This window comes from Lycium ferocissimum, chromosome 12 (assembly GCF_029784015.1).
Source record: "Lycium ferocissimum isolate CSIRO_LF1 chromosome 12, AGI_CSIRO_Lferr_CH_V1, whole genome shotgun sequence".
Classification (NCBI taxonomy): Eukaryota; Viridiplantae; Streptophyta; class Magnoliopsida; order Solanales; family Solanaceae; genus Lycium; species Lycium ferocissimum.
The window spans coordinates 38,022,098-38,094,186 of NC_081353.1; the positions used below are offsets into that span (position 1 = coordinate 38,022,098).

Consider the following 72,089-nt stretch of genomic DNA (forward strand, 5'->3'; position numbering starts at 1 on the left):
AAAAAATGGAATTTGTCATAGCTCAATCTCAAAAACTAGCTCATAAGGGAGGATTCAAAGCCTTATTAAAGAGCTCACCCATCTCTTATATAAATGATGTGGGACTCTTAACAACCTTCCTCACACCCAGTACTAGACATCTTATAACGTGGGTAATTTAATATGTGAGCCCAACATCCGAAATGAAAATTGGCATGGGTTCTGCTACATCCTTTATATAAGGGATGAGTGGTATCTTTAATATGACTTGGGTAATCCTTCCCTCAAGAGCTAGCTTTTAAGGTTGAGTTAGACTAAAATCCATTTCTTTACAGTTAAAGAAAAGAATACCTAAAATTTCTGGATAAGAATGAAGGGAAAAGAACCCTAGTCTTGAACTAAAATAGAGGGATGTTGACCAAGTCTAAGTAACTAAGTAGTTTGGTGTTAGATTATAGGGGTAAATTTGTGGGTAAATGTTAAAAACCCAAAAATTTAAATAAATTCATTACCCAGTTAAATCATTTTGAATTTTTGTTTTTCATTTCCATTTCTTCTTCTCCTCATCCTTCAAAGACAGTGCATTCGAGATTCTAGTCCTTTAAAGTTATTAGTTTTAAATTAATAATTTGCACATATTCAATGAATTCTCTTTTGACCGAAGCTACTACATTCGGTCCAATAAGTAATCAAAGTTTCTTGGTTGCTTAGTTCAAAACAAAAATGAAATGCTAGCTGTTTAAACAGCTAGTGCATTACAAGTTTGAAAGAAATTCTTCAATATTCTTATCAGAACTCCCTCCTTCATCTATTGCTTCCTTAGCCAATTGTTTCCATTTAATTGCATTCTCTTTAAGCATTACACCTTTCTCTTCCTCCATGACTTCCCTTATGGAACTCGCGATTTCATCTCTGTCAACTACACCATTTTCTCCAGCCTTAACTCGAATACCTGTTTGCCATACATCACTAATAAATTTTGCATTAGTCGGTTGATCTGACCATTGGGGCATGGCCACCATTGGTACTCCCAAACACAGTGCTTCGAGCGTCGAGTTCCATCCACAATGAGTGAAAAAACATCCAACTGACTGATGTGCCAAGACATCAAGCTGAGGGCACCAATTCACAACAAGTCCTTTTTCTGATAACTTCGACATGAATTCATTTGGGAGTTTGTTCTCTTCAGAAGTTCTAACGGCCCACAAGAAATGGAAGTTGCTCGTCATCAATCCCCATGCTAGTTCCTCCATTTGTTGTTCTCCAAGACTGGCCAAACTTCCAAATGATACATACACAACAGAGCCAATTTCCCTTGAATCTAGCCACTTCACACAAGTTTCCCCATTAGGCTTGAAGAGACTCAAACCATATTCTTTGTCTTCCTTTAGTCTCTTGTCAAGATACATTGATGGAATTGTTGGTCCGATGGTTTTGATTGGATATTGTGTCCTTAGCCAATCGACCACCTGTACATATTCAACAACAAAAACTTTAGATTTTTGGTATAGCACTATGCAAGGATGCAGTGTGTGTGTATCAAGCCTGTTTAAATAATAAATAATACTCCTTCTGTTCAATTCTAAGGTGGTACTTTCTTATTTAGTCTGTAGAAAAAGAATTACACTTTTTTTTATTTTTATAAATTATGAAGCTCTTTAATTTAAACTTCGGATTTGTCCTTCAACTATGGATCACCGAGGTGGATCTTCATGTTGAGATTGGCTGAGCTTTACACCAGAGATAAAATTCCAAGTTGGGCAAGTCTGGCAAGACAGGAACTCAAGGATTGTTCAGAAGATCGAGATCTTCTTCTGAAGTAGTCATCAAGGTGATAATTCAAGAGGTATATAAGTTGTACAGTCAGAATTTTCACTAAGGAAATTCAAAATATAAATGAGTAAATACAATAAGAAGCCAAGGGATTCAAAGTCTACTATATCCACATAAAACAAAAATTTAACCTTGTGTATACAGTGTAATTTTCAGACGAACCCCTTGCTTCCACCTAGCTCCGACCCTCCGTTTATTTTAGAGCTAGCTTAAGGCCTAGACTAGCTAGGAAGTTGTTCGAGCTGAATGTATATCCAATATGATCATTGAGTATTGTTAATGAGTAGTAGTGATGTAGTTAAAGATCCTAGGGGTGGAAGCAGCATGTCGAATCCTAGTGCAATTTTGTTCTTCCTTGAAATGATTAAGACTAGAAATTATTTACCCAAAAAAATACTCATAGAACACTTGTAATAATCACAAAAATATTATGAAATGATTAAGACTAGAAAGTTTAATCTCATTTTTGGTATGTGGAAAAAGTCTTGTTTTCTTTCATAAACTCCAGATTTTACAAACTAACACGAAGTGAGTATATTATTGTAGCACTTTGGATGGTCACTTTGTTGTGCAATGGATAAAAAGTAATAAATAATAACAATAACAATACTTATTTTAAAAAGAATAAAAGTAAAATTTACCGCTTTAGGAGATGCAATATCTAATTTTACTTTTACTCTCTTAAACTTTAATGATAATCAAATCTTTGTTGTTAGCAAATTGTCTTTATATTTACTCTTGCTTTTAACTGTGCTCTAGCATGAACTTTGTGAACTTCACGTGTCAAAATACTTCAAAAATTGTCAAATATATCCCTCTACTTTTAACTATTTTTTAAAGCTATCTGCCAGTATACTTCAGATTCGAGATATATTAGGGTCGAGGGCATATAACGAGAACAATTTGCTAAGGACAAGACTATGAATGGACCCAAAGTATAACGAATAAAAATAAAATATTCAGTGTATAGTTGATGGGTAATTTTTGACATTTTTCCCGCTGTCATGGTTGAGAGAGTTTACCTCCTTTTCCAACACATCAAATGTGTTGAAGAGAAGCCAATCTGCTTTCTTGAAATGGATGTTCTGACTGAAGATAAGCTTTGCAAGAGATGGATACAAATCATCATAGATGAAAGTAGGCAAATCTTTCTTTTCCAATAATGGAAGTGAAGGCAAAGTTACAACAGAGCCATCAAAAGGAACTTTACTTGTTTCTGGATCCATATGATAGAATATGGCACTAAGTGAACAAGGTTGTGTGAAAAATGCAGCTCCTTTGAGTCCTAGCTGGTGTGCCAAGTCAAGTGCCCAAGATCCAATTGAATCAAAAACAAGAACTTTCACAGGGTACTCAGAATCAGATAATTTCTCAACAATTGCTCCCAAGTTTTTAGTTATCAAATTATAGTACCATTCAAGAGATTTGTCAACACTTTCTGGTGGAGCCTCATCATGTGGAATGGACTCAATCTTGATTGAACCAGACTCCTTTGGCATGTTCTTGCTAACATTATCTATGGTGACTAAGGTCACTTTAACTCCTCTCGATGCTAATCTCTTTGAAAATTGAACCATTGGGTTTATGTGGCCCTGTAAAGGGTAAGGGAGAAGTAAAACATGAGCTTTGTTGGTTATTTCTTCCATTTCTACAGTATACTCTTTAGCTGTCCTGTTCAGAGTTGTTCAGGATAAGAAGACCTGAAGTCTCTGCTATTAGGATGATATAGGCCTCATATGTTTGCATTTAGTCAATAGGTGTTCGGTATGAAGAAGACGTTCTTGAAAAAAAGTTTTCAGGAAAATAAGTAGATTTTTACTTATTTACTAGTGTTCCACACATAAGCGAAAAAAGTTATACTATATATATACTAGTCTCTACGAACATGTCTCGCACGTTATTTTCTGTCAATCTCAATCATGCAAAAAAATGTTCAGTAATATTATTTTAATTACATTGCACTTTTTCTGAGGTACAAAAATGTTATATATTTAAGATTGTATATCCCTATATTTATTATTGCTAAATAAAAGATTAGGGCTTAAGTGACATTATATTTATTATTGGGAAAATTTCACAAATGACTACCTTTTAAGGGTTAAATATTGGGCGTAGCTACATGTTTAGTATTTACGCGTCGTAGCAAACATTGTAGCTTGTTTCATTTTTCGCTGTATACAACTGATTTTCGCTGTATTCGTTTTTTTTTTTTTCATGAATACAGCGAATTTTTTTCTTCTTTTTTCATTGTATTCTTGAAATGACTATCTGTATTCATAAATGGGCTCGTTGTATTCATGAATACAGCAAGTAAAACTGAATACATAAAAACATATATACTCCAAAAATTAACAAATACACACTAAAAAAAATGAATACAATCCAAAAATTTAACCAAAGAAACTCAAAAAAGTGAATACAATCTGTTATATCCCATATTTTATACAATGGGATATTCCGAGTAGATTGCGGAAAGTTAAGGATAAGGTTATATTTTTTTCGGTTTTGTTAAGAATGCATAAGTTGCATATTCATCCTTTTATTGGTATGGAGAATTAAGGGTAAATTTGGAATAAGGAAAAATTGGAGGCTAAAAGTTGGGAAAAATAATTTCATGAAATGGCCAAAAGGCCAAGGTGGCGTCCATGTGGCATGGGTCCCACCCATGGTTGGCCAATTGTCTTGAGCCATGAAGATGTATACGTGGTCATCTCATATTTGTGGGAGACATATATATATAGACAAAGATGACAAGGTAAGACAAATTATTCATCTTTTATTACTTAAGAAAAGTCTAGAAAATTGGAGAAAAAAAAAAGGGCACAACCGGCCACACACACACACACACACACACACACACACACACACATATATATATATATATATATATATATATATATATATATATATATATATATATATATATATATATATATATGGACATGTGATGAAAAAGCAAGACAAGTAGTCATCTTTTGTCCTCTACAGAAATATGAAGAAACATGAAGAAAAGAATGGAGAACCATTCGGCCAAGGGGTTAACGAATGGGGTCCCAAAAAATTTGATCATGGGAAATTATTTTTCTTCTAGTTTTCTACTAATTGGAAGGTCCTCTACAACGTGGAATAGTTGTTGGAACAAGGAAACCATTCGTTTTAGCTATGGAGGATCCTAGCCGAGTAGAAGAATTGAAAGGAAAAGGTAAGATTCAATCCTCCTTTACATGTTTTATGGATGTTTTGGACGTGTCATAGTGTATGAAAATGGATGAAAATCATGAAATGTTGTATGATGGTGTGTGGCCGTGGATGTGGATTGTTTGTGTAGTAAGGATGAATTGATGTTACTTGATGTTTTGCTTATTGTCGTTGTGAATCTTATGGCAAGAATAAGGGTTTAATGATTCAAGTTGGAGTCGGAATTGTTGTGGGCTGATTAGAACCTAAAGTGATTCTAATATAGTTTCTTGAATTTATGGAAATAATGTTGTAAACGTGTGGATTGTTGATGTAGTTTATGAATTCGGAAGAAAGAAACGTGTTGTCGTTGTTCTTATGGAATTTAGAAAGTTTCGGGTGGTAATGCATGCCGGGCTGTTTGAATATTGTATGGATTGCTTGGAATGTTCTTAAATCTTGTTTGAATGGTTGCGGATTTGTAATTGAATATGTGAGCATTGGTATTGGCTTGATCGTATGTAGTTTATTTGAATATAAGTGAAATGTTGTCGACTTGTGTAGAAAGGAATTATTAACGTTAGAATGCGTTTTGAATCACTTATGGATGTTGTTAGTATGGTTGTTGGTATGGTTGTTGTTGATTTGGCCGAGTTGAATTCTCGGGATTGTTGAGATTATGGGGAAATCGCCCAAATTTCTGTAGACAAAGTGTTAGTTTGGAATGGGATTCCTAAGTGTTTATGGCTAATAGTTGATATTTAATGACATTATTATAGATCGTGAGAAGCCAAGACTTAAGTTTGGATTAGCGTAGGAAGCGGACAAGGTATGTAAAACTACTCTTTCTTTCTTTTGGCATGTCTTAGAGTAAATAAGCTATGACCCGATTCTTGAGGTAACTCTACTCTGGTGACCCGAGCATGTCTATGATTCTTATTTGTCTCTTGATATTCGTATTCTTAATGTAGTCGAATTATGGTTCTTACGTTCCTTTGTATGACTAAATTTCAAAAGTTGCATAAAGGTTTTGTTTTCAAAGAGTTTTGTTCTAAAATGATCCCGTAACTACGAACGTCGTAACTTTCACAGGAGGGCTCGGATCGCTTTGATTTGTTCGTAGAAAGTCCTAAAGTGAGTAACGTTCGTAACTTTCCGAGGCGGACTCGGATTGGTTTGACGTATAACTATGGTCCTTTAATATGTTTATGACGTTTGATATGTTTCCGAGTGACGTCCGAAAGATGTTTGATATAACTTTTGTCCCGACTTTCAATTGACAGTCCGTTTATACTATTTCATTGAGTCTTTGGAAATGTTTTAATTGCATATGGTTTTCACTTCTCTTGCTCGTGCAAAGCTCAATATGTCCTTCACTGAGCCACGGACCAGGACACGCATTCGTGCAACTCCACTGCATTGTTCACCGAGTCCCTCATTAGAGGGCCGGGACACGCTATATATATATGTATATGATGATGTGATGAGATGGGGATGGCGGCCAGGATGGCATATGATGACTTCACCGAGTCCCTCACTAGAGGGCCGGGTACGGTATATATATATATGTACATATGCATGCATACATGATGATGACATAATTTTATTTACCGAGTCCCTCGCTAGAGGGCCGGGACACGCTATATGTTTATACTATGATTATATGACATCGACATGCATGACACATGTTTTTCAAAGGCAAGTTTTGTGATTCTCTGTACTCTTTACTTCAGTATGATCCCGCTTATTGTATTTCATGCTTTACATACTCAGTACATATTGTCATGCGACCCCTTTCTTCGGTGCGTTTCATGCGCGCGGTACGCCGGATGAGCTAAGGATATTAGTAGAAGATGTTCCGGCGGGATTGGCGAGCTCACTTTCTCCGAGTCTTTGCCCGAGTCGAGTATTATGTTATGGTATTATGTTCCATGTTAGAGACTTTGCAGACAGAGTCACGTGTATAGTATGTCAGTTTGTAAGTGGCTCCGTAGGCCGATGTATTGTTACGCATTATTTTACAGATTTTATACGATTACAGACTTCGTTTGATTTGAAAAAGTATGAAAAGCATATTTGATTTCCGAAAACCTTTCATGATGTATTTATGTTATGACTTAAGGGCCCAGTATGAAATGAGTGTCACGAGAGTCAGAGGGTTCGCTCGGCCATAGGTAAGGGTCGGGTGCCCATCACACCCTATCGGGTCAAGGGTGTGACACAATCGCTGTATTCATGAATACAACAACACCAACCACTAGTTCCGGTCAGATCTGCCAACAATTTCCGGCTAGATCTACCGGAAATTTCGCAACAACAACAACAACAACAATAACCCTTAAAATACATCAAGATCTGAGGTACAAAAAATAAAATATGCTTAGAAAATAAAATACATCAAGATCTGAGATACAGAAAATAAAATAGGCTTAAGTAACTAAAACGCCCCCGAACTTGGCACGAATTGCAACTTTCGTCCCCAAACTATTACTGCACTTTAAGACACCCCTAGACTTGGCAAAATGGGTTTTTAATTAATCCCCGAGCTCATGACCGGAGCGAGTGTATATCACTCGCGGGTCCATTTGGATTAAAACGCTTATGTGGCCATCCACGTGTAATATATTCATGCCACGTAATAAATTAGAACGGGTAAATAACCCGACCCGACCACGTTTAATTAAACCCCTCTCGGTCTCAGAAGCGTCCATTTGAACCTCACCCCTCAAAAACTCTCCGTCTCCCTTTGTTAGTGTTAACATGTTGAATAGGCTAACCATTACTAACGGATGGTATAACGTATTGCTTCACAAAGTCATCATAATCATATTCAATATGCTAACCAAAATTAGATTACATTGTGAATCATCTAAATAGAACTTCTTCAACCTAATTAGTACTACAACCATTGTTAATCATCTAAGTACAACTTCACTTCAACCTAATTAGTACTACTATCAGAACCAAGAAAAACATAAAATTACATAGGACACTAATACATAGACAAATCTTCAATGTTTTTGACCACTCCAACTCTTTGGGATATAACTTAATTACCCACAAACTCACTGTCATGGACGCGGAGGAAAGTTTTATGATCACAAAGTTATGCGGATCCGGCACTTTTAAAAGTATTGTGTTTAACGAATTATCAAACTTATGGGGGGGCATACTATGCGTATATATGTATTTGTCATTCAAACTAATTATGGGTTGCGTTGTATAGCGGTATGTTAATTGTTAAACACCACGGAGGCACGAACCCTTTTAGTTGAGATGTTTAGTTATCGAACAATTTATTGTTAGGTTTGAAGTATATATACCGAGAATATTGATTTGTTAATTTCTTTTGATAGTTTTATTTCTCGAAAAAATCACAAAGTTAGTTGGACATATCGCTTGGGTTGCTTGTCTCAGCATGAATTCATACTTATGTTTTGCCGAGAAAAGTGAGTTGGAACAATATGCGTAAGAAGATTAAAATGCAAGCTCGGCGCATAAATTATGTTAGCGAACTTTTATTAAACTTATGCGATAGAACTTTTAGGTGTTTAACTAAAAATACTTATGTTTAGTTATGGGCGGACGATAATTCCTTCACAAAGTTATGCGGGCAAGTTTGCCCGTTAAAAAGTACTTGCCCTCGGCAAATTTGTTAACAATTATCAAACTTATGCGATGGGGGCCTTGAAGCATATATATGTATTTGTCATTCCAAACTAATTATGGGTTGCATTGTATAGCAGTATGTTAATTGTTAAACACCACGGAGAGGCACGAACCCATTGTCATTAACGTGAGATACTAACTACTATTCGCTTAATTCGAACAATTTATTGTTAGGTTTTGAAGTATATATACGAGGATCCACACGAATCTGCAGAATATTGATTTGTTAATTTCTTTGGGATATAACTTAATTACCACAAACTCACTGTCATGGACACAATTAGAAAAGAAGGAGAACAAAAAGCTTGAAATTCAAGTTATGGTGTATTTTAATGGGGGAGGGGTAAATAAGAAGAAGGGCTGATGTTTAGCCGTTGGAATTGAAGGAAATGTAAAGGGAAATGTCAAAATTGAAATTTTACCGTTTTAATCTTGATGTGGCACTTGTCACGCGCCTCTTGGCGTGTGACTACACTCACTATGCCATGTGGCAGCTCGGGGATTAATTAAAACCCATTTTGCCAAGTCTAGGGGTGTCTTAAAGTGCAGTAATAGTTTGGGGACGAAAGTTGCAATTCGTGCCAAGTTCGGGGGCGTTTTAGTTACTTAAGCCAATAAAATATGCTTAGATCTTAGAAAATACACTCAGATCTTAAAAAATCTTATTTGACGATGGCGAGACGATGGTGGCGGTGGCCATGGATTCATTCCACCATGTTGAGTCTAATTTTCAATTTTCATCCCAGTTGAAGAAGCAACATTGCTAACCCAGACTAATTTTCGGTGTTAGTTCCATTAAATTACTGTTCTTCTCCACTGATAACACATCTGAAAAGACACTTTCCTACAAGCTTTGATTAAAGAAAAAGTGATTTTAGCTTCAATTGCTCTGCTCCAATGGCGAAGAAGGGAAAAAGAGAGAAAGTTGAAGGAGAAGAGAGATGGGCGAGAGAGGAAAGAGGGAAGAGAGCAGTGAAGAGAGAGGAGAGGAGAGATGGGCGAGAGAGAAAAGAGGGAACAGAGCAGTGAAGAGAGAAGGAGAGGAGTTTAGTTAGCTTGTGTAATTAAGATACAATATTTAGCTATCAGACGTAATTAAAATAAAGTGTAGTTACTAAAAGTAAATACCACTTATATGTTCTTTACCCCAAGTAATTATCCCTTTATTATTGCCACTTACAAATATAAACATGTTAAAATTTCGTTACTAAAAAAAATTAAATTAAAAGGATAGTTTCGAGTTGTATTAGGATAGACAGTCTACATGACACAATTTGACGTTTTCGAACTAAGGATGAATGATATAATGATATTCGAGCATTCAACTTTAGTCAATCGAATTCCTATTAACATTTTCACCACGTATGAAACTATTTACGTCAAACGAAACGGACAGATTTATCTCCTAATCTACTGGAATAAGCTCAATTAAACGCCCGCCATTAATTGCAAATTAAGCAGACTGAGAAACTAAGCCCCAGTTAGCATCCTCTTGAACTGTTCAAAGGTAACACTTCCGTCACCGCCGCCGGCGGGAGTAGAAAATAAATAGTGCAGGGTTATAAGGGTTTTTAAAAATGAAATATTAGTTTCTTTTAATTAAGAAAATAGTTTTTAAAATAAATTGCATAAATGCCACATGGTCACATTTAATTGGTCATTTTCCACATCTGACTTGCCATGTGTCACTTCCGTTAAATTGGGGGTATTTCTAACAACTTTACTAACGGCAGGGGTATATTTGACCACTTTTTCTAACGGAGGGCAAAATTAACTAATAAACTAAAGTAGAGGGGTATATTTGACCCTTTTCCCTAAAATTTACATACGCATTAGAAATATTCTCTACTATTTTATTTTCTTTCAACATAAAATTTAACATCCACCAACTTGTAAACGATAATTAATCAACTTTATGATGACAGTTTTTAGACACTTGGCCAAACATGCTCTAAGTTACAGACTCAATTATCTATTTTGCTTCTTCGTCCCAATATTGTGCTGTTTTTTTCTTTTCTTTTTTTTTTTAAATCAAAAGTAGCCGGAAGCTATCCTATTCATTTGAGATATGTTACTTGAAATGACATACTTATTATTTATTTTGTGAGGAGCAAAATATTATCTGATCATATCCGCTTAATACTTATCATTAAAATGCTTTTGATATAACCTTGGGAATATATGCAGATACATAAGTGTTAATAAGAGAGAACCTAGAACTTGTAATTGATAAGAGTGAAACTAAGAAGCACTTAATAGTTGTAGGTTTGTTTTGGCTCGAAATCATCATCACAAGCAATGTCTATTAATAACTATAATTTTGGTTAATAAGTAGTACACTAACAAAATAATAATGTGTTTGTCCAAACTTTTAAATCTGCTTATTTAGGAAAATATTTTTTGTGAAAAGTGTTTTCAATCAAATACTTTTAAAAAGTAGCAGTTTGTGTTTGACTAATCAATTTTGAAAAATACTTTTGCTAATATTAAGCAACAATTTAAACACCAAAACTGATTCTAGAGAAAGCTACTTTTTCCAGCTTATGAAAAATATTTTTTTCTACTACTCAAACCACTTACTTTATTTCTAAAAGCTTGGTCAAACACTTTAACTCTTTAAAATAAATATTTTTTTAAATAAGAAAAGTATTTTTAGCTTCCTAATGGCTATAAGAAAGAGGAAACCGCGAAATTAAAGGTAACTATAATGGCTGCCACGTACCAATGATGAAATACATTTGTATTACTAATATTTCGTGCAATCCACGGTACAAACTACAAAGTATAAAGGTTATCCTTAACAATTTAATGAGGAAAGGAATTACTTTTCATATATTGAAAGTGTTCTTGTCTATATAGAATTAGTATGGTTTGGAAGGATAAGCTTAAGATAATATTTTATAAATTTAAACTTGATTAAGATTGGGAGTCCCTGCAATTCAAATTACCTGAAGTGTTAAGTATTACATAATAGCTGTTGATGGTTTCTAAGTGTTATATGAATACAGACATTATTTTATTAATATAATGTTTAAGTTATGGAGTAGAAACTAATTAGGTAAAAAGTTACATTAGAATATGTTATGAACATTAATATTATATTATTGAAGATAGTAATGAAATTATTATTTTTTAAATAGAAAACACAAAGCTCTACTCCTGAGCTAGATATGGTGCTCAATTTAATTGATTATAGCATCAAACTGTAAAAAGATGATAATTTTCCTGAAATTTTTGCATAAACATCTGTCGCATAAATGATTCTGGGAGTGTTTATTGCTATGAGGTCAAATTTGAGGTAAAAACTTACCCATACTGCCATATGTTCCGATAATAAAGTTTTTTAGTACTTAATTATTATTAATTAACATATATTTCTATTTAATTAAATAACTTAATCATGCTAAATTGTATAATTTGGTGTAAACACCAATAATTTTTTACCCTAATTTGATTTATTGGAAGTTGGATCCAATATTGAAATCAGTGCTTAAGCATCGGACATTCGGACTCCATGTCCATTGTAACCTTTGGCATTCACATTGATGACATGCAATTGTAGAGACCAACACAACTTCTACAAACTCTAACTTAATAGGGTTGGACAATTTACACTTTGTGTTTACATCAATAACTGGTGTGGTCTCTATTTAATGACAATTCTGTCCTTTTCTAATAGAAGTTAAAATTAACAATCTAAGGTATCAAAGTCATATATTATTTGAAGAATATTTTGGTCAATCAACATTTATATTTATGTTTTTATAATAATATATAGATAGATATATATAAAAGAAGGACATAAGCCCGGTGAAATGACACTCTAAAAACTCAGTATTAGTATTTATCTTTTTTCTGGTTTTTTAGGATTTTCATCCTATTTTCTCTCATTACATAACTATTTACTATTTTAAAACTTGGAACCCGAAACGGCACCATCAAAAAAATGATGCAATTAAAGTAACATACGTTGCTCTGTATTATAATCCGAAAAGTCACGTACTTGGGTATGAATGCAATTATTTATATTAGAATATTTTCTTTGGTTCTCCTGTTGTCACGTTACCCCTATTCTCTCATCTTCCCCAATCAGCATCTGTCTATGCATTTAATTCAACGAACGAAGTGTAGTATCTGTATTGCTCAAGTCAATTTTTTTTTTTTTTGTCAGTATTTGTTTTGTCTTATATCTTCCCGCAAAGAAATTTCACAGAAACAGTGGGAAGAAAACTCTAAATTGGATCTATGCTAAGGCTCCAAACTCACTTTTGCCTTGAGTTTGTATTTATTCCTAAGTTCATCTATTATCTTTCTCAACTTGACATTTTATCTTTGCAAAAATGGAGGGTAAGGCTGTGTATAATAGATATTTGTGTTCGGTCCTTTCCCTGAACCTGCCGGCGTATAACGAGAGCTTAGTGCACCAGATTACCCTTTATCACTTCCATTAATCACAGTTAGAGAATACTGATACAAATTTGTCTTTTTCTTCTTGCTTTTCCCTTCATTTTATTTTGGGGAGTCCAAAAGTCATATTGGTTAGTGATCGACTAATATCACTTTCATAACCCTTACTTAAACCTAATGGGCAACACAACCCTTAGAACCCCTTTGAAGCAACCAATGGTTCCAATTTTAAGGATAGTATTGTGTTTATTGTTCTGGCAGTCTTTCTGCGAAGTGCTAATAGATATATTACACTTTCATTATTTTGGCCCCAAATATTGATATTGAATAGTTTGGTTCACACGGTCTCGCGCTGACAATTGACTGTGGCATTTCATGCTGAATATATCATTCAATGATGTCTTTGTTGCCAAGGTAGACCTTTATTCTTTATCTTTCAAGATATTGTGTATAAAGAGAAAAATAGTAAGTCCTCTTGGGGCGGCCAAGAGTGTTATATAAAACGGACCAGGAAAAATAAGCAGCGAAAAAGGAATTTTAAAAATAAAAAAAATCAAAGATGTGATAGTCTTTTTGAAAAGGTTTTCTTCTTAGAAACTCATGTTTCCTACTACTTTTTTTTTCTTCTATTCGGGGACTTGTACAATAATTGAGAATCAAGAAGAATTTCAGAGAAGTATATCTTGTACATGCATGTACCAGAATGAATTTTATGACTTTCTCCTTCTCCTTTTTGGACTCTTTGCATCTCCATACTTAATTCTCTTTTTTTTTTTTCCTGTGTGTTTTTAAGAGTTCTTTATTACATATTCAATTTATATTATGAGCGATAGAATACTGCAATAGCCAAAAACAAACTTTGGGAAAATTGGAGCAAATTCTGAGAAGAAAATTAGAGTGGATTTGTACTTTTGTAGGCAGAAGGAGGAGTAAAGTTTCTGCTTTTTGGAAAGGCAGAGGAAACAAAACAAAGAAGAAGAAAATAACAGAGAAATTTGAAAAAAAGGGAAAAAAGCAAAGAGGGTGAGGGAAATAACAGATTTTCTAGAAATGCTAGACAAGCATACCAAAAAAACAAAAAACAAAAGAAGAAGAAGAAGAAGAAGAAAAGTAATGGAAGAAACAATAAGAAAAAGGCTTTTAAATTTGTGATTTGGTCAATATATTAAAGTATTTTGTTTATAATATGAAAATATTTTTATCTTCCAATTTTGATTAAATTTGTAAAAGGAATTATCCCTAAATGCACTAATATACCGCACACAACGCGGATTTATTGACTAGTTTGTATATAATTTAGAAAAATACTATGACAGGTGGGGGATGAGGACTACGAAGGTCGGGTGAAGATGAGATGTGTTGGAGGATGGGGAGGGCACAATCAGTGTGGAATGCCACACTCGAACTTGTTTTCCCTACTTCCACTAGGGAAGACATTTTTCTCATTTTAAAGGATTATTTTTCTAAAGAAAATATTTTCTAAATTATTGACCAGCCGAACATGAAAAAGTTGGAAAACATTTTATTCCTCCATACCGAACACACCGTTAAGTATGCTTTTTTAATGTTAAGTTCAATCATTCAAATCCCAATTATTAAGTACGTTTGTTCTTTTTATTTCACAACCACTTAATGGATCTGAATGCATTTGAATGATTAAAATTTACGACATAAACTTAAACATCATTTTTGAAATGTCATTTATTCAAGGATTTTTGCAAAGATGACATATTCACCACTAAGCATCCCAATCGTTGTCGCAAACCATTATCAACTACCACCACCATCCATAGCCACAACCATCATCACCGTTAATCACCACAACACTATCACAAGCCATCATTTACAACCATCACCATCAATCACTATTACTATAAGCTATGTTGCTCGGACATGCCAAAAATATTGTCACACCCTTATTGAATCTTCCAAAAATGCACTACTTTTGGAGGATTCGACACACCCGATGATATTTTTGAATAGTTGGAGCAACACTGACCAGAACAACCAATAAGCACTACCACAATCACTATCATCAAACCACCATAATAGATACCAACCGTCACTATCAATTACCCTTACTATTAGCTATTACTATCATTCACCACAATTTATGAACCGCCACCACCAACTATTACCATCAACCGCCATCAATAACCACTACCGTCGGCAATCATCACCGTATAAATTTGGTGGGAGAATTATTTTCTGGCCGATGACAAAGCTCAAGAAGAAATCATGGGAAACAACATGAAATACTCCAAAACTGCTCAAAATAACAGGGCAAAGGAACCCATCAAAAGTTCTTGGACCATGATTGAGTGGACCAAAAAGAAAGAAAGAGTAATGAAATGAACACAAGCGTGAGTAAATTAGAACTGTCTTTGTTTTGGCTTCTAGTATTCTTTCTGTGGACCAAAAAGAATACTAGTGTTTTGGGTTTTATCTTTTTTCCTTTCTTCTCACACTTGGTGCATATTTTGGACTGATTCTTCTGCTGTTGTGGTTTGTGAATATGACAATCACTGAGAGAAATTCAAAAAATTCATTAATAGGCAAACCCCCTTTCAGAACAATCATTTGCATCTTCTGGCAATTGAAAGGATAATAAGAAATTTAAATAGGAAAAAAAAAGATAAATCAAAGTACCCCCTAATCCAAATCCATACAATACTATTGAAAAAGAACATTGTTTCCTGATCTTCAAAATGTCGAGTGCTGAAGGAATCTCCAGTATACATCGAAGTCAAAAAAATTCAGCCTTAACTTTAGGACACCCTTTACATGCTTACAGTATGTATTTATTTATTTCCTTGTTTCTTTTACATGTTAATCGTTTGAAAAATTGAACCATCGGAATTCGAATTTTTGTTTTTCATTTTCGTTTCTTCTTCTCCTCCTTCTCCTCATCCTCCAAAGATAGTGGGTTCGAGATTCTAGTCTTTTTAAGTTATTAAGTATGTCAACCTAAAGTGGCTGGAGGATATAATGTAATGGACATTGGCTTATGGAACAAAGCAGCCATCTGCAAACTTTTATGGAGCCTATGTACAAAGAAAGACAAGCTTTGGGTAAGGTGGGTAAATGCTTACTACAGCAAGGGTAGAGATGTTTTAGAGTATATTCCAACACAAGCATCGTGGATGGTGATCAAAATATTCAAAGCTAAGCAGTACCTACTGGAAGCTAGCATCGATTTGGATGTGCTACAAAAGGAGTCTTTCTCTATTAGCAAAATGTACCGCTTGTTGAGGGGTGAGGAAGCTCACATGCAACAACTTAGGTGCTCAGAAATGGAGTTTTATGCTAAACCTTGCCATTCAAGATAGACTGTATACCATGGACAAAATGATGAAATGGGGCTTGGTTGACAATCAATTGTGTGGGCTGTGTCAAGAGGAAGATGAGACAATTGCACACTTGATGTTTGAATGCAAAATATCTGAGGCTGTTTGGAGCAAAATTATCCAGTGGATGAAAATTTCCAAGCAAATACTGAGATGGACGGATGAGATAGGCTGGAGCAGCAAATACATGAGGGGCAAAAACTCAGGGGCTGAAGTGTATAGAATCAGGGGCGGATCCACCCTTTGGGGGTGGGGTGGCATGGCACAATTAGGTTAATTATTGTGAGGGGAATCTATCTTAAACTGTCAGGCTTTTTACTTACTTACTCAAGAATTCTTACGCCCTCCGAATTTTCTATTTATCTTTATTAGTTATATTGCCTTTCCTCTTTTTTATTATTTTATAGAACACACAAATAAAAAACTTCAAATCCCTTAAATTAAGACTTAATCTTGTATTTAAATGTCTCAATGGAATTTGATGAGATCAAAATTCAATTTTTTTTTAATTATTATTTCTATTGTTTATTACTCCCTCCGTCCATGTTTATTTGTATATATGAGCAATTTCTTAATAAGAAATAAATAAAATGAGAAATGAATTGGAATACTTAATAATAAGGGTAAAAATAGGTATAAAATGGACGGAGGGAGTGTATTATAAAAATTTATGCTATTCTATAATTGTTAAATTCAATTTAAATCACTTTGCTAAACTGCTTAGAAAAAAATATGAAATTTATGATTTATTTTTGAGAACTTGTAGTTTATCTAATTCAATTTACTTATGGGGTGTATTTACCTATTGAAGAGTTTTTTTTTTTTTTTTATAATTTTTCTTATTTTGATTGATATAATTCTCTTATTGAAGATATTATTTTACTTGTGCAAATTCATTTTTTAATATACATAAGAGATGCAAGTCCCTTGGTGTATTGATTTTAATTCTGTTGTTAATGGGTGCAATTCCTTGTTTAAGATGCTAATTATGTTCGTTTCTTGATTTTTGAGATGTAATTTCATATTTAAATAAAAAAAAAAACCTATTAAGGGAGCAAGTGTCACAGATCCGCCTCGAGAATGACACTTGCATGCACTGTCTATCACATTTGGCAAGAAAGGAACAACAGAATTTTCCAAGGGAAACAGAGGACTAGCTATCAGTTGATCAAAACTATTATTCAGGAAGTATTTTGCAGAGGGAGCAGGTGGCCGAGGCTATCAAAACACTTAGAAAAGTTGAACTTCTATCCCTAAGGCTCAGGACTGGTTAATGGTAGAAGGATAGATAGGTGCTGTAGTAGACTAGTATGCAGATCAACTTGGGGCTGATGTCCAAGTGATCTTTATGATTTATGCACCGTACATTTATCACTTTGGTTAATAAAAAGCTTTATTTACCAAAAAAAGGTATTGAGTTTTAAATTAGTAATTTGCACTTATTCAATGAATTTTTTAATATAAATACACGGTTTTGACCGAAGCTACTAGATGCAGTCGACCAGTAACCAAAGTGCTAGTCCCGCCCCTGCCTCCGCCTCCTCTTCTTCTCCTGAAAGTGCAGTGGACATGGCTAGAGGACCTACAACTTGTGCAACAAACATGCACAAGGCGCAATTGAGTTCTCCACAAACTCAGGTCGTTCGGTTAAAAAAATCGGGAATTTTTCTAAACAACCATAAACATTACGAGAGTTCTTTAAGCAACTACTTGGCTGTTTAGTTTAAAACAAAAATGAAATGCAAGCTATTTAAACAGCTAGAACATTACAAGTTTGAAAGAAATTCTTCAATATTCTTATCAGAACTCCCTCCTTCATCTATTGCTGCCTTAGCCAATTGTTTCCATTTAATTGCATTCTCTTTAAGCATTATACCTTTCTCTTCCTCCATGACTTCCCTTATGGAACTCGCGATTTCATCTCTGTTAACTACACCATCTTCTCCAGCCTTAACTCGAATTCCTGTTTGCCATACATCACTAATAAATTTTGCGTTAGTCGGTTGATCTGACCATTGGGGCATGGCCACCATTGGTACTCCCAAACACAGTGCTTCGAGCGTCGAGTTCCATCCACAATGAGTAAAAAAACATCCAACTGATTGATGAGCCAAGACATCAAGTTGAGGGCACCAATTCACAATTAGTCCTCTTTCTGATAACTTCGACATGAATTCATTTGGGAGTTTGTTTTCTTCAGAAGTTCTAACGACCCACAAGAAATGGAAGTTGCTCGTCATCAATCCCCATGCTAGTTCCTCCATTTGTTGTTCTCCAAGACTGGCCAAACTTCCAAATGCTACATACACAACAGAGCCAATTTCCCTTGAATCTAGCCACTTCACACAAGTTTCCCCATTAGGCTTGAAGAGACTCAAACCATATTCTTTGTCTTCCTTTAGTCTCTTGTCAAGATACATTGATGGAATTGTTGGTCCGACGGTTTTGATTGGATATTGTATCCTTAGCCAATCGATCACCTGTACATATTCAACAACAAAAACTTTAGATTTTTGCAGGGGCGGCTCAATGATGTTGGTGGCCTAAAGGAAAAATATATCAAAAGGGCCCTAAATTTATTTCGTAAATTCATATAATTTATAATGAGACACAAAAGAACCCCCAAATTTTTTATCTAAAGGTAAGAGCACGCACATCAGTCATCACAATTTCGAACTTTACTGTAGGCAAAAGCATGGTAATTAAGTGCAGCAAGGTAGAAAAACAGGCCTATTAACAGGCCTATTATCCATCGAGTTTCTAACTTTATGTCACTTGCTTTTAGTGATTTCTCAGTTAAAAAAAATGACAAATGTACTTAATTTCTGATGCATGGATCAAACATGAAAAAATTAAATAGCTAATTTAGAAAAATCGAAAATAAAATCATTAAAAACATGAAAGAGAATGAGTGTACATAGAGACAGAAAAATTAGAATAAACAAGGAATATTAATATACTCTTTAATTTAATGGAATTTTTTACCGTTATTTAATCACTCATCTGTACAACTTCAATCACTAAAATAAAAGTTTAAATTTTTTAATTATTAATATTTATAATAATATAATACCAAGTATTTGTAGTAATTTTGGGGCCCTAAATATTTGGGGGCCTAAGACAAAGGCTTTATTTGCCTTACCCTTAGGCCGGCCCTGGATTTTTGGTATAGCACTATGCAAGGATGTGTGTGTATATCTAGCCTGTTTAAATAGTACACCTTCTGTTCAATGTTATGTGGTACTTTCTTATTTAGTCTGCTAGAAAAGGAATTATACATTTTTTCTATATATATTATGAAGCTCTTTAATTTAAACTTCCGATTTGTCCTTAACAACTATGGATCACCTAGGTGGATCTTCATGTTGAGATTAACTATGGATCACCTAGGTGGATCTTCATGTTGAGATTGGCTGAACTTGGTAGATTATACACCAGAGAGAAAATTCCAAGTTGGGGAGTACCTACAAGTCTGGCAAGAGAGGAACTTGAGGACTGTTCAAAAGAAGAGATCTTCTGAAGTAGTCATGAAGGGGATAATTCAGGAGGTATATAAGTGGTAGAGCCAGGATTTCACTAAGAAGATTCAAAATATAAATAAGTAAATACAATAAGAAGTCAAGGAATTCAAAGTCTACGTACTATATCCACATAAAAACAATTTAACCTTGTGTATACAGTGTAATTTTTGGCCGAACCCCTTGCATCCACCTGGCTTCGCCCCTTCATATATATTAGAGCTAGCTTAATGCCTAGACTAGCTAGGAAGTTGTTTAAGCTGAATGTATATCCAATATGACCATTGAGTATTGTTAATGAGTGGTAGTGATGTAGTTAAAGATCCTAGATTTTGGGGCAGCATGTCCAATCCTAGTGCAATTTTGTTTTTCCTTGAAATGATTAAGACTAGAAATTATTTACCCAAAAAAAATACTTATAAAACACTTGCAGTTATAATCACAAAAATATTATGAAATGATTAAGACTAGAAATTTCTGATCTCATTTTTGGTATGTGGAAAAAGGCGTGTTTTCTTTCATAAACTCCACATTTGCAAACACGAAGTGAGTATATTATTGGAGCACTTTGGATGGTCACTTTGCGTGCAGTGGATAAAAAAAATATTAATAATAATAATAGTACTTATTTTAAAAAGACAAAAGTAAAAATATACTCTTCTATGATATGCAATATCTAATTTTAATATCTAATTTTACCCTCTTAAACTTTAACGTTAATCAAATCTTTGTTGTTAGCAAATTGTCTCGTATTTGCCTTGACTTTAACGGAGCTCCGGCGCGAACTTTGTAAACTTCACTTTTGAAAATACTTCGAAAAAATATCAAATGTATCCCTCTACTTTTAACTATTTTTTAAAGTTATCCGCAGTTATACTTCACATTTGAGATCTATAAAGGTCGAGGGCAAATAATGAGAACAATTTGCTAAGGGCAAGAATACGAATGGACCCAAAGTATAACGAATGATAAAATTAAAATATTCCATGTATAGTACTTTTTTTTTTTTAAAAAAAAAAAAATTATTATTATTATGACATAGGGGGTAGGGGAAGGGGAAATGGGGAAGGGGATTACAACGTGGGGATTTGAACCCTCACCAACAAGGTGAAAGTTTAGGTAGCCAACCAACTGAGCTACTAGATCACCCCATTCCATGTATAGTACATGGGTAAATTTTGACATTTTTTCTGTTGTCATGGTTGAGAGAGTTTACCTCCTTTTCCAACACATCACATGTGTTGAAGAAAAGCCAATCTGCTTTCTTGAAATGGATGTTTTGACTGAAGATAATCCTTGTCAGAGATGGATACAAATCACTCTCATAGATGAAAGAAGGCAAATCTTCCTTTTCCAGCAATGGAAGTGAAGGCAAAGTTACAACAGAGCCATCTAAAGGAACTTTACTTGTTTCTGGATCCATATGATAGTATATGGCACTTAGAGAACAAGATTGTGTGAAAAATGCAGCTCCTTTGAGTCCTAGCTGATGTGCCAAGTCAACTGGCCTAGGTATGATTGAATCATAAACAAGAACTTTCACAGGGTACTCAGAATCAGATAATTTCTCAACAATTGCTCCCAAGCTTTTAGATAACAAAGCAAGGAGCCATTCAAGAGATTTGTCAACACTTTGTGGTGGATCGTCATCATGTGGAATGGACTCAATCTTGATTGAACCAAACTCCTTTGGCATGTTCTTGCTAACATAGTCTATGGTGACTAAGGTCACTTTAACTCCTCTCGATGCTAATCTCTTTGAAAATTGAACCATTGGGTTTATGTGGCCTTGTATAGGGTAAGGGAGAACTAAAGCATGAGCTTTGTTGGTTATTTCTTCCATTTCTACGGTATACTCTTTAGCTGTTCTGTTCAGAGTTGTTCAGGATATGAAGACCTGAAGTTTCTGCTATTAGGATGATATAGGCCTCATATGTTTGCGTTTAGTCGTTAGGTGTTCGGTACGAAGGAAAATGTTTTCTTGAAAAAGGTTTTTCAGGAAAAAATAAGTAGATTTCTTACTTATTTACTTGTGTTTGGTACGTAAGCAAAAAAGTTATACGATTAACGATCGTATATAATCAACAAATACTATGAGAGGTGGGCGTGGAGGCTACGGGGGTGAAGATGAGGTGCATCGAAAGGTGGGGAGGACACAATCAGTAAACTTGTTTTTCTCACTTCCACTAGGGAAACCATTTCCTCATTGTAAAGATATTTTTTTTCCTATACAAAATATTTTGACCAACCGAACATGTAAAACAACTTTTTCCTCCATACTGAACGCGCCCTAAGTATGTTTTTCTTTTAATGCTAAATTCAATCATTCAAACTGCAATTATCAAGTACGTTTGTTCTTTTTATTTCACAAGCGCTTTATGAATCTGAATCCATCTAAATGATTAAAATATATGATACAATTTTAAATATCATTAAAATGCAATATGTTTAAGGATTTCTCTAAAGATGATGCATTTCACCACTACTCCATCCATTTTCACCACTAAGCATCACCATTATTGTACCAACTTGTATCAACTACCACCATAGCCGTCTGCTATGGCTACTACCATGACCATTCTCAGCCACAACCATAATCACCGTTAATCACCACAACACTATCACAAGCAATCATTTACAACCATCACCATCAATCACTATTACCACAACCTATGCTGCTCGGACATGCCAAAATATTGTCACACCCACATTGAATCTTCCAAAAATGCACTACTTCCAGAGGATTCCACACATCCAATTACATTTTTGAATAGTTTGAGCAACATAAACCAAAACAACCAATAACCACTACGACAATCACTATCATCAAACCGCCATAATATATTATCAACCATCACTATCAATCACCATTACAGTTAGCTATTACTATCATTCACCGTAATTTATGAACCGCCACGATAACCACTACTGTCGGCAACCATCACCATATAAAATTGGTGGGAGAATTATTTTCTGAAGTATCCGTAGATAAGTAGTGCCAATGATAAGCTCAAGAAGAAACTAGGGGAAACGCCATGAAATACTCCAAAATTGCTCAAAATAACAGTGTAGAGGAACCCATCAAAAGTTCTTGGAGCATGATTGAGTAGACCGAAAAGAAAGAAAAAGTACTGAAATGAACACGAGCACGGGTAATTAGGACTGGCTTTGTTTCGGCTACTAGGATTCTTTCTGCGGACAAAAAAGAAGAGTCCGAAACCAAAATGCCCCAAAAAAAAACAGTTTCGACCAAAATATCGCAACAAAAAAAAATGTTACGAAAACACCTTTAGCGCAGTAAATTACTGCGCTATATTGTTGTTGTTGTTGTTTTTTTTTTCTTGCTCTTTTGGTTAACCCTTCTTTCGTTACACTTTTTAACGTACTTTGACCATAGATTAATCATGCTTCGGACCCGAAACTTCAATATTTTATATAGAACCCTACTTATTTTTGTGCGATTAATTAGGTAGGATCAACACATCAAGGATACACAAAATTTCGGATGACCGTTTTAGAGGTTGAAAAGTGCTCGAACGCCATTTTCGTTCAAGGCTCGGTGACATTAGTTTGAAGTTCTTTACGAATACTTAAACTTGTTCATTAATAAGTAATCAAAAGTTAGTCAAAATGGCAGCATTCATACAAAAAAAACAAAAAAACTTATTTAAATTGCATCATTCATAACCTTGAGTAGATGAAAATACTTTGGCGATTGGTCTGTAAGCGAAAGTATCAAGGCTGCGAATGGATGCTCCGTGGTAAGGAAACTGCTGAAAAGTTGTGGACTATTTCAAAGTTCTACACAAAGCACACTTGTGATATAGGTGACCTCCCAGATGATCATTGCAATCTAGATACTAATTTGATTGAGCGTGTATTAGTTGGCGACACTAGAGAAAACCCAAGGTATCCCATTCGCCTAAGTTTACTTTATTTTTTGTGTTAATATAATGTTCCTCGTTGTTATATGCCGATATTTCAAATTTTACCCTATTAAAGATTGTATTCAGGAGCTGCCTTGAAAGTATATAACAAAATCGTTACTAGGAGGAAGGCGTATCTTGGGCGTAGGCGTGCACATGAAATAGTCTTCGGCAATTGGGAGGGCTCTTTCAAGACGTTGCCAAGATACATGGCGCTCTACAACACTTCAATCATGGTACCGTTATTAAATGGAAGCTCAAATCGAAGCACGGTGTCTTAATATTTTTGATTTTGTATTTTGGGCCTTCAAACCATGTATTGATGGGTTTGCTCATTATCGGCTCGACTCGTAATATCAATAGATGGAACACATGTGTATGCAGAAGTATGACATAAAGTTGCTAATAGCGATTGGAATGGATGCAAATGGAGCTATATTCCTCTAGCTTTTGCAATTGTAGCTAATGAGAGCATTAGTACGTGGGGTATGTTTTTGGACTACTTAAGGCAACACGTTATTAAGGATCGCATGGGAATATGTGTGATATCGAGCAGAAATGCTGGCATATTGCACAATATGTTCAATTTGTAGGGTGGTACCACCTTTGCCTACCATCGTTATTGTTTAAGGCATTTGAAGGTAAACTTCCAAAAGGTATATCGAATCCAAAGACTTTGCAATTGGATGTGGCGAGTACGTAACAGCATCGAGGAAGAAGTTTAACCCGGGCAGATGGACATTATTAGGCGGGCGAATGAGGAAGCCTTCCACTAGTTAAACGCAATTGATAAAGACAAATGGACATTACACCGGGATGAAGGTAGACGATGTGGTATGCGACAAACAGCTACGAGTCATTCAATGGCTTGTTGAAATGCGCACGGGGACTACCCGTCACCGCAATGGTGAGAATGACATTTAAGCGGTTGTGGAGCGGTTCGTCGAGATCAAAAGAGGCCAAAGCACGTAACGCGGCATGTCTAAGATGGATGCCAAAACCGTTAAAACTATTCGAGTACCACAAATATAAAGCTCAGAAACATGATCGGATGGAGTACAACCCTGCAGAGCGCATATTTGAACTCACAACAAGTGTGCACCAAGGTAAAGGAGGTAACGTTCACACAATTTGTGAGATTCCAAGAACATACACACGTACGGCAAGTGGCAATCATATCACATGCCATGTTCTCGTACCTTCAAGTATTTTATCACAATGGGAAAGAACGCCTCTCGTACATGGCCGAGGAATATACGGTTGAAAATTATGCAAGAACGTATGCTAGAAGGTTCTACCCACTTGGTAGTGAGTTATTCGTCACCGCATCCATTTTCAATGGTTGCAAATAAAGCATTTATCGCAAAATTCGGAAGAATGCATACTCGCGTATTCATAATGAAATGGATGTTCCACCGGGGAGATACATTCGAAAATGCTCATTTTGCAATTATGTTGGTCATGATAAGCGCAAGTGTCCCTTATGGCATGGTGGTCAAACTACATCTCGCGGTGGCGGCGGAAGATCAACTCAAGGGCATTAATTGATGAATCTTTTTTAAGTTTTTTTCTTACTTTGATGATTGTATTTTTAAAAGTTTGGGTTTCTTATTAATGAATTAGTATGTTAAGTATTTTCATCTACTCAAGGTTATGAATGATGCAATTTAATTAAGTTTTTTTTTTTTTTTAATTGAATCTTTGTCATTTTGACTAACTTTTGATTACTTATTAATGAACAAGTTTAAGTATTCGTAAAGAACTTCAAGCTAATGTCACCGAGCCTTGAACGAAAATGGCGTTCGAGCACTTTTCAACGTCTAAAACGGTACCATCCGAACTTTGTGTATCCTTGATGTGTTGATCCTACCTAATTAATCGCACAAAAATAAGTAGGGTTCTATATAAAATATTGAAGTTTTGATCCCGAAGCATGATTAATCTATGGTCAAAGCACGTTAAAAAGTGTAAAAGAAGGGTTAACAAAAAGCAAGAAAAAAAAAAAACAATAACAATATTGCGCAGTAATTTATCTGGCTTATAGCGATATGACGTTCGTTAAGCTCTTTAGCGCAGTAATTCATCGCGCTAAAGGTGTTTTCGTAACATTTTTTTTTGTTGGGGTATTTTGATCAAAACTATTTTTTTTGGGGCATTTTGGTTCCGGACCCCAAAAAAGAAAGGAAAAAGAAGCATTGATGTGATTGTGAACAGAAAGGCACGTGGAAAATGGACTTCATTGTGTTTTGGGCTGTCTTTTGTCCTTTCTTTGAGTAGACCGAAAAGAAAGAAAAAGTACTGAAATGAACACGAGCATGGGTAATTAGGACTGGCTTTGTTTTGGCTACTAGGAGCCCGTTTGAATTGACTTATAAGTTGCTTATAAGCTGTTTTCAACTTTTTTGAGTGTTTGATTAGCCAGTTTAAAATCATTTTGTGCTTAAAATAAGCTCAAAAAAATAATTGAGCTCATTTGATTTAAATTTATCTAAAGAAATTTTAAGCCTAAAATTTTTATGTTCAAAAAAATAAGTTAGATTACCCCAACTTATTTTTTTATTTTATAAGTTGCAAACAGCTTATAGGCATAAACCCATCCAAACAGGCTCTGGGATTCTTTCTGGGGACAAAAAAGAAAGGAAAAGAAGCATTGATGTGATTGTGAACAGAAAGGCACGTGGAAAATGGACTTCATTGTGTTTTGGGTTGTCTTTTGTCCTTTCTTTTTCACACTTAGAGCATATTTTGGAATGATTCTTCTGCTGTTGTGGTTTGTGGACTTTGACTTGTACAGTACTAGTGAATATGATAATCACTGAGAGAAATTCAAAAAAATCATTAATCGGCAAACCCCACTGTCAGAACAACCATTTGCATCTTCTGGCTACTGAAAGGATAAAAAAAAAAAAAAAAAAAAATCAAAGTACCTCCAGCTCTACTTGTGTTATAGAAATATTGACAGAATATAAAGCTCCACTTTGATAACAAGAGAAACTCCTAATTCAAACCCATACTACTGAAAAAGAACATGTTTCCTCATCAGAATATCGGATACAGGACGAATCTCCAGTATACATCCACGTCAAAAATATTCAACCTCAACTTTAGGACACCCTTTACATACTTACAGTATATATCTATTTATTTTCCTTGTATCTTTTACCATATTCCTATCAAGGGTCTGGGTTCATATGACATAGGGGAGTTTCTCAAATGGGACTAACCCCAATGGCTGTAAAAGTAATTGCTGTTAGAAATGAAAACTAAAAGACATTTGGTTTTCTATAATTGGAGGCCTAATTACATGACTGAACTACGTTAGTGAAGTGTACGTTTTATTATTTTCTAAGTACCCCAAAACTGTTGCATTACTCCGTCTATTCATCGGACCTGGCATCTTCTACACGGCTGCCTAGCTTAACAATGTCTTCGACAAAAATCTTTCCATCTGCAACAAAAAGACCCAACAGAAGTTAAAAGCAGCATAAATAGAGAGACGTTCATTTTTCATGTCAGTCTTGATAGATACAGTTGACTCCTGGAAAATTGTAACGCAATGGCTCTCCTACTGTTTTCCAGATACATAAATCTCCACTGTAGAAAGTAAACTAAGAGTTGCTTCTTAGAGAAACGCATTTATTTCATTCACAAATACAGAAAATTCAGTATCAACCTAAAGAAAAGAAAAAGCTCTGTGAATTAAGTATTCACTTCAAGAAATTAAAAGGAATGGAAAAGCTGCTAAAAGAAAAGGAAATAACAAACAGATACAGTAAGAGGTGAATATTTTTCTGACGTACTGGAAATATGATATAATTAAAAGCCACTAAAAGAAATGAGGGTCATTATCAGGAATCTGGAACAACAAAAGGTAGTCATTCTAGATAAGGAATCCATTGGTGTCCATACAATGTTATAGCTAACTTTTCCGACGTCTATCATTTACTATCAATAAACAAGTTAATCAGGCTTTTTTTACAGTGAGACGGTAATTATTTAGTTAAGCTGGCTTTTTTACGACAGTTGATGTTTGGAACTCTTAATTCAAGGATTATGCATATAGTTAATATGTGACTTCTTTAGTACTAGTATAATTCCTCTAATATATGCTGCTAAAAGCTACAGATATAGACCATCAAACGTGGGATCACTAATTGCTATCAAACAAACAGTGTCTCACCAAAAAAGGCATTTAAACTGCAAAAAGCTTTAGTTATTTAAGCCACATACCAAACAATGTCATGTGTTAGTGAAGATTTTCCACGGGTACCACTAATAACCATAAAATTAGAGGTGGCAAATGGGCGGGTCGGGCTGAATTTGGGCGGGTCAAAATGGACTGAGTTAATAAATGGGTTGGGCTAAACAGCGGGTCAAAACCCAACCCGCCCAAGTCTTACTAACTTTAAATTGCTTTATTTGTTCTGTTCCAAGCAGATGCCATATGTGCAGAAAGGAGGTTGAAACTACCAGGCATCTTTTCCTCCACTGTGAAGTGGCCTCAGAAATCTGGAATCTGTTTTTTTGCCTCTTTGGTCTTAATTGGATTATTCCTCTCTCAATAAAGGAAGCTTATGAGAGCTGGAATCTATGGAAAGTTGACAAAGCCATCAAGAAAATCTGGAACATGGTACCAGCTTGTATATTTTGGTGTATCTGGTTAGAAAGGAATAGGAGATGTTTTCAGGGGTGTCAACACCTTTAGGTCTTTTGAAAGCAAGGTGTATTGCCAATTTGTTTAGTTGGACCAAATTGGTCCCTGTAGGTAATGCAGATCAACTTTTGGATTTTACTAGATCATTAGTTCTGGCTTAGATATTTGTTGTACAGCCAGCCAGTCTACTTTTTGTAAGCTCAAATGCTATATCTTGTAATTATTGCATCTTCTTGATGCCTATGATTAATATCACTTACTTCAAAAAAAAAAAAAAAAATTAGTACCTAATAAAATTATTATTTCTCTTTATTATGACTATATATATAACATATCAAATTAAAAAAAATTGAAAATATTTTGACAAAATTTCCCATGGATCAATTTGGGCTAGATATCAACCCAAACTTTGATGGGCTGAGCTAATAAATGGGCAGGTCAATAACCAGCCCAAACTTGGTCGGGTTGGGCAGGTTATGGCTTCATGGGCTAATTTTGCCACCTCTACCATAAATGAACAGTCAAAGCAAGAATCTTTTATCTTTCTGATTTTAAACAAAATTGAAAACTGACCTGTATCTTTGGAAAGGTTGCTGATGAGTTCTTGAACCCCTTCTTTGCCAAGAGTATCCTTCAAGTACATGGCTGCAGCTGCCAGCTCCTCGGGAGTCACTTTCCCATCATAATCCCTGTACAACCAAAAAACACGCAAGCCAATTAAAAGCTACATTTTGGATCTGCGCAATTGCAGATGAACATATAACTTCCCCTGCAACTTAAGTCACCACAAACCAGAACATTAATGGGAGAAATATAAACATGACTAATCATTACTTCCACTCATGATATGGTAATGTTCGGCTGCATGGCGCATGATTAATATTCAGCCAATTCATCTTCAAAAGATAACACAGATATCATTCAACTTTTGCAACATGAGAATCATTCAACGATAAGGAACACATTTCTGCCCGCATGCTTGTGAAGTTAAAAATAAACCAGGTGTATTAAAAGATAACTAAAGGGAACAGCATTCCCTCAAGTTCGACCTTTATTTCATTTAAGGAGTTGGAGGACACGACTACGCAAAATGGTTTCGTACTAGTATATTCAAGATTCTTTTTAATAACTGCAACCAAAACTCCATGAGATGTATGAAAAAGAAAATGTCAAAGCCAAAAAGTGATTATCAAGCAATTTTTTTACAGGGATCGCCAAGCAGAATTATCAAGCAAAATACCGCTGTTCACCTGTCAAGTATTCGCCAATGATCGCCAATTTTGGCATCAACGTCATCAATTTCCTTCTCGAGATTTTGAAGCATGGAATCAACCTGAAACACATCAGCCAATAAATAACTAATTTCAAATCAGCTGTAGGAACACATCCCAGTCCTCTGTTAGTTTCCCTTGTCACCACCTTTAGTACTATTTCATGTTGAATGTCTCACCTTATCTATGAGTGCCGATGAAATCCCATCATGTTCAGAAGAATGATCATTCTCATCGTGAGCAGCTCTATATGCCTTGATGGCTTCCACTTCACCAACTGCACCCTCTTCATCTACCATGCTATGATAAAGCTTGATCTGACAAGAAAAGGAATCCTCCATGAGTCATTCTTGTTGGAGAATTACCTGACCTTATAGAGAACCAAACAGATACTCGCAATATGCATTGCACCTAAAGAAAAATACCAGAAAAACATGAATAGCAAAGCAAGCCAGGCAGCACACAGGAGGGATTTCTTTTTTCTTTTTCTTTTTTTAATTTTATTTTATTTTTAATTTCTCTTTTGGTTAGGAGAGGGGGAGGGGGGAGAGAGCGAGAAGAGTATAGCTGGAGAAACAATGCGCCCTATTATTTCTCTGCTATTAATTGAATATTCTGCTGTTTAAGCTAGTCAAGAAATTGTGACAAAACCTCTTGAGGGTAGCAATATCTTTTTTTGATCAGTAATTGAGGTAGCATAATCTTAACATATCAGCAATAAAGTTACGCAGAAACTAGCCCCATGCTACAACCATCCTAACTACAAGTTATCATCTCTTTTACCTATAGGAAAAGGAAAACGAAAGAAGGTTAAGGTTCATTTTGTTAAACGAACGAAGGTTAAGGTTTATTTGGTTTTCTTTGCCCAGAATTTATACTTCCAGTATCATCAATAACCCATACTCCCTCCATTGAATAGTGAGCATTCATCTTTACTTTGTTTCCTAGTAAGAGAAACAAATTGTTCAGCTAAAAGCAAAAGAGAAATTTAGCAGGATAGAAATCAAAATCCGCATGACGTCCATCATAAAAGCAGTTAATACTCATTAACAGATGTAGGAAGGTCAACATGATTAAAAGCTATAGGAAAGGACAAAATAAAACGATAAACAGCAGAAAGAATCATTAAGAGATAGTTTTAACATAAGAGATTCCCATTTGCCTTTCTTGGTCTGGTTTCTCAATGACATACCTCTTTATTTACAAGCCTCAGGAACTCTTCACGCTCTTGGCTAACAGACTGCATAAAATAGAGTTATAAGAGATTGAGAGAAAAGACCAGACTGTACAGTCCAAAACTTTTTCAATTCCATCCTTACAGAAGCAGAAGCTAGAACAGCCAAGGCACGGCTAATTTTACATAGCTGCTCTTGTTTGTCAATTGCTCTTGCTCGGGCTTGCTCTTGTGCTTCTGTAGCAGTTGGAATAGTCATCTCTTTCAATGCCACATCCTCTTGACTACAAACAGATTCCTTCCTTCTAGTTTTCTCTTCTTCCTCTTTCTCTTCTTCTTCCTGTTGACAATTACAATTACCTCTAAGCAGAAGATAACTGATGTTTACACAACTTGACATATAATACACGCCCTAAGAGGCAGATTCATTTCCTGACAGATAACGGAGTCAAGAAATAGAATCCCCAGTTAAGAGAACAAAACAGATCCCGCTACATCCCAGCAGGGGGGTGGGAAAAAGATCACAGCATCAGATAGGCTGTTCATTTGACAAGAAGAAAAAAGACATCAACCTTGATAAGCTCCTCCTGCATTTCAAGATAATCCAGTTTCCTCCTCCTTTCCGATACCGAATCTTCAGATGGCAGGGAAGTGATTCCCACAGTGTCCACAACCTCATCTGGTAGCGAAGACAGTGTAGCTCCAACAGCCTCCTCTGGCTTCAACCTTCCAGAAACGGTGAAAGACCTGCTCACAGCATGCAAGGAAAAAGCAGGTCAGCAGGTCATGTGTGCTCCAAGGTGAACAATTAATCAGCTACAAGTTGAATAATCTTCCAGAAAATCATAATTAGTCCATGCATATACTAGTCCAGAGGTTCTGAATTGCAGGGGGAGAGAGAGTAATACACTGAGATACCTGGAAAGGATCAGAAGTGAAGAAGGCACTGAATGATTAAGTGACAAATCCAACCAATCTCGGAGCTGCGCAAGAATAACAATATCAGAACAAATTACAATACTTCTGATATGTTATGTATATGTTTCAAAAGCCTACATTTCTTTCCTAAACTCTATGTCTACTCAAATACTCACAAACAAATTGAGACGAGTACTTTTTATTGACAATGAGAACTTTTGGCAAGCAAGTCTCTAAAACCATGAAGTCAGCATTCGATATCTTGCAAAGATAGTATGGAAAACAGATATTGCAATTGCAATCCAACATCTAATGATGCAGCTGAAAAGTTGCTGATTCAGTAAAAACTATTGACAGATATCCACATAACATCAAACTGAACAAAATACATTTCTATTGATGTTATTTACAACAAAATTGACAAAGAACCTGTTGACGCATTTCTTCCACGGAAAGTAAACCAAGCATGCCTCGCTCTCTACAATCTTCACGAAGTTCAGCCTCTGAAAGAGACTCCACACCTTCAGCTTGAATCAATTTGTCATCTTCTTTGATCCTATGAAAATGATGGGATTTTCAGTATCACGTATATTTTATTAGATGCAACTGTACGAGGACGAAATTGGTTACTTCAGAAGTAGCTCGTATGTTTCATATGACATGTTAATGAACAGGTAGACATGTTCCTTCTATTTCTCAAAAAACAACACGTGAAGAGTAAACAGTTTTTTCCATCAACAATTGATACTGACTAAGACAGACTGGTCAAGTTGCAATGTCTCTGCTACTGACTAATGTAGCTTCTTCTTAGAAGAGTAAACAGTTTTTTCCATCAACAATAAAACAAAATGATGTTATCTTGGAGGTCTCTTGTGGGTCATAAAAGCAGAGCAAAAACTGTTTCCATCAACAATTAGACAAAAAGATGTTATCTGGAGTCTGGTGCAGATATACGCTTGTTTGAGCTACATAGCTTGTCAATACCAAAGGACAAGCACGATCAAACAAACTGTAACCTCTTCCCAGTGAAAGTCAAGAGGAACTGAATATACATCGACATGAAAGACCATTTTCTTATTTCTGTTGGCAAACTAAACAGACTGATACATCAAGTCTGTTTATCCACATGAAAGACCACCATCTTGTTTCTGATGCCATTTTTCTAGACAATGCTTCAAACACTAAAACAGAGTCCAAACACCACCACCAAAAGAGTGTCATGCTATACTGGAGATTCAGGAAGTGACTCACTACTGAACAGTGTTAGTGAAAACTTCTTTTCTTGTACCTCCAAGAGCATCAAGAACAAGTCAAAGTATGGCCTATTTCACAAACTGTGATTGACAAAAAACTTACATGCAGAATATCTAGAACAATCTCTAACATGCCTTTTTGCTTTAAACATTATCCTACATGGCAAGATGAAGATATGGCACACCTTTGCAATCTCTTCCGAAGCATAAAACGCAAATAAGCATCTGTTCCATAAGGACTGATCCCCATATACTTGCACATACTTACTAATCGAGGCCTGAGAAATAGAGAAGATACAATTCCTTCCATATTCAGAAATTAGATCGCATATCAAGTAGACTAGATAGAGAATAAAAATAATAGTTACAAACCCAACCTGCTTATATTATCTAGGGTAAGTTCATCATTGAACAGCTTGGCAAAGCCTAAAATTTCCTCATTTGTGACTCCTGCCCCTCTTCTAACCTGCATCACATTATAACGTCATATTTAGACAAGCTGAATGCTATTGATCTTAGTTGGCACTTCTTGTTTCCATATTTTTAGCCTCTGGATCACCTTGCTCAGAAATTCATCAAGATCTTCAGCTGTTTTCTTTAGTTCTCCACTTCGAGAGTTTTGGACTTCTTTAGCCATCTCCTTCACGGTGTCTTGAAGAAATTTTGCATATTCTATCCTCGCAATCAACCTCCTCTTTAGTGCTTCCTATAAGTGAAGTATAACCAGTAAATCGATGATCTAAAGGAGGATAAACTCTTTAGCTTAAGTAAATGCAAAAAGTAATAATCTGAGATCGTTAAGGTCACTGCAATTTGCTTGAGTGGGCAGAAAACCCATTCACCGGTACATATTACGAAACCAAGATAGAGATATCAAGGGCTAGAATTACATACTAGCATGAATATACGAAATCACACAAGTAAAAAGATTACAGACTACTTAGACAAGAACAAAGATTTTACTTAACACTCAGAAAGACAATATTTGACCTGTTCTTTCATTTTGTCTTGAAAAGTAGATGGCAACATGTTTGGAAACAGCTTCAAGAATACAGGCAGTAAGAATTCCATGAATGGGACAATGATGAAAACAGCAAATGGAACCAGCCTGAACATATCGGCAGTAGTCCGTGTGAGCTGTTGCCTCTCTCGTCTAGAAAGACTCTTTCCACCAGCTAGTTTTATCAGCAGTCTTGAACTGATCCTCATATCAGCCCACAGGAGCTTAAAACCTAGCCAGTAATGTTGCATAGTAGATATAAACTCATGCTTCCAGTGAGCAAGTTTTTTTGCCCAATCTTCCCTGAATAAAGACCCAAAATGAGATAAAGGAAAGCATGCAACTCAGCACTATCAGAGACACTTCTTGTTTAGCCAAAAATAAATCAACAGGTTCTAACAAATCCTAACCTACTCATTGCGGCCACCGCTCTCAAAGCGGGACCAATCCCCAAAAGTGTTGCCCATATTCTCTGAATAACAGATTTAGCAACCTTCTGAGATTCTTGCGGCCGTTTCGCTTTTGCTTTGGCCTTTGCAGTACTTAATCCTACAACAGCCTGATCACATTCCTCGGGAGAAGCTTCACTTTTCTTTTTGGCAATCAAGTCTTCTTCGTCATCACTTTCCATAGCAGGTTGTTTTGCTGTTGCTGTAGAAGCAAAACGTACAGAGTACGGCGACAATCTCACGCCAATCGAAGAAATAACATCAGCTTTCCTATTTACATAGCCAAATGCTGTAGTATTATAATATTTTGGCTGGAACAATCCTAAACCAGAAAATCTCGAATATCCATCTTTTGCTGGAGAAACTTCATCGTGATCCTTTCTTTTATCTGAACCTTGACAAATACAATTCATAGTTGAGCTGAAACCGCGGGAGTCCAAATAATGAGCAGATTGCCCATACCCCCAACTTTGAAGATTTTGAATTGACCGAGCAGAGACATTCAAATAGTCAGAAAGAAGCCTCCTCCTCCGTAGAATCGCTCTAGAAGCCATTAATTGCCCTCTTCACTAACAAACAAAAATCATCATGTTCAGCAAGTGGCACACAAGTTACTCAAATAAGATACCACACCAGTACTGCAAATCGTACGCGATTAGTTGCAAATTATAGGAAAATATTCGCTTCATCCATTTCTTCTAAATATAAAGAAATAACATAGAACACGTAAACAGCAAATATGCTCTAGACGTATATACACACACATTGATCCTTCTAGAAGGTTCCATGGCATGCCTTCGAGTGTGTATATATGTATAGCATCCAAGGGTCTGACCTAGCAGTCAATGAAACTGGAACGTAAGACTAGAGTTCAAGTCCCACTAGAAGTAATAAATAAATTAATAAGCTTAGTTATTTCTTTACATTTGAGGCTAGACAAGATTGATCAACATTCGCGTTGGTGGAAAGGAGCCTGTAGCTGGTAGATTAGTCAAAATGCGTACAAACTAGCAAGAACACCACCATTAAACACACATTTATTATGTGCGTCTAAAGCACATCACCAGCAAAACATCATACTCCTTTCGTTTCATCTTAATATATATAATGCAAATTTGTGCTAATACTTAATGAAAACAAATTTTAAAACGCAAGTAGAGCTAAAATTATATGGATTTAAGTTATATGCACTGACAGTAAGTTAAACTGTTATAACAGGTTACTTACTATTAACTGAAAAATACAAAGCAATGCTATTAAATAGAGTTACTTTGCAATTAAGTGACAATGCACAAAAAATGATTATATTTTCTCTTTGATAAGGAAAAAACTGAAATTCAAATTAATTACATAGGACACATCACACAAGCATTAAAACTACAAATATACTCTACTAATCTCCTATAATAAGACAACAATTTCTTCTTAACATTTACAATGCAAATTTGCGCGAGAATTTAAGAAAACAAATAAGCTAAAATTAAATAACACAAAGAAACAGCAGTAAAAACCGCAAATATATTCAATTCATCGCCTATTACAGGATAATGTTTTGTTCTTAACATACTACGCAAATATGTGCTAAATATTAAGAAAACAAGTAAAGGTAAAATCAATTACATAGGACAAAAGCATTAAAGCTGAAAATATACTCAACTAATCTCCTATTATAAGAAAATGATTTCTTCTTAACATATACTACACAAATTTGTGCAATAAATTAAGTAAACAAGTAAAGGTAAAATCAAATTACACAGAACACTAGCAGTAAAAACTGCAAACATGCTCTAGAGATATATATATTCATACACATATTGATCCTTCTAGAAGGTTCCATGGCATGCCTTAAATTACACAGGACACGAACATTAAGACCGCAAATATACTCAAGGCGTAATACATAAACAGGCCCTCAAACGTGGCCTCAGCCGGCAAATATGCCCTCCAACTTTGAGTGTGCACAAGTAGGCACCTCAACTTGTCTCCGCTTTGCCAGTTGAACACTCTAAGAGCCCGTTTGGATTGGCTAAATAAGCCATTTTTAACTTATTTGGATATTTGGCAAAAATAGAAAACAACGTAAATTAAGTTAAAAAGTGCTTAAAATAAGCCAAAACCAAGAAGTTACTCAACCCCAACTTTTTTTTTTTTTGGCTTAAAAGCCATTTTGATTTGACCAACAACTTTACCCTTTTATCCCTTATATTTTCTGTTAATTTCAATACTACCCTTACTTCTAAAAACCCTTTAAGCACTTTTATCCAAACACGTAACTGCTTATTTATAAAATAACTTTCAGCACTTAAAAAATACTTTAAGCACTTATGCTTAAAAGCTACTTTTTCTCAGCTAATCCAAACGGGCTCTAACTTACAAAATGTTCATCTAGACACTCTATGCATTTGTGTTTATGTGTTCAATTGTATACAAATTGAGGTGTCTACTTGTGCACACCCAAAGTTGGAGGGCATACTTGCCAACTGAGACCAAGTTTGAGGGCCTGTTTACGTATTATGACAAAATTAATCTCCCTATTATAAGACAAATGACTGCAAACATACTAGATTAATCGCACTATTACAAGATAATATTTTCTTCTTAATTAAAATATAAGAATACAGACACATACACTTGCATATCAATAAAAGCTACCCAAATTTCGTAAAAAAAAATAAAAAATTAAAGGATGATTAAAACTGATAAATTTTCTGCAATTCAAAACATTCAAATTAATGATAAAAATAGCTTCGATAGAGAAAATAATTTTACTGAGAAATTCACTCTATCTCAAAATATAACGAATTTGTGCTTAGAAATTAAGATAAATAAGTAAAGCCAAAATTAAACGATAATATTTTTTTTATTAACATCGCATATATTGCTGAAATTTAAGAAAACACGATATATTAAAAAAAAAAAAAAAAAAAAGGCTATAGAAATTAATTTATTTTTTCACAAATTGATACTGCAAAATGAAATGATAATTTGCGAGATTATACTTACAAATTTCTCCTCGTTTAATGTGCAGAGAGAAATAGTTTTTTTTTTTTTTTTTTTTTTTGCTGTGAAATTCAGTATTCACTCAATCAACGTGTATGTATATATGTATATACGAAGAAATTGAAAATGATTATGGATTTCAAGTGTATTTAGAGAGAGAAATATGGTGGATACAAATAGAGTAACTGGAACTTTAGGGTCACAATTTTATATTTATACATAAAGCTAAGATTTTGGGAGAAAGGGGTTTTAGTAATCAGGTGTAGTGCAGGTACAAGTTAGTAAGTGTACAACAATATTATGGACCAGTAGATTTTTTTTATTTTTTTTTATTTTTTGCTTTTTCCTGTTTTTTTGTTGTATATTTTGGCACGTTTTTTGGAAATAACTTATGTTGGATATTTTGATTCTGTGAAAATGAAACGATGATTCGCGAGATTAAAACAGAAATAAAAATAGAGGAGAGAAATAGCTTGGATACTTACAAATTTCTCCTCCTTTTACGTGTGGAGAAAATATTTTCTAAAAATTGAGAAATTTACACTATCGATGTGTATATATTTAGGAAGAATCGAAAATGATTATCGATTTCAAGTGTATTTATTAGGATCACAATTTATATTTATAATTATGCATAAAGGTTAGTTGAGATATTGGGAAAATGGGGGTTTTTTTAGTAATCAGGTGTAGTGCAGGTACAAGTTAATAGGTGTACAACAATATTATGGACCAGTAGATTTTATTTTTTTTCCTTTTTCATGTTTTCTTGTGTATATTTTGGCACGTTTTCTGGAAATAACTTCTGCTTCAAGGTAAGGAACATAAAAGTAAATAGGGGCACACAACTTGCAGATGTACTTGTTTTTAGATGATTTTATTGAAATTTTCATTTGCAAATAAATTGTGTTTCATTATTACTTTTTGCACAAGAGAATTTGATGGTTGAATGTATTTCTTTATTAAAAATATATAAGAAACGAAACTGTACTTCCATTACTATTTATAGTCTACAAGTCGGTACATTGATCACGTTTTTCTTACATTATTTCTAAATTATTTGAATTATAAATTATCATGACTTATAATACTTTTTTATATAGTTTCTAAATATATAAATTTTGTTTTTGCAAACTTAAAAAACTAATGTCAAAATTTATAATCAAAGTTATAAATTGAAATAGACGGAGTATTAGTTATATCTTCCCTTTAATAGACCTTAGGTGACATATATTTGGATTAATTGCTATCCCAATACTAGTATCGGACATCAGTACAGAAATGAAATAAATCTATAGACTTATTAGTGGAGTGTGTGTGTATTTTCATGTGATACGTTTGTTGCCGCAACATAGGATCGGATTCACCATTGAGGTAATATAGATCACAAATTTCTTTTGACTAGACTGCTATGTTTGATATTCTCAAGCATAACATCAGATAAAATGAACGTTGGGGGTTTCAACTATACAGCACCTTCAAAGATTTTGAAATAGGAATTTTTTTTATTTATTTTTTTTGGTTACTTTTGGAATGTTATATTATTCACTGGACTATTTCACCTGACTGTACCGGATTTCCAGTTATACACTTTATGTTTGCGGAGGTTATATTATTCACTGGACTATTTCAAAAAAAATAAAGCTAACTAATTTTTTTAGGCATAATACATAAAATTTGGCCTCAGCTGGCAAGTATGTCTTCCAATATTGGGTGTGCGCAAGTAAGCACCTCAACTTATCTCAACTTTGTCAGTTGAACACTTCAACTTACAAATGATCATCTAGACACCTTCGTAGCTTATCTGTCACGTCAGCATTTGTGTTTATATGTTCAACTTTATACAAATTGAGGTGCCTAGATGTGAACACTAAAGTTGGAGGGCATGCCAGCTGAGGCCAAGTTTGAGGGTTGTTTATGTATTATGCCTTTTTTTGTTTTAGGTTTCTCACTCGGTGTTCAGCACCAATATTAAGGCCCGACTAAATCGAGATTGGAAATCTCACATTAGGGGTAAAGTGCTCCCTAACAAAATCGACTCCGTACCCAGAAAACTCGAACCCGAAACCTCTGGTTAAGCTAACTACTTATTACATTTCAAATAAATTATAAATTCAAAAACTATACTTCAATTTTACATTTCAAATAAACAATAATATTTTGAGACGGAGGGAGTATGAGAAAGCGACAGTACACCTTGGCATTTTTGTTGATTCCGTATGTTTATAAGCAATTGATTTTCAAAACAACGTAGGAAAAAGTTCCGCTAGTTTAAATGACAAAAAATTAATTTAGTGACTTTACTATTGAAAAAAAAGTTAGTAAAGTTAGTAGATGATCATTTGAGAAATTAAACTCTTAAACAGTAAGAATATTTCTAACTTACCATATCATAAGTACCAAATCCGACCCTATTTATGGTATGATTTTGCATTCTTCAAATTTAAAAAACATACCAATCATGAAGGTTTACAATAATCTGATCCATAATCCACATACCAAGTGATCCCCAAATCAAATCTAAATTAGGTAACAAATTAATTTATTATCTATGTGTGAAGGGTTAGCAAACCTGGAATTTTACCTATATAAAGGTTATAGGTATAGCATAAGCTTCATAGAAAAATTATTTTGAGCCTCCTTCACTTTTTTGTTTTCCATTTACCAAATTCAAATTAACATGGAATTGAACTTGGAAATCATTTCCACAAAGCTCATAAAACCATCCTCACCAACACCACAACACCTTAAGAATTACAAGTTATCATTTTTGATCAACTTGCTGAAAGGGAACATATACCGCTAGTACTTTTCTATCCACGTGGCAACGAGTCCATCATCGATGAAAAATTCGATGAAAAACTCGAACAATCCCTGTCCAGGGTTTTAACTCATGTTTACCCTGTAGCTGGAAGGTTATCAAAAGATCGATGCTCAATCGATTGCCTTGACCAAGGCGTTACGTTCATAAAAGCTAAGGTCAATTGTCAATCCGACGATTTCATGGATCAAGTACAAAAGGACCTTAATCTCGCCTTGCTTTTCTTCCCACAGGAAATCCAGGATTTGAACGACGCGAATTTTGATGCCACTCCACCTATGGTTGCACAATTAACAACGTTCAAATGTGGTGGTGTAGCACTATCTATTAGTGCATCGCACACCCTGATGGATGGATTCACTAATTTTAAGTTCGTATACGAGTGGGCTAAAGTGTGTAAGTCGGAGATTCCAGCTGAGGAAATTAATTTCATGAGTTTTGATTTCGGTGAGATTCTTCCGGCAAGAGATTTATCGAGTATTTTCCCACCTCGTGTTTATCCAGAAGAGTTAGATGCAAAATATGTTGCCAAGAGGTTTTTTATTGATGAAGTTACTATATCAGCGCTCAGGGACAAATTATCAGGGGCAATAGATTCAGGGGTATTGTGCTTTAAGCCCTCAAGAGTTGAAATTATCACGGCACTTTTATGGAGGGCTCTAATTCGTGTTTCAGAAGCAAAACACGGATATTTGAGGCCTTCGTTAGTGTTTTTCCGTTGAATTTGCGTGGTAAAATTTCGTTACCTCTAAAAGATAACGCATTTGGGAATTATGTAATTGATGCTCCGATACATTTTGTGCCAGGGGAGACCAAGATGGAGCTGCATAATTTTGTAACGCTGATTAGGAATTCGGTGCAAAAAGCGACTGCTGCTTGTGCTATAGGTACAGCTGAGGACATAGTCGCGACCGTGGCCAATTCATATAAAGAAATATTCATGTCAAAACAATGGGGTATTGACAATGATGAAGTTGACAAGTGTGTAATTTCGAGTTTGTGCAAATTTCCAATGAAGGAAACTGATTTTGGTTGGGGAAAGCCGAGTTTGACGCATTTTGGATTGAGAGATTTTGATAGTTGTTGGATGTATGATGCAGAATGTGGAAGTATTTGTGTTCAAGTGGATTTGAAGGATACTTATATGCGCTTATTTGAATGTGACAATGATATTAAGGCTTTCACTAAGTTTTATTAGTCGTTCTTATTTAGTAATTCTAAGAGTTTTCTTTAGTTCTCAATGTTGCATTTTTGGTTCCATGATATCAAGGTTTTACTAAGATTTAGTTGCTCTAGGGAGTTTTTTTTTCTTTCCAGTTTCTATGTTGTTTTTTTGGTCAAGTTTTCCAGTTTGAAACAAGGTATTGTATTCTCTGCTCCAATGAGTGATGTCCTCTCTCTTTAATTTCATTAATTTAGAAAACACAATGGATAGAACTATCTCATTTTACTAAACAAATTTGTAAATGAAGAACAAGCATTTGGAAAAGGCACACTTTTGCTAATTTCACCTGGGCTGGGTGATGAAATCTAAATATACTATTCACATTTTAAGTTAAGGAAAAACAGAACAATGTAAGAATATACAAGTTTTGGGATCTAAATTTACTATACACGTTTTAAGTTGATGGTGAATTTACTTACCAAAGGAAAAGAGAAATGTACAAGAGATTATTCCTCCAACTTTGCTTTAAAAATCAAACTCCCCCCTCACCTATAAACAATAAACATTCTTCCCCCTTTATCCTATGTGATGTCTATTTTACCCTTAACTTTCAATCCTCCATTTATACAATACCTTTTCTATTATATAAAATTTATTTTTTTAACCTAGGTATTGTTAGATTTTCATTTAAATTCATATTATAAGTAGAATAATCCTTTTATGAATTTGTCACAAAAATCTAATATTACTTTTTATGATTGATATTTTAAAAAAGTATATATTATGTATGTACATGCATGTACATATGTATACACACACACACCCTCTGATATTAACTGTTATTTTTCCATATATATATGTATATGTATATTTAAGTTTCACTTCTCTCTTATTCTCTATTATCAATATATAAATGAGTTTTAGTTGTCATTAATGGAATATTTTAAATTATAATTTAAAATTCATTTATAATAAAAAAATAAAATCTTTTTAGGAATTTATTATAGAATATACCTTTATTTTTATTAATTATTTTGATTATCTACATTGAAATATATTTACAAAGTTATTATTACCTGTTATTTTTACTTGTATAAATAGATATCAGAGTTTTAATTATTATTAATAAAAAAAATCTTATTCTTCTCATTTATTTCATTATAGAACGGCATTAAGTTATATACTTAACTAGTATTTCGCACTTTCTTTTTCCATCTCGAAAATAATATTTATTTATTTTATAGGAAATTTGTTTCATAGATTAAAGAGATAAAAAACATAATTTTAAAGAAGCAAAAGAAAAAATAAGACAAGTTGATAATGTGAGGGTGAAATAGGAATTTTAAAAAGTCAATTAGGATAAAGGGGGAGAATGATTATTGCTCAAAGTTGAGGGGGAGTTTGATTCTTCAAGCAAAGTTGGGGGGTGAAAATGATTTTCATAAATATATATATATATATATATATATATATATATATATATATATATATATATATACATATTATTTCCATCTTAAGTTGATTTATATATGAAAATTACTTACCAAATAATTAAAGGAAGAGAACAATACTAATAAAAAATAGGAATTAGCGACAGACAACTTATGAAATCTATATATATTATCCTGATTTTAAGTTGATTATGAAAAAAATGAAAATTACTTACCAAATTAAAGAAGAGAACAATACTAAAAAAAAAAAAAAAAAAAAAAAAAAAGAATTAGCGAGAGACAACTTATGTCGCTGAATCGGAAAAGACCGTCGATAATATTATTTAACGACGAATTAGCGATGTATTATCAAAAAATCCTTTTAGCTAAGCTAATTAGTTACTGATTATCGACAAAATTTAATAGCAAATGCCTTTTTTTTTTAGAATATATATATGTATTTTCTATAACAGTAATTCATTATAGCGGTCAAAAAGTATTTGGACAACAACGTGGTTATAAAGAGGTTTGACCATCTATGGTTCATGCTTTAAGTTGACTATGAAAATTGCTTGCAAAGGAAAAAGGGAATAATAATAATAAACGTTCTAGAATATAAACATATTAGAGCCCGTTTGGATTGGCTTATAAGTTACTGAAAAATCTTATAAGCTGTTTTCAGCTTTTTTTAGTGTTTAGCTGGCAGGCTTATAAGCCATTTTGTGCTTAAAATAAGCCCAAAAAAATAATTGGGCCCGTTTGGCTTATTTTTATACGAAAGTTGACTTATAAGTTGAAAATTTGAGCAATTCGCGAATTGCCCTTCTTTTGGGGTGGTCTTTAAATTTTGCCCCTCATATTTGAAATCTTTAAATTTTGCCCTTCGGCTAAAACACATGGGTTCCAGGTTCGAACCCCCACACAGTCAAAATTTTAAAAAAAATTCGCAAGGCAGAGTTTAAATTTCACTATACCCTCAATTTGCACGCATACACTGTGAAGGAATTACCAAAGTTATGGGACCGTCATACTTATGCCTTATATGCACTTGGCATAAGTATGCCGTCCAAAGATAACTTTGATAATTCCTTCACAAGTTTATGCGGTCCGCATAAAAGTTTGTCCATAAGTATGGCCCCACCGCATAAACTTGTTAACGAATTACCAAAGTTATGCGACTAAGATACTTATGCCAAGTCATTTACAAGGCATGAGTATGCCGTGTCCGGCATAAATTTGGTAATTCGTTAACAAATTTATGCCGGTCGGCATACTTATGGGCAAACTTTAATGGGCAAATTTTTTTTTAATTTATGCATAAACTTGTGAAGGAATTACCAAAGTTATCGCGGATCTGCATACTTATGCCAAGTTGCCCATAAGGCAAAAATTAAAGACCCATGAATATGAGGGGCATAATTTAAAGACCACAAATATGAGGGGCAAAATTTAAAGACCACCCCAAAAGAAGAGTAATCCGCGCAAAAAAAAATGAAAACAGCTTATAAGCTAAAAAAAAATAAGTTGGGCTACCCTAATTTTTTTTTTTTTTTTGCTTATAAGTTAAATTTCAACTTATAAGCTGTTTTTTTTAAGCCCATCCAACCAAGCTGTTAGTCACGTTTTAATTAAGTTGATTCTGAAAATCACTTACCGAGGAAAAAGAGTCAACATAAGGGATATTCAAGTTCTGGATAATCTAAATATATATTACTCACGTTTTAAATTGACCGTGAAAACTACTTACCAAAGAAGAGAGCAAGTTTTATAATCTAAATAAATTATTCTTTCTTCTTGTTTCCCACTTAGTGTCCGGTGTCTGCATTGGAGCTCGATTAGTTCAGATTCGCACCGTGTAGGGCCTATTTAGGGGGAGCGCTCCCTAGCAAAGATTTTTCCATACCCAGTGCTCAAATTTGAAACCTCTGATTAAGCGAGGAGCAGCCTCATCCACTGCACCACATTCTTTGATGGTCTAAATAAATTATTCACGTTTTAGGTGAGTATATCTAATCTGGAGTAATCAAGAGGGACTTTACATTACATTACAAATTAGAGCTGTGACCTAGCCCTAATGTGGAAATTGGAATTATATTGGCCACTTGCTCGTCTTCTTTTTGGGTCCCCAGAACCCAAGTGGAGACGACTATTATTTCATGTCATTAACTTTTGAATCTTCCTCTACTTGGATACCTTTTTATACATGATTTTCGTCCACAATTAATAGGATTTATTTCTTAAAATAGATGTCAATAAACATGTTTTTTGCATTTGGACTGTGCTACAGTGAGTAACATGTTTTTTGCATTTGGACTGTGCTACAGTGAGTAATAGCCTTTCTTGCCAAGCTTCTAGGAAGTTAAACATGTTTATTTAAAGAGTTAAAGTGTTCGGTCAAGTTTTTAAGAAAAAAAAATACTTTGTTTTGAGTAAAAGCAGAACTTATGTTTCAGAAATTGAAAAAAGTAATTTTTTCCTCAGAAGCGTTTTTAGAATCTTGGCCAAGCACAAATTGTTGTTCTAATATTGATAAATAAGTTTTCAAACTGATTAGTTACACACAAACTGTTATCCAACTCGACAACCAAAGTTCTGTATGATAATTATCCAATACCCCATAATTTCGGTGTTGGTGGAACCTATAAACTTTTCCTATATATAGAGGGTAAGACTCAAGCTGTTGATGAGCTATTGTGAAGTATTGCCTCTACATATCTTCTTTCAGTTCTTTGTTTAATTTCTCTTTTGCAATTTCACCACATCTATATACCATATGGCTTTTGAAAAAGAAAACATGGAAGTTAAAATCTTGTCCACAAAGTTCATAAAACCATCTTCACCACCTCCAAATCACCTCCAAAATTACAAGTTATCATTCTTTGATCAAATAGCTGATGAAACACATTTGCCTCTTGTTCTTTTCTATCCTCCTACCAACAACACCAACACTTATAATGAAGAACAACTTGAGCAATCCTTATCTAGAATTCTAACCCATGTTTATCCAATTGCTGGTAGATTTACCGAGGATGACTCGATTTACTGCCAGGACCAAGGGGTTAAATTTGTAAAGGCCAAGTTAAATAGTAAGCTCAATGAATTTCTTGAGAAAGCACACGAGGATGTCAACCTTGCTTTGCTTTGCTGGCCTCAAGATACTTGGGATGTGGATGATACTAACATACTCATCATGCCAATTGTCATTGTGCAAATCACGGAATTCGAGTGTGGTGGCTTGGCTCTATCTATGAGCCACGCGCACACTGCGATGGATGGTTTCACAACTTTCACTTTTGTTCACGAGTGGTCCAAAGTGTGCAGATTGGAGATTCCTAAAGAGAAGATCGATTTTCTGAGATTTAATTTGGCTGAAGTTTTCCCACCAAGAGATTTATCGAAACTTCTCTTGCCTCGTCTCCCCCACGATAATCGTAAGGACACTAAATTAGTAGCCAAAAGGCTATACATCAATGAGGATTCTATTTCAAGGCTCAGAAAAGAAGTCGGAGATTTATGCTTTAAGCCCTCAAGAGTTGAGATGATCATAGCCCTACTATGGAGGGCTTTGATCCGTGCTTCAGAGAAGAAGCACGGACATCTGAGACGTTCCCTAATAGGCGTCCCAATAAACTTGCGAACTAAGTTGATTTCTTTACCTCAAGTAGAAAAATCTTTCGGGAATCTTGTAATTGACGCCCCGGTAAAATTTGTACCTGGGGAGAACAAGATGGAATTGCAGAACTTTGTAGGGTTGATTCGTGACACGGTGAAGGAAACTATTATTGCTTGTGACAAGACTTCAACGGAGGACGTAGTGTCCGCGGTGGCAAATATATATAATGCAAGTTTTGTAGCACAAGAATGGGGAGGAAATGAAGAAGTTGATATGTACACAAGTTCAAGTTTGTGTAGATTTCCTATACAAGAAGCTGATTTTGGTTGGGGAAATCCATGTTTGATGCATTTTGGGTCAAGGCATAATCAGTATTGCTGGTTGTATGATGCAGAATGTGGAAATGGGGTTTGTGTGCAAGTGGACTTGAAGGAAACTAACATGCATTTATTGGAGCGTGACAGTGATATCAAGGCTTTCTTTGAGTTTTAGATTCGTAAAGGACTTTTTTCTATTTGGTATTTTTGTTAATGAGTTGCATCTGTTATATATCTTGTTGGAACTTCATTTGTTCGAGAGTACTATTTTTTGTCCTGATAAAACAAATATCAGGAAAGATTGGTGTAATTTATCCTTTCAGGAAAAAGGATAATTCAGATTTATAAAGGTATTTAATTTTGTTCATATTATGCTGATCTCCTAGAAAATAGAGTTTAAATTTGATCAAATGGAATATAGCTACAGTTCTAATACATTTTGCTGTTTCTTACAATTTGGTTCATATTTTTTGTGAACAATGAGCGTGTTGTGCAAATTTTCTATCTTCGTCAATAGTATAACACTCTTACATATACAATTAAATATTTAACCATGGTGAAATAATAAGCATTTTCATTCTGATTTAATGATTCTTAAGGTCAGTTGTTCTTTTTATTCAATCCATCATCCAAGCTATATTAACCGGAGATGGTGGGGGGTTTGCCATGACCCTTACGTACCCATCCATAGATTAATCCCAAGAGTACACACGAAGGAGGACATAAACCTTAACCTCCAAGGACATAGGTTAAGGTCAATTGTTTAGATAAGTATAAACAATCATGCGGGTAAGTATTTTACCCTATAATCCCGTTTTCACCCTCTTCTTCCTCCCCCCTCAAACCCACTGCCTCCTGGCCCTCCGCCGCCTGAATTTTCCTTGACTATCATATCCATCATGGCTGACATGGAGGTTGCCAGTGGTACCTTAAATCATTTTTAAATATAAAAAGATATCATTCTTTTAATAACAGACTAATAAGAAACACTTTCACATAAAATGAAACCGAATTATGAATAACATATGTAAGTTCTGATATGTAAGTCGATGCTCTTGTGGTAGAGACTTGCTGCTATTATGATATTCTCTACGTTGCAATTAGGGTAGAGTAACAACGAAAAACTTTTGTTTTGCTGCTACTACAACTTTCAACTATTAACAATCGAGTATAAGTTATATGTAATCTTTATACTATCGAGGAAAGATCGTTTTTTGTTTTTTGAATAAATAAAAGTAGCCTTTGTGGCCGTGATTTAAAAAAAAAAAAAAAATGTACCTTTTTGCCTAGTCATTGTTGCCTTGGCCACAGGCTTATCAATTCATTCTTATCTAATTATAGGTAAACATTTATTCATACGGGTGTTTACGATAAATTAATGAATGTATAACATATGTTTTGCATATACATATTTTCAATACTTAACCATGGTTAAGTAATAATATGCATTTTCACACTAATTTATTTATTCTTAAGATTAATTGTTTAGTTAGGTATAACATCCCCACCTCAAACCCACTGCGTCAACTTTCCTTGACCCATCAGATCCATCATGCTCCATGGATAAGGTGTAGGTTGCCGGTAGTTTCTCAAACTTAAATCTTTTTTAAATATAGAAAATATCATTCTTTTAAAAATAGATTAATAAGAAATTGTATCACATAAAATGACACCGAATGAGTAACATAAATCAACGGATAAGACTCCAGAACGATGTGAGTTCTGATATGTAAGTCCATGTTCTCCTGATCAGTGGCTCGAGTTCGAATTTTCACTAAAGGGTTCAAAATATAAAAAAAACAAACATACGAAGAAGCCAAGGTTAAGGTGATTCAATATCTACTATATATACATAAAAAATAATTTTAATCATATATAAACAATATTTTTTTTCCGCCGAAGAGGGTTCTAAACCCCCTCTTCCTATGTGGCTCCGCCCTTGCTCGTGGTTTAGACGGGCTGCTAATATGATATTCTCTACGTTGCAATTAGGATAGGGAGTGCCAACGGAAAAAAAAAAAACATTTTTATTTTGTTGCTGCTACTGTAACTTTCAAATAGTAATAAACGAGTATAAGTAATTTTTATACTTGTCCGATTACTTTAGCTTGTTATGGCAGATAGTCTATGTTCATTTTCACGGTTAAACTTTAGACGTTTTAAAAAGACTCATCTGCAAAGATTCTTTGAGTAACTTAACAAAATTCTTTACCTTAACAAACTAATAGTATATAACTTAAACACGTGACAATTCTAATGCCCCTCATTTTTATGGGATTGGGATCAGGAGTGCCTGCAAAAGAACAACGTAACATATGCATCTTTTTCTTCGTGTTACATGTTTCGACTTGCGATCCGTTCGTACTAGCTAGCTCGTCCCCACTAATTAGGTTGGATTATATAAGTAGTACTACTAACATTGTCAAGTTCCTTTCAAATGAAGGGTCAGTTGAGTTGTACTTGTTGGACTAACGTTTTCAAAGTCCTTTGTCCTTTCAAATGAATTGTCGATTGATGGAGACATAATTCGGTAAAAGTGATTTTTGAACATTTTAAAATTTTAGATGACGCAATCACATACTCCTTAGTATTTCTAATATATAAAGTGCCTTAAAGGTACAAACACAGAATATTCAAATTGTACCAAAAGCTTTACAAATTTTATATGTAATGAATACTTGTATCATAAGCTATATAACTTGTACATTTTATCTAACCATTTTTTAATCCCATGTGGACATATATTATAGTACTTAATATTTATTTCTTTCTCATGTATAAGCGTATGCACTTAAATTTTAATTCTCCGACACATTTTTTTCCTCTGTGTACTTTTACTTGTTCACTTTTGACTTTTCACTTTCTTGCTGAATATTTATTCTCTTCTCATGTATAGACGTATGCAGTTTAATTTTAATTCTCCTACACAAATTTATTTTCTCCGTACTTTTTTACTTGTTCACTTTGAATTTTTCACGTTCTTTAAGAATTAATAAATCCCACATGGATATATGTCATAATCTTTGAATATTTATTCTCTTCTCATGTGTACACGTATGCACTTCAATTTTAATTTTCCGACATATATTTCCTCCGTGCACTTTTACTTGTTCACTTTCGACTTTTCACGTTCTTGCTGAATATTTATTCTCTTCTCATGTATACATGTATGCACTTCAATTTCAATTCTCCGACACGTATTTATTTCCTTCGTGCACTTTTACTTGTTCACTGTTGACTTTTCACGTTATTTAAGAGTTAATAAATGAAGTACTCCCCCCGTCCCATATTACTTAGCCACATTATTTGACTTTTCATGTTCTTTAAGAATTAACAAATTAAGTACTCCCTTCGTCCCATATTACTTGACCACATTACAAAACTTGACTTTTCACGTTCTTTAAGAATTAATAAAAATGAAGTACTCCCTTCGTCCCATATTACTTGGCCACATTACTAAAAATATATGTCTATTTTTCTATTCTATATTTTTCTTCTTCTTATCTTCTTATATCTTATATATAAACACCCAAGGTGGACGAACACAATAATAATAAGTTGTACAAAAAGCAACTGAAATTGTACTCTAAGCAAGGATTAACATATGTACATTTTAAAAGTTAAACATTAATTCTACCTCTTGTGTGTCCACAGGTCCGCAGTGTCTTAATTGTCCTTTCATTTCCTTCATTTGATATGTACTCCCTTTGTCTCAATTTAAGTGTCTACGTTTGATTAGATATGGAGTTTAAGAAATAAAGATAGACTTTCAAATCTTGTGGTTCTAGATTAAAAATGTGTATAATATAATAAAATATCCTTTGAATCTTGTGATTATAAGCTTGACATGTAAGATATTTGAATTGTCAACTTACTAAATATAAAAAGAGGGGGACATAACCAAAATAAGACTTTTTTTTTTTAACAACAAACGCCCAAGTGGACGAACACAGCAACAATAAGTTGTACAAAAAGCAACTGAAATTATACTCTAAGCTACGACTAACATGTGTACATTTTAAAAGTTTAACATTAATACTACCTCTTATGTGTTTACTTTTTAACTTCCCACGTGTCCACAGTGTCTCAATTGTCCTTTCATTTCTTTTATTTGGCATATACTCCCTCCGTCTCAATTTAAGTGTCTACGTTTGACTAGACACGGCGTTTAAGAAATAAAGATAGATTATCTTGTGGTTCTAAATTAAAAATGTGCATAATATAATAAAATATCCTTTGAATCTTGTGATTATAAACTTGACATGTAGGATATTTGAATTGTCAATTTACTAAATATTAAAAAGGCAGACATAACCAAAAATAAGACAAATTTTAACAACAATTTTCAAATTAAAGGGAAAAATAAGACGAAAAGAAAAAAAATATGGAGACTCACTAAGGAGAATCGCAGTATCCTTTCCAAAATATACAAACCATAAAGACTAACTAAATTGAGTAACGAAATTAATCATGTTGGACCCCGTGCATGACACTGGCATAGTTTGCTTGTAGTAGAAAAAGGGTAGATGATCTGGTTCGAGTCTCACTATCACTTATTTTATACTAAAAAAAAAAACAATTAACATGTTCGACATGTAAAAAGAAGGCATCAAGACAGCACGTGAAGAAGCGTATTAAAAATGTAATTACATAAATAAAAATGTGCTCTCTCTAATGTATTAAAAATTTGCCTAAAACAGCTAACACGCCACAAGTTGTCTGCAACATATTGTATTGTAGCTCATCTTGACAGCTACGGCAGGAAACGATCTTTCAATGAAATACTTGGTTTTATTTTGATTTTTTTTTTTGTAGGACCCGTTTGGCATAAAAATTATTCTTTTTTTTTTTTTTTTTCAGAATTTTTTTCACTTTATATCAAAATCAATAATAGGGCATGATAATTCCAATTCAACTTGAAGTAGTAAATTAAATTCAAATTTGTAAAACAACTTATAACTTGTTTTGTAACTCACATTTTACTTTTGTAGTGATATCTAAAAACAATCAAGTATGAACATCATTCCAAATACAACTCCAACTCCATAAATTTTTATGGCCAAACGCCTACGTAATTATCGCCCGTGAAACATGCTCTCATGCACAAGTTGTGTCCTTGCGAAAAGGACATAACGACATTCACAAGCTAGCATTAGCTGTTAGTTTTTAGAAAACATGAAATTCATATCAAGTTATATTTATATATGCAGAAAATAGCAGGAATACTTTGTGGTAGATTTGTACAAAGCTAGCAGTGGCAATGCCGATCATGTTATCTTGACAATAGAGTGGCGTGTGTATATTATTGCCCTGGCAAATTAAAAGGACATCGCAGAATGCAGTCGTTGAAATATTGGCTTTGATTGGACGGAAATTAAAAAGAAAATTCAAAATTTATGATTTAAAAGAAGTTGTGGCCATTAATTTACGTTGCTTTGAATAATTTCAATAAGGGTATAAATGAAAAAAACTTAGAAGTTAAATTATTTTTAGGGTTAGTTACACTAAATATCTTTGTCATATGACTCAGATTCGGGTACTTTCTTTGTATTTTAAAATCAAACACTTACTAATTTCAATGAATGATCTCTGAACTAAGCATATTAAAATATAATTATTAAAAGATAAAAGCGGAATGCATCGAAAACCTATTAAGTTTGCCATTAAATTTCATTTAGATACTAGAACTATACATGACCTAATCAAGTTATGAACAACTAGTAAATTTACCCGCGCGAATAAACTTCTTTTAATACATGCAGACGAAAAATTGAAAGTAACAAATATATGCAAGATATACATATGAAAGATCTTTTAGAAAAATTAATATATAAGAGAAAAGATACAAAACGGGAAAAAACCTTCAATAGAAGCATCTCATATGTGTTTTATAAGTTTATAATAGAGTTCTCAAGAAATAGTCCTCCACTCATATAGGAATAACTTTTCATGTCTATGCATATAAGAGTTAGTTCTATGATCAATATTGCTTAAATTATGTAGGAGTATATATTATTCTTATAAATTTGATCGATATAGAAATAAATTTTCTTATATATGCATGTTAAAGTTAATTCTATCATACATACCCATTTTTTTTAGTTAGCTGCAGCACTTTCCATATAAGTAGTTTCACACAAAGAGTGGAACGAAAACAAACATATGCTTAAAAACGTATGATTATAAATTTTTCATAAGCAAATTCTATTTAGGAAAAAAAAACCATATCTTTGAGTAAAAGAAATCAAATTGCTGGTAATTCAACATTTTAAATGCATGATTAATCTTTGTATTACCGTGTTGAGTTGGACCTTGATTAATCGCGTCAATGTAAGTATCGGACACTGCGCGAGAAGCCGTAAAAACAATAATGTTGTATTACGCAAATAGTGAAAGAAGTACAGAAAAACACGCAGGTTGTGTAGGTTGGATTATCAAAGGAAGTGCAAAATGGCTTACCTAAAACAATAAAAATCAATGCTTGTACATGTATAGTTTTAAAACCAAATAAATTGGTTCCGGAAACCAATTTCGAGTGGCTCTAAATAACAAATATATTATAAGGTTGTCTTGTTTGACAATATGGGTGTTGGAACTATCAACGTCGACTATTTTAACTTCTATAGGTAGTCAATCTTAGAAGGATACGTACATATGTGAGGTGATCGTTCTTTTGGAAGAACTCCAAATTTGTCCTTGCATTTAAGTTGGACACTCTGTTTCTGCATGATTGGTGCTATCACTTTCGTTGCCCGCCTCGTTCTCTTCACAAAACTTGTTATCGTCTCCAGTGTCGTCGGTGTATTCGTGTTTAATTTGATGGCTTCTCCAAAATTAAAGAGCACATACCATATCAAATGAAACTTGTTTAATCCAATACGTGAGCAACGAAAAAACTAATAGACAAAATATTGAGTAGTACAATTAACATAAAATGAGGTGGAAAGAATATATCTTTGAAGAGGAAAAGAGAATTTGCTGGCTAGTGGGAGGGAGAGGTAAAGGAGAAGGACGGAAAGTGAAGAAAAATAGTTTTAGTTGGAAAACGGAAAGAGGAATAGTAATTAACCAGAGGGAGGTTTTAAAACTGCCAATTTAAAAGGCGTGTCCTTTTAATTTTCTTTAGCAAATTAAATGGTAAAAAAGGAGTAAAGAGGCAAACAAATACGAAAAAAGATAAATATGATTTCTGATTTTTTAGAGCACCACGTAGGCGAGCCTATTGCCTGCTTTTATATATATATATAAGATTGATAATTTATTCCTATTACACACTTCCGTTTCACATTTTGAAAAAACTTATGTACGTGTTTCAAGTGTCCATCACATAAATAAGTCAACCGCATAACATATATCACCTCCTTTCATTATATATATATATACCGTATTTGAAACTTCGGTTCGGTAATTGAGGTTGATGTGTATAAAAATACGATACCATTACCATACCAAACTAATATGGGCACTTGATTTTTAAGTTCGGTTTCGGTATTTCACGGTTTAAATAACCAAAATTTATTTGACTTCAATTACGTATATACTTAATGTAATAAAGGATTAACCTTGACTTAAATTTCAATTATATTCCTCTCCAACAACATGGGTGTAAATAGACATATTTAAAAGAAAGTGCCTGTGGACAAGCTGTGTTTTTCGTACGTTAATCAATTACACAATGGATATTTGAATCACGATAGGGTGAGATACAACCAAAAGTTCCAAAGTCTAAACAACATTAGCCAAAATAAGCATCTTTCTCTTTAGTCCTATACAATTTTACACCAAAAATTTCATTCGGTAGAGAGAATAGGTTCATTTCCACCATTTCGAGTCTTAATGTATCCTGGAAAAAAAGTTGGGATCTCTGAACAAATTAAAGCTCAGAGATTCTCAAAACATAAATCTTGAACGTGAAAGAAAAGCATGAAACTATTATATAAAGGTTAGCTTTGATGGTACAATTTTCATTAGATACAAATTGGCATTAAATGAGATCTAATTTTATTTATTTTATTTTTTTTTTTCTACGAAAACTAGTCTATATATTTAGCAAGTAGTAAATATAATATATATTTTTTGTATAACTTTTAATTAACTTTTGTCCTAATCTTATTTATTTTTTGTTTTTGTATCTCTACTATTTTATAAATACCAAATACCATACCGAATACGTTCTTTGAAAATTTAAATTCATACCATACCAAATACCGTAATACCAAAAAACCGCGGTATTAAAAACTATATGGTATTTTTTATATCCATGTTCGAACCCATCCCTAATTAGACGCATTAGCCTCAATAAGTCGTAAAACATTTAGGTCAAGATTATTTATTTAGAACTAATTGAGGTTGATGTGTATAATTAAATGTTCCAAATTTGATTTGAATTAAATAAATATTTTATATGAAAATTTTATCTTTTATATATGGCTTGCATTCTGAAAAGACGTTGATAACTCATTAACTTTAGTTCAAATAATATATTTGTATTAACAAATTCACTAAATAAGCACAAAAATCAAATTCGAACTCAATTACTAATACTTAATGTTACTATCCTAAAATTAAAAACTATAAATTTCAAATTTTGTTTCCGCTCCAACAACATGGGTGTAGTTTGGATAATTTTATGTGATGTCATGAACTGTGCCTGTGGACAACTGTGTTTTATCAAGTACCCTTGTTTCAACCAGATAACCTTCTGGTCCAGGTGGCCGGTGAGACACAACCAACAATAGTTGTGCGAGGCGACAAATGTTCTTGCAGGTCCCTCTTTGTCAGCACTCTTTCTCTTTCACACTTCCATTTCTTGAGATTTTCGTCCAATATTATCTTGTGCTTTTACAAATCCACTAGGTTTGGTTCTTCTTTCCCATTAATCCTTGTATCCTAGGGAAGAAAAAGTTGGGATCTCTGAAAGTTAACCAAGCTCCAAGAGATTCTCAAAACATAAATCTTGAACTAGAAATACGAAATTTAAATTAATAGTAATTACCGAATAGACGACAAAGCAATGAGAGAATTTAACAAATATGAAAAAGGAGAAAGATAATTGAGCGCTTAATGATGATATTAAGATATTATTATAGATATTAATCATTCATATCTTTTCAAACCTTTTAAGTGATTATAAAATAAAGAAAATAAATCCAATTAATGATTAAGATTCAAACCTGAAAAACAAACAAAATTACTGATTGGAGTCCAAAAAATTAAAATTAATTTTTTTTATTTAAGTGTAGACAAATAAGACCTAAATTATTCTTCTAGTCGAACTCTGTAAAAGCTTTATCAAAATATTTTCAGTTTATCTGTGAGCAAGTGAAAGCACACCCGTAGAATTCTTAAGTTATTGTCAAATCTCAAAACAAATAAATAAAATATGTCTGAAAATTGTAGTGATGTTATACTTGTTAGAATTTACAAGTTAAGAAGTCTAAAAATCACAAAGAAAAGAAAAATTAGAATCTTTATGAAGTTCTGTATTTTAGGCATATTAAGAGTGACTGAGAAAAAACAGATTGATCTATTTGGGTTAGTATTGATCCATTTTCTCTTATTTGATTTTTGACAAATGAAAGATTAGACTATGAAAAGAGGAGGAAAGATAAATAGATAATAGGGGAAGGGCGCTAGAGAGAAGAAGAAAGGAAACTATTATTGGTTGTTCCTCATCCAAAATAAAAAGGAAAAAAGTTCAAATATGTCATCGTACTATCCGAAATAGCTCATTCATGTCACCCGTTAATAGTTGGGTCTATTTATGCCATCGTCGTGACTGAAATGGTTCATTCATGCCACTTACCGTTAACAACTAAAATGACTGATTTTAAAATATTAGGAAAATACAAAAATAATATCAGATTGGACACGTGACTTCCAATTAAATGGACCCGTTAATAGTTGGGTCTATTTATGCCATCGTCGTGACTGAAATGGTTCATTCATGCCACTTACCGTTAACAACTAAAATGACTGATTTTAAAATATTAGGAAAATACAAAAATAATATCAGATTGGACACGTGACTTCCAATTAAATGGTCCACGTCAATTACCGATCCCCCCAAATTAAAACCCATCCCAAATAAATTAACCCAACCCAACCCACAAATGTCACATCTTGGTCAAGGCAATTTATTTAACATTTATCTTGTGCAAATCTACCAGCAGCTCGATAAACATGAGTCAAAATCCTAGAAAGAGATTCTTCAAGTTGTTCTACCATAAAATTAGTTGTAGTGGATGAGTTAATAAGGTGTGATAAAAAACAACAAACATGCGTTTTCTCAGCTATTTGGTCTAAGAAAGATTAACTTATAATTTTGAAGGTGATTAGGAGTTGGAGAGAATAGGTATATCAACTCCTTGGACATGATTTCAACTTGAATTTGGTCATTCAAATTAACAGAAAGGCTACCCATTTTTTATGTAGCAAAAATGTGGAACTAAGGAAAAGAGAAAAAATTAGGAAGGTTGAAGATACAAGTAGATGTATCCTGGACAAAAACTCCATACTTCCTATTTATGGTGGGAAAAGACTGGTTCTAGTTATTTCTTCGAGGAAAATGTCTAGAAAATGATATCACTTACAATATGACAGGAAGATAATGATCACTTAGACCGTAGTTAACCAGCTTTTTTTATCATCCGTTGCAAATCTATCATTATATAAGATTAGTTATGGCCTTATGGATATTTATTGTTTAACGATAAAAGTTATCTGTGGCTAATTCCTATTTTCTTTTCTTGTAATAATTAATAGAAGCGGCAACTGGAGGAGCTTTAGGCCGTCCTGGTTACTGACAACGTCAGTGTGGAATCTTATATTTGAAGTCATATTACTGATCTAATGTTGAAAAACTGGCCAATTTCTAAAACTAGTCTAAATTAAAGAGGTGGCTATTTGTGAAACTCAGCCAGTCTCTTCAGGCAAAATTCTTCAGCCATAATGGTTAATTTGCTCAATGTGATTAGTTTCAAAACTTGTCAAGATCTTGATATAATTTGATCTCAATGTTTTTTGATGTTTTAAGGTTAAACAGTTGAAGAGCAAATTTGGCTTTGATGCAGCATTTAAAATCAAAAGTAAAAGTCCCTCAAAATGAAGTGTTAATACAAATGGCATTTTTTTACTTCATTTTAGATGCTAACATTTTTTCTTTTCTACCAAACATTCTTCATGGAATCCTAAGTTCTTTTGGTATTATTAGCTTTCAGCAGTAAGAGAGATCCAAGACTTAAAACACACATTTCTCACCATAATGTTGGTTCAATTAAGCAGGACATAGTTACATGATCCAAAGGGAGTTCAACTGAATTCGTTGTATCGGTGCAAATAGAATAAAAACAATTCTTTATATATAAGTGAAGATTCCAGTATAGTGGCAAAGGTCTACTATTCAAGATTTCAGAAAATAATTGACGAAAGTAACACAATTTTATTAAGAACAAAATTTCACATAGTCTTGCATTAACAAAGCAAAATAAAGAAAAAAGGTGAGAAGTTTAGTCTTGACAAAGCATTCCGCGCTCACGCAAAGTTTGGAGAATGCCCGCACGCCCAAGGGGGTATAATGTTGCAAGTCAATCCTGACAACTGATTCAACGGCTCGAACCTATGACCTATAACTGTTGCTCGAAGGCGGAACTTCAAGAAAAATCTAAAACTTGGTAAAAGCCAGGAATTCTTGGTCATGTTCAATGAAGTCCATGTACTTTTCCTTGAGATCCATCTGCACAACAATACTATTACCACATTGTGTAGAATACAACCAAAACACTGGATGATGTCTTGATCCAAAATGCATTAAATTTGGATTCCCCCATCCAAAATCTGCTTCTTGCATGTGAAATCTACTCAAACTTGAACATGTAAATTCCTCAACATCATCACTAGCTCCCCATTCTGTTCCTCCATAACTTTTGTTATATAAATTAGCCACCAAGGCAACTACATCATCTGCAGAAGCTTCACCACAATACTCAACAGTTTTTTGCACTGTTTCTCTTATCAATCTAATAAAATCATGTAACTCCATATCGGTCCCTTTAGGCTCATAGGCTATAGGAACTTCAATAATAAAATTTCCAAAAGGATTAGCTGCTTCAGGATATTTAAGCTTACTGCGTAAACTCAGGGGAAATGACATTACAGAAGGCTTAATTTTCCCTGTTATTGCCTGTGAAGCGCGGAGTTGAGCCCTCCATAAAATCGCCGTAATAATCTCAACTCTTGAGGGCTTAAAGCTTAAGGCATTGCAGTTAGTTAATTTGTCTCTGAGCTTTGATACAGAGACCTCATCCATAACAAACTTTTTAGCCACCAACTTTGAACGTTTCCCTGCGAAAATAGCAGAAGGTTCAAAAATCGTGGTTATGTCTCTTGGTTCGAAAATGTTAGCCATATCAAAGCTCATGAAGTTAATCTTTTCAGCTGGAATTCCCAATTTACACACTTTGGACCACTCGTAGATGAACGTAAAATTTGTCCACCCGTCAATTGCAGGGTGTGCAGCGCTAGTAGATAACACGATTCCCCCACATTGGAAAATCGCGATTTGCACAAACATAATTGGTGTCGCGAACAAATTTGTCGTGTCCACATCCTTAATCCCTTGTGGCCAAAATTCCATGGCGAGATCCAAATTGTTGTGTGCTTGTTGGAGGAATTCATCGTCCATTCGACGATTGACATTAGCTTTTATTAGTTGCACGCCTTGATCTTGACAAATGATTGAATTATTATTTTCATCAAATCTACCAGCAGCTGGATAAACATGAGTTAAAATCCTAGAAAGTGATTCTTCAAGTTGTTGTACCATAGAATCAGTAGTAGTAGAAGAGTTGTTATGTGGATAAAATAGAACAAAAGGCATATGCGTTTTTTCAGCAATTTGGTCAAAGAAAGATAATTTGTAATTTTGGAGGTGTTTAGGAGTTGGTGAAGATGGTTTTATGAGTTTCTTGGACATGATTTCAACTTGAATTTGACCAGCCATGTTTGATATATGGTTAATGGAAGTATAGAACTAAGGGAAATTAATATAGCTGAAGAAGAGTTTATATATATGTATTGATCCGGAAAATACAGGCTTCCTATTTATCTTTGAGTGTAAGTTATGTCACGAGCGGAGCTAGAATGTTACCTACCGTTCCTTTGAATCCATAGTCTTAATTCAAACCCTCTATTTTTTTATTACAGTAATATATTCACTAAATTCACTAAATGCGAAAAAAAAATTAAATTTAGTACTCAATTATTAACACCTGATGTTATTATTTTAGAATTTAAAACTCATAAAATTTAAAAATCTGATCCGTCAATATCTCACTATTGTCAAGTCAATTATATTTACCCGAATTTGAAAGAATACATTTTATTTTCATGTTATTTTTATGGGGAAACGACTTGTTCTGGTCAACTCTTCCAGGAAATTGTCCCAAGACTACAAGAACGTGCAAAATTTTACAATTAATGAAGAGAAACAAGGGTAGGTGAGATTTTGAACTCATTTCATGTGTAACTTGGGCTAGTTGAGATTCGGATTTGTTACAGTCCATGAGAACCTCCGAACAAAAAGTCATTTAATTAAATTTGACTATTCCCTCCATTCTATATTAAGTGACCCTTTATATTTTTTATTTTGTTTCAAAATATGACATTACAATTTCAAGAAGATTCTTCCGAACTTACCCTTATTTATAATAAAAAATCATTAAATAACTTTTCTTTTTCTAAGCATTAATTAGGGGTAAGTTAGTAAAAATATTCATAATTTTTTAGGAGTAAGTAATTTCTTCAGGATAAGTTTTATAGGTTCTGATTATAATTTTTGCATTTATATTACGCTAACCTCTCTTATTTTGATTTATTTGTAATAATTCTTTTAATACCATTTTATTAATATAAAAAAGTCGACCCTGTTGCAGTAGGCAATCTCACTAGCAAAGACACAATATTAGGTACGAATTTGAAAGAATCCATTAGCTTTTCATGGCTCTGCCTCTGGCCAACTTGCCTTATTTTCTAAATAAATTATTAATCTTATTTTGTGTGAACATAGTGTAAAAATCGTTTATACATTTGTGTTTTAAACTATTAGCACTATATATTGTACTATTAATTTGGTACAGTAACATTACATTGCTAAAGGAATATGAAGACCTTTTTTCCAAGCACTATAATATATACAGTAACTTAGTTAAAAAAAAGCAGATTCAGGATTATAGTTTATAGGTTCTGATTAGACTAGATGGGAGTGAATTCAAAATAAACTATTTATATATATTATGAATTAGGAGAGACAGAGAAAACTGCGGAGGTGTGAGAGGTTTTATGGATGGTTAATTCAAGTATTCAAATCTTGATATGCCACTGTTAAAATAGATAGGAGGTTGTAAGGCAGGATAGAGGCTACATTTTTTAATTCGTCCTTTTTCTTATAAATTACCAATCATACCTTATTACCTTTGGTTTATCACGATGCTACTTGTATTTGTCAGTTTGTCTCTTTTTTAATTATTTTTTATCTATAGTAGTTAATGCTGCGTATCATTTGCATAGGTTCACCATGACTTGGCTTTTGGTATTCGTGTTATCATAATTGTTTTCGATATGCTTCGTCCTATATGACCTTTTTTTGTCTTGTTTTTCCTTATCTTCCTCTCTTCTCCCTCTCTTCAGGGTCTTTCTGAAATGTTTCGAGCCTACCTTTCGGCGGGGGGGGTTGATATACCTGCCTCTCCAGGACCACATTGTGGGATTATACTGGGCTTGTTGTTGTTGTTGTTGTTGTAGTCTATAGGTTCTGATTATAATTTTTTTTATGGTGTAATACATAAATTGCCACGTGGCATCACGCCCTTCAACTTTTTCAAAAGAAACACTGACTTGTCTCCACTTCTCGTGGAATAATTTAATCATCCCACCTCAACTTGTATAAAGTACACCTCGAAAATTTATGTTCAACATTTGTGTTTAGATGTTCAATACGAATTATTATTTTTTTTGGCAGTTTGAAAAAAATTATCATGATGTATTATGTATTTATTTATTAGATTCAAAATAAATTATTTATATATGTTAAGAATTATGAGAAACTATTGAATTTTACCGAATTCATAACTTCAAATCTTCCTCTGCCACTGTTAAAATATAAGGATTTAAGGCATGGTGTTGTCCTAGTGCCACATAGGTTCACATTTTTTAATTCGTCCTTTTTCTTATAAATTACCAATCATACCATACTTGAAGGGTTCACTTGCTGCTGTACTTTCGCATGGAGGGTTTCACATGGTGTTGTCCCAGTGCATGCTGTGATCATTTGCATAGGTTCACTGACTTGGTCTTTTGGGTTGAATAAATTAGGAAAGATGGTCCAATTCTCTATAAATGGAAAAAGACAAATTAGTATTCTTGAAATTACCTTCTGTATATTTTTTTCTTTTTCGTTTGGGGTTTTCCACCCACTGTTTTGTACCGTAGTGCGGCGAGACAAAATTCGTATTAACTCAAAATTTTTGATTAAAAATGAAGGATACTTAATAATTATCACTTAATCATAATTCTTGTTAGTTTTTTTTTCCCTTCCTTTTACTAGTTAGAGCACGTTTGAATTGACTTATAAGCTGATCAAATTAGCTTATAAGTCATTTTTAACTTTTTTGAGTGTTTAAAAAATAAAAATGTGCTTAAAATAAGTTAAAAAATGCTTAAAATGAGCAAAAAATAAGAAGTTAGGCAACCCCAATTTTTTTTTTTTTTTTGGCTTAAAAGCCATTTTGCTTTGACCAACGATTTTACTCTTTTATCTCTTATATTTATTTTAGTTCCAGTATTACCCTCACTAATAAAAAAAAGTGCTTAACAACACTTGTGTACCAAACACATCAACAACTTATTTTCAACTTCAGTATTTTTATTCAAGCACGTAACTGCTTATTTATAAAATAATTTTCAATACTTAAAAGAGGTGCTTTAAGCACTTATTCTTAACACCCTCTTTTTTTCAGTTAATCCAAACCGGCTCTCAGTAACCTGCTGTAATTTTATATGTCTAGTCTAATTTTTCGAGAGGTACTTTTGGAAGTGTCTAGAAAGCTTTGATTTGGATGCATGAACCTAAAAAAAGAAAGGAAGGAAGAAAAAGGAAAAAGGAAAAAAGAAAAAAGCAATTGAAAAGCACCAAAGTCCACATTTATCGGGAAGTTCATCAAGAAATTCGACAAAAATGACAAATGTCACAATTGGAAAAAAGTTGGCTCTTTTATTTATTTTCCTCGTGTAAAATAAGTTTGTAAAACAAATAATATAACTAGCATCACCTTATGAGTTATGATCTCTATTTATTTTTACAGTCGTCGTTTAAGAAATTTGGCAAAAGTAATCACACATTATACATCAAAAAAATAAAAAAAAATTATGCTTTTACGATTACGCCGATGAGACATGACTTAAGTACATTCTTCGTTCTAACTATCTTCTTTGAATTATTCAAAAATCTCGCCAATTAAAACTTGCATTTATATTCAATTATTCTCAAGTTTCATAATACATTATTCACATTTTTTTAAGAATCATATTTGTAGCTTCACGTCTGAAAAATCTTTAAAATCCCATCTTCTGTTCTCACCAATCAGTAAGATTCGTTGCAGTGTTTTATATTTTTAAATCATTTTTTTTTTTTTGAATAAATCATGATTTGATTTAATTTTTGTATCGTCGTTCCAATAATGGGTCGGTGAGGTTCTAAGTTCTAATAAAGAATTATATGCATGGTAGGTATGATTCAGCAGGACAATCTCATGTATGATTTTTTTCCCCAAAATAACTATTTTGGATTATTACTATACATCCTTTTTCAGCTCACTAACAGTAAGTCAGAAATAATTATATTTTCAAAACTGTGGCAGTCGTTTGCAATGTAATTGAAATATCAAACTCCCTGAAACATTCTTGGGGTCTTTTAATTAAAGGTACTTTATCCAAATTATATTCCATATTAAAAACGAATACATGTTGCATAAATTAAAGAAAGTAATAAAAAATTTAGTATATATTTATAAGAAAATAATGTTTGACTCATATATATCTTGATATTTTTTTGGAAAAGATATTCAACTATCGATTTTGATTAAGCCTAGTGTGAACCCTAACCCTCATGACAGTGGGCAAACCTATTAAAAGGGGGTGAAGTTAAGTTTTAGATGAATCCCACGTCAAAATGGGAGAAGAAAGTTAGGGCTTTATAATAAAGAGTTCAAAATCAAATGTTGATATGTTTTCTAAATTAAAACCTAAGGGGCAAATCCATTTGTATCCAAGGCCAAAGCGGACAATATCATAACAGTTGGACTATGGCAGTTAAAGATGGTATCGGAGCATGACGAACGCCCATGACTGAGGACAAGCATTTGAAAAAGGGCACGTGTCACACCTTAGGCGAATCTCACAAGGGAATAAAAGAAGAAATTTAGGGACCTTACAATAATGAGTTCAAAATCAACTGTTGAGACGCCTTTCAGGTTAGAACCCAAGTGACATGCACATCCGTGCAAGTCTATTTCCAAAACGAACAATACCTTAACAGTTGGATCAGGACCGTTAAACCTAGCTCCGCCCTTGGTGGGGATTAAGTTTATTAAAGATAATAATAATATCCTTAAAGTAATTAATTTATAATTAATTTATCTATAACAATCTCTTTATAATTACTCCCTTCGTTTCAATTTGTTTGTCTTGATTTCCCTTTTAGTCCGTTTTAAAAGAATGTCTCTTTCTTTTTTGGCAACTCTTCAATACCAACTTTTCATATGACATGTTTAAGTGACAGTTTGATACATTCTATATATTTTTAATTTAAGATCACACGATTTAAAAGTCTTCTTTATTTTTTCTTAAACTCATTGCCAAATCACAAACAGAGAAACAAATTGAAATGGAAGAATACTGAATACATAATCTCTACATTATTATTCTCACATAAATACTACGCGCCTTCATTGTATCACCCAACTAATAACCTAACCAAACGACCGCCAAAATTATTTACAAAAAGGTTTGATATAAAATAAGTCGCACGAGCTCCACCACTTCCTAAATAATGCACGTTATTAATTATTAATTGCAAATAGCTCCTATTTTTGCGATTAAGATCCGATTTATCCGTCGCATAGCTCCTATTTTTGCGAGTAAGATCCGATTTATCCGTCGCAAGTTAACATTTTCCGCATTTCATTGTATTATTCATATTTCTATCGTCAATGGAGCCGTTAACTATTAATAATTAGAGATCTCGAGTTTGAGCCTTATAGTATGTATAATTAATCTTTGTCAAGGAGTGTTTTATTGTTAATGTAAGGTTTTTCGGCATGAATTCAAATTTAGTCGAATCTCAATGAAAGTATCGGACATTAGTGAAAGACCCGAAAGAATTGCAATTTCGAAATAATAGTTGAACTTTACTTCAAATAAGTATTTATTTGTGTTATTTATTATATTTGTCAATATTTAAATTTCAAACTTGGGTTATAGAAATTGAACTACCGTTTTTACTTAAAAAAAAATACCGTTTTTCAACTCCAAATTCAAACACTCTTTTTTTTTTTTTTCAAACTTCAACCATATTTCTTTATTCATGTTCAAACTCTGGTATAAGTGGCCGTGTTTGTAACGTTGCTGCTACAACCTCGGAGATTTAACCTTTTGTCGTTTAAGTAGTGGTAAAGAAAAAGAAGTACAAATAACTATGCATGGTAGAGTGAAATGCGCTGAAAATGTATAGTATAAAACTTGCATTCTAAGTTGTCTTTAAAGGAAGAGTTTACATGATTTACTTGACATTTGAAAAAGAAAATAGTATTGAAGTTAAGTAGAAAAATAGATACTAAGTAGTATTTTAAATTTGAATTGTGTTTGGACATGAACATACTGTTAGTGAGCTGAACAAGGATGTATAGTAATAGTCCAAAATAGTTATTTTGGGTAAAAAAATCATACATGAGATTGTCCTGCTGAATCATACCTACCATGCATATAATTCTTTATTAGAACTTAGAACTTAGAACCTCACCGACCCATTACTGGAACGACGATACAAAATTAAATCAAATCATGATTTGTTCAAAAAAGAAAAAAGATTTTAAAATATTAAACACTGCAACGAATCTTACTGATTGGTGAGAACAGAAGATGGGATTTTAAAGATTTTTCAGACGTGAAGCTACAGATATGGTTCTTAAAAAAATGTGAACAATGTATTATGAAACTTGAGAATAATTGAATATAAATGCAAGTTTTAATTGGCGAGATTTTGAATAATTCAAAGAAGATAGTTAGAACGAAGAATGTACTTAAGTCATGTCTCATCGGCGTAATCGTAAAAGCGTAATTTTTTTTTTTTTTTTTTTTTGATGTATAATGTGTGATTACTTTTGCCAAATTTCTTAAACGACGACTGCAAAAATAAATAGAGATCATAATTCATAAGGTGATGCTAGTTATATTATTTGTTTAACAAACTTATTTTACACGAGGAAAATATATAAAAGAGCCAACTTTTTTCCAATTGTGACATTTTGTCATTTTTGTCGAATTTCTTGATGAACTTCCCGATAGATGTGGACTTTGGTGCTTTTCAATTGCTTTTTTCTTTTTTCCTTTTTCCTTTTTTCCTTTTTCTTCCTTCCTTTCTTTTTTTAGGTTTATGCATCTAAATCCAAGCTTTCTAGACACTTCCAAAAGTACCTCTAGAAAAATTAGACTAGACATATAAAATTACAGCAGGTTACTACGAGCCTGTTTGGATTAACTTGGATTAACTGAAAAAAAAAAGAGGCTTTTGAGCATAAGTGCTTAAAGCACCTTTAAAGTGTTGAAAATTATTTTATAAATAAAAAAACAGTGGGTGGAAACCCCCAAACGAAAAAGAAAAAAATATACAGAAGGTAATTTCAAGAATACTAATTTGTCTTTTTCCATTTATAGAGAGTTGGACCATCTTTCCTAATTTATTCAACCCAAAAGACCAAGTCATCAGTGAACCTATGCATATGAACACAGCATGCACTAGGACAACACCATGTGAAACCCTCCATGCGAAAGTACAGCAGCATGTGAACACTTCAAGTATGGTATGATTGGTAATTTATAAGAAAAAGGACGAATTAAAAAATGTAGGGGAATGCCTTAAATCCTTATATTTTAACAGTGGCAGAGCAAGATTTGAAGTTATGAATTCTGTAAAATTCAATAGTTTCCGCTCATAATTCTTAATATATATAAATAGTTTATTTTGAATCCAATAAACAAATACATAATACATAAACAGGTCCTCAAACTTGGCTTATGAAGAAATATCTCCTCTAACTTTGGGTCAAGATAAGAAAGACTTCAACTTGTATAAAGTTAAACATCTAAACATAAATGTTGACGGGGCACATAAATTTTCGAGGTGTACTTTATACAAGTTGAGGTGTCTGGATGATTATTTTGTAAGTTAGAGTGTTCCACTGACGAAGTGGAGACAAGTTGAAGTGCCTACTTGTGCACACCCAAAGTTGAAGGACGTACTTGCCAGCTGAAGCCAAGTTTGAGGGCCTATTTATGTATTACGCCATAAAAAAATTATAATTAGAACCTATAAACTATAATCCTGAATCTGCTTTTTTTAACTAAGTTACTGTATACATTATAGTGCTTGGAAAAAAGGTCTTGATATTCCTTTAGCAATGTAATGTTACTGTACCAAATTAATAGCACAATATATAGTGCTAATAGTTTAACTTTTACACTATAAACGATTTTTACACTATGTTCACAAAAAATAAGATTAATAATTTATTTAGAAAATAAGGCAAGTTGGCCAGAGGCAGAGCCATGAAAAGCTAATGGATTCTTTCAAATTCGTACCTAATATTGTATCTTTGCTAGTGAGATTGCCTACTGCAACAGGGTCGACAAAATACAATCTTGGGAGTAGGAAATTCCACTTTTTTCTACTACCTAAGATTTTTGATACATTTCCCAATCCGGAAATTGCTAAATTTTTTTACAGTGTTAATGTATATAATATTTCAAACGATTCCATTTTACAAGTAGGTAGCAAGTGAAATAACAGTACTACTTTTAATTATACATATTCCTTTCATATAAAATCAAATCTACTTGAAATAGAGTAGAAGAATTAATATACTCCCTCCGTCCTATATTACTTATCCACCTTTTTTTTACACGCTCTTTAAGAAATTATAAATAAAAGTACTTTTACTACATTATACTTATCTCTCTCCAATCAATTGCACTATCAATATTGATTACTTTAAAAAACAATTAATGTTAAGGGCAAAGTAAGCAAACTGAATTAATTTTATCTTAATTTTATAAATGGATAAATATCTTGAGACCTATAGTTATAATAATGTGGACAACTAAATGACTAATATGGGACGGAGGGAGTACTAATGTTTTTGGACTAGCTAAAAATAGATAATAGATCCAATAAATGTAGAGCTAATAGGGTCAGGTGATGGAATACAGGCATAAACAGCAGAAGCAAATTGTCAGGATCGAACTTGCATGTAATATAGACAACACATAATGAAGATATTAATCAAATATAAAATTGATACTTATCTCTTGAAGTGTGAATGCAAACTCGAATCAAGTATTCAAGCAATAGCAAAAATCATCCACGCGTTCATCCTCCAGTTCCACGGTCTTCTACTGTGTAACCTGAATAATACCAGAATCTACGAAATTCGTGTAGGTGAATTTCTATGAAAAAATTGTAGAAACTTGTAAAACTCTAGCCTCTCTATGGAATAAGACCCTTTTTATAATAACAGGTTTTAGGGTATAAACCTTTTTCCCAAATCTGATAGGTCTTTCTTTGCCACCAAGAAATCGGATTCCATTTAAGTCTTTATTATTCGCGCACAGCAGGGACTACAATATTTAATTAACGAGGCTTCCTATTATGAAATTGATTCGAAATATTTGAATTAATCCTACCATAATAAATTACGAATTATTCCACTAAAAATTCGTAATTGCGCTCAGTTCAATTTCGAAATCATACATTAAAACTTATTTAACTCCCCATGTTAAGATTACAGATACCAATCAATTAAATTAAATTAAATTACTGACAATTTAATTCATTGACTAATTGAATCCTTTATATTTCCGCTTAACTATATCACGTGACGGATACAAAATCCACCTGCAGGGTTTTCACATGAGACTTATAAGCATCCATAAAGGGTATCGCTAATCGATCTCAAAGTCGAGACATGGATTCTATCAACTAATTATTATTTCACAAATGTATTTTGCCACTATCCAATTTACCAGGAATACATAGACCCGCAATTGATTTGTACCTTTTAATAAATCAAAATAATGAACACATCACACTGATCATAATAATCATAATAAGATTAAGAGTATAAGTACATTTAATGAGATAGAGAGGTTGTTTATATATTCAGTACAAAAATACTTATCTCTACTTGATCCATTTAATACATACAAAATGTACTATCACAAGAAGACAGAACTATAATGTTCCCATAATGAAGATACATTATGTTTAATCTTGTGCTACAATCATACTGATGGTTTTGTCCAATTTTCATCTTAAATTGTGAACATAAATTTTATACTTATAAGAACCGATGATTTAATCTTCCGTGTATAAGCTAAACTCTATACACTAAATCATCTACTATATAAGTAAAAGACACACATACTAGTACATGATCTATTTAACTCTTTATTAAAAAAAAAAAATTAATTATTCTATTATAAATACTATATCCAAACACATGGTTAATATATCCAAACACATGATTAATAGTATATATCCCAAGAATCTCACACTTAGATTTTTAATAATGATAATTGTTAAAATATATCATGTCTAAACGCATGGTTAATGCAATGTACCCTAACATTAGGTAACAATAATGACAGTTGCAAGATCATCGATTCTCGGGATAAATCACAATTCTCTAGTAACGAGGGAAACTTTTTTATTATATGCTACTAATACAAAATCGGTGAAATCACAATTTCTGCTAACAAAATATTACTAATAACAAGAAAAACTTTTTAATTGTGCTGCCAATACACGCTCACTTTCAAATGCCATTTTTTGGACCAAATTCAAAAACAAAAAGCAAACACAAATTTAAAAAAAAAGGAACACTTAGAAGCTAAAACTCAAAGAAAGCCTTGATATCATCTTCACATTCAAATAATTGCACATTGGCTTCCTTCAAGTCCATTTGCACACAAATCCCATTGCCACATTCTGCATCATACAACCAGCAACACTGATTATGCCTTGACCCAAAATGCATCAAACATGGTTTTCCCCAACCAAAATCAGCCTCTTGTATAGGAAACCTACACAAACTTGAACTTGTGTACATGTCAACTTCATCACTTCCTCCCCACTCGGGTGATATGAAACTTCCATTATATAAATTTGCCACTGCAGCCACTACATCGTCTGGTGAAGTCTTGTCACACGCGCTTATAGTTTCCTTCACCGTTTCGCGAATCAATGTTACAAAGGTCTTCAACTCCATGTTGTTCTCTCCGGGTACAAATTTTACAGGGGCGTCAATTACAAGATTCCCAAAAGATTTTTCTACTTGAGGTAACGAAATCAGCTTAGGGCGCATGTTTATTGGGACACCTATTAGGGAACGTCTCAGATGCCCGTGTTTCTTTTCTGAAGCACGGATCAAAGACCTCCATAGGAGTGCTATGATCATTTCAACTCTTGAGGGCTTAAAGCATATATCTCCGACTTCTTTTCTGAGCCTTGAAATGGAATCCTCATTGATGTATAGCCTTTTGGCTACTAATTTAGCGTCCATACGATCTTCTTGGGGACAACGGGGCAAGAGAAGTTTCGATAAATCCCTCGATGGGAAAACGTCAGGCAAATTAAAGCTCAAGAAATCGATCTTCTCTGCAGGAATCTCCAATTTGCACACTTTAGTCCACTCGTTAATAAAAGTGAAAGTTGTGAAACCATCCATCGCGGTGTGTGCGTGGCTCATAGATAGAGCCAAGCCACCACACTCAAATTCCGTGATTTGCACAATGACAATTGGCATGTTGAGTATGTTACTCTCATCCACATTCCAAGTATCTTTAGGCCAACAAAGCAATGCAAGGTTGACATCTTTGTGTGCTTTCTCAAGAAATTCATTGAGGTTACTATTTACCTTGGCTTTTACAAATTTAACCCCTTGGTCCTGGCAGTTTATCGAGTCATCCTCGGTAAATCTGCCAGCAATTGGGTAAACATGGGTTAAAATTCTAGAAAGGGATTGTTCAAATTGTTCTTCATGAGCTGCATAATCAGTATTGTTGGTAGGAGGATAGAAAAGAACAAGAGGCAAATGTGCTTCATCAGCTATTTGATCAAAGAAAGATAACTTGTAACTTTGGAGTTGATTTGGAGTTGGTGAAGATGGTTTTATGAACTTAGTGGACAAGATTTCAACTTCCATGTTTTCTTTTGGAAAAGCCATATGGTATATAGTTTTTGGTGAAAGGCAAAAGAGAATAAGTATTGGGGCACTTGAATAGTATATCTCATCAACAGCCTGGGTCTCACACTTTATATAAGGGAAAATTATGGGTTCCGCTTTGGGAAAAATAAGCACATGAAAATAGTAAAATTTACTTGGCATAGCTTCCATTATTACCTATTTATGGAACATAACTAAACTTTTCAATAATTATATTTAGTAGCTAAAGTATAACATATTTACTCCACATAGCTACCAGCTTTTTACCACTCATCCGATAACTTTCCACACCCCTAAATTTAAGCCAACAAAAACGTCTCTCTCTCCTATCCCACTAACTTCACGCCATTATTCACAATATCCCTAAATTTTCTCCAATTTCAAATCAGTTTTACAATTCCTAATTTTTCCGAATTTGATATTCCTAATTTTTCTTTGGGAATTTCTCAACACGAAACCGGCCATCACAGTGCTCTTATCTGGGAGAATCGTTAAAAAAGAATTAACGATCCTAGGCGTTCGCGATTATGTTGATTCAAGAGTAAACAACAACAAAAGTGAAAAAGGTTTCTCAAATGGAGAAACAAAAGAAGAGAAAGACCGTTGACAATATTGCTAAT

At 33.7% G+C, this 72,089-nt stretch overlaps 6 protein-coding genes and 1 pseudogene across 7 annotated transcripts; 2 read left to right on the top strand and 5 right to left on the bottom strand.

Annotated features, from left to right (window-relative positions):
• Nucleotides 1-665: 665 nt before the first annotated feature.
• LOC132041174 (mogroside IE synthase-like) lies at nt 666-3,458 on the bottom strand. Its single transcript, XM_059431994.1, has 2 exons — nt 2,835-3,458; nt 666-1,448 (listed from the first exon to the last, which is right to left on the bottom strand). The coding sequence occupies exons 1-2, from the start codon at nt 3,456-3,458 to the stop codon at nt 735-737; spliced, it is 1,338 nt and encodes a 445-aa protein (XP_059287977.1). The 3' UTR covers nt 666-734.
• A 14,576-nt stretch (nt 3,459-18,034) lies between these two features.
• Nucleotides 18,035-21,924, bottom strand: LOC132039552 (mogroside IE synthase-like). Its single transcript, XM_059430032.1, has 2 exons — nt 21,147-21,924; nt 18,035-18,892 (listed from the first exon to the last, which is right to left on the bottom strand). The coding sequence occupies exons 1-2, from the start codon at nt 21,771-21,773 to the stop codon at nt 18,179-18,181; spliced, it is 1,341 nt and encodes a 446-aa protein (XP_059286015.1). The 5' UTR covers nt 21,774-21,924; the 3' UTR covers nt 18,035-18,178.
• Nucleotides 21,925-26,817: 4,893 nt separating this feature from the next.
• LOC132039017 (uncharacterized) lies at nt 26,818-37,762 on the bottom strand. 2 transcript variants are annotated; one of them, XM_059429550.1, is made up of 15 exons: nt 37,579-37,762; nt 34,537-35,139; nt 34,117-34,429; nt 33,686-33,832; nt 33,504-33,592; nt 33,312-33,404; nt 32,303-32,429; nt 31,874-31,938; nt 31,528-31,702; nt 31,101-31,295; nt 30,974-31,021; nt 29,961-30,098; nt 29,761-29,843; nt 29,084-29,199; nt 26,818-27,304 (listed from the first exon to the last, which is right to left on the bottom strand). In XM_059429550.1, the coding sequence occupies exons 2-15, from the start codon at nt 35,127-35,129 to the stop codon at nt 27,234-27,236; spliced, it is 2,253 nt and encodes a 750-aa protein (XP_059285533.1). In that variant the 5' UTR covers nt 35,130-35,139; nt 37,579-37,762; the 3' UTR covers nt 26,818-27,233. The 2 variants fall into 2 exon arrangements, with proteins under 2 accessions (XP_059285533.1, XP_059285532.1); XM_059429549.1 differs by having other exon boundaries at nt 34,537-35,144.
• A 2,490-nt stretch (nt 37,763-40,252) lies between these two features.
• On the top strand, nt 40,253-41,743 carry LOC132038965 (acetyl-CoA-benzylalcohol acetyltransferase-like; annotated as a pseudogene).
• A 3,903-nt stretch (nt 41,744-45,646) lies between these two features.
• Nucleotides 45,647-47,285, top strand: LOC132040742 (acetyl-CoA-benzylalcohol acetyltransferase-like). The gene has a single exon (XM_059431411.1). It carries the CDS (start codon nt 45,762-45,764, stop codon nt 47,091-47,093), a length of 1,332 nt encoding a protein of 443 aa, XP_059287394.1. The 5' UTR covers nt 45,647-45,761; the 3' UTR covers nt 47,094-47,285.
• An 11,050-nt stretch (nt 47,286-58,335) lies between these two features.
• On the bottom strand, nt 58,336-60,014 carry LOC132040729 (acetyl-CoA-benzylalcohol acetyltransferase-like). The gene has a single exon (XM_059431396.1). The coding sequence runs from the start codon at nt 59,916-59,918 to the stop codon at nt 58,581-58,583; it is 1,338 nt and encodes a 445-aa protein (XP_059287379.1). The 5' UTR covers nt 59,919-60,014; the 3' UTR covers nt 58,336-58,580.
• A 9,912-nt stretch (nt 60,015-69,926) lies between these two features.
• On the bottom strand, nt 69,927-71,536 carry LOC132040245 (vinorine synthase-like). Its single transcript, XM_059430872.1, has one exon. The coding sequence runs from the start codon at nt 71,467-71,469 to the stop codon at nt 70,135-70,137; it is 1,335 nt and encodes a 444-aa protein (XP_059286855.1). The 5' UTR covers nt 71,470-71,536; the 3' UTR covers nt 69,927-70,134.
• Between the last annotated feature and the right edge of the window lie 553 nt (nt 71,537-72,089).

What these genes read in the sequence shown, in the direction of transcription:
- LOC132041174 (XM_059431994.1), bottom strand. Translation starts at nt 3,458, where the DNA reads ATGGAAGAAATAACCAACAAAGCTCATGTTTTACTTCTCCCTTACCCT. An exon ending in TTGATGTGTTGGAAAAGGAG is followed by an intron (nt 1,449 to 2,834) that starts GTAAACTCTCTC and finishes GAATATGTACAG; the next exon opens with GTGGTCGATTGGCTAAGGAC.
- LOC132039552 (XM_059430032.1), bottom strand. Translation starts at nt 21,773, where the DNA reads ATGGAAGAAATAACCAACAAAGCTCATGCTTTAGTTCTCCCTTACCCT. An exon ending in GTGATGTGTTGGAAAAGGAG is followed by an intron (nt 18,893 to 21,146) that starts GTAAACTCTCTC and finishes GAATATGTACAG; the next exon opens with GTGATCGATTGGCTAAGGAT.
- LOC132039017 (XM_059429550.1), bottom strand. Translation starts at nt 35,129, where the DNA reads ATGGCTTCTAGAGCGATTCTACGGAGGAGGAGGCTTCTTTCTGACTAT. An exon ending in TGAGGCTTGTAAATAAAGAG is followed by an intron (nt 30,099 to 30,973) that starts GTATGTCATTGA and finishes TTTTCTTGTCAG; the next exon opens with ATCAAGCTTTATCATAGCAT. An exon ending in CATTGGCGAATACTTGACAG is followed by an intron (nt 29,200 to 29,760) that starts GTGAACAGCGGT and finishes TTGGTTGTACAG; the next exon opens with GGATTATGATGGGAAAGTGA.
- LOC132040742 (XM_059431411.1), top strand. Translation starts at nt 45,762, where the DNA reads ATGGCTTTTGAAAAAGAAAACATGGAAGTTAAAATCTTGTCCACAAAG.
- LOC132040729 (XM_059431396.1), bottom strand. Translation starts at nt 59,918, where the DNA reads ATGGCTGGTCAAATTCAAGTTGAAATCATGTCCAAGAAACTCATAAAA.
- LOC132040245 (XM_059430872.1), bottom strand. Translation starts at nt 71,469, where the DNA reads ATGGCTTTTCCAAAAGAAAACATGGAAGTTGAAATCTTGTCCACTAAG.